A 72,089-nucleotide genomic window follows, 5' to 3' on the forward strand; every position below is an offset into this window, starting at 1 on the left:
AGGAGCTGATTATTGACTTCAGGAGAAGAAATTGGAGGCCCATGAGCCATTGGGGGGATCAGAGGTGGAGAGAGTTAGCAATTTTCAATCCCCGGTGTTATAATTTCAAAGGAGTTGTCCTGGCCCAGCTCATAAGTGTTATGAAGGAAGCACAGCAGCACCTTTACTTCCTTAGAAGTTTGCGAAGGTTCAGCATTACATTTAAATCTTTGACACATTTCTATAGATGTGTGGTGGAATAAGTTCTAAAAAGTAGTGGATACAGCCAGATCTACCATGGGTTAAGCCATCTCTGCCACCGAGCAGGTCTTCACAGAGCACTATTACTGGAAAACAGCATCCATTATCAGGGATCCCAACCACCCAGTGACGCACCATCAATAACTCTCGGAGACAGGAGGCAAACGGCAGGCTTTTATTAGCAGCAAGAAACGACCACACAACATCCTGGAGACTGGAGGGGGTCGGGGAGTAGTGCCTCCAACCACCTTTATACAGGGGTCTGTGTGAGGAGCCACAGGAGCAGTCAGCAGAGGGGCGTGTCCAGACAGGTATATGTAGTTCATCACACCCAGGTCATGCTCTCTTCTTGCTGTTGCCTTCAGGAAGAAGTTACAGGAGCCTAGGGACTCACCACCCAGGTTCAGGGACAGATATTACCCTCAACCATCAGACTCTTGAACCAGAGGGGATAACTTCATTCAACTTCACCTGCTCTATCACTGAACTGTTCCAACAACCTATGAGTTCACTTTCAAGGACTCTTCATCTCATGTTTATGATATTCATTTATTATTATTTCTTTTGTATTTACACTATTTGCTGTACTTCGCATATCGGATGTTCTTTTGTCCTGAAGGGTGCGGTCTGTCATTGATTCTGTTATGGTTCTTAGACCAACTGATTATGCCCACTCCAAAATGGAGCTCATATATGTACTTTGATAATGAATTTACTTTGAAGCTGTAGTTACAATTTTTCCCCGGAATGTTGACCAGCAGGCAAAAGCATCTGATTCAAGAGGTTCATTTATATCATTTACTTCTGGGTAAATTACAAGCTCCCGCCAGTGGGTGGGAGCGTGAATACTTCCTCCTTAATGCTAATATCCTGGATAGTGTTGAGCCTTGAATGGGAGAGCGGTTTTAAATCAGCATTTTCTGTGTGTTCCTCGTGTCCCGTGAGATGGAATCGGATCTCTTAACCCTGGGTCGAGGAAGAGAGTTGGGGTCTGTCTAACGAGGACTGAACAAAGAGAAGGCGTGCAGCTGGGGTCGGCTGTGGGTCCAGTAGTGGAGGGACGGCGTCCGGCCGCGGCCAGTTCCGAGTCCGGGGAGCGGAGGGCGGTGGCGGTGTCGGTGTCCAGGGAGGGGCGGAGTTGGCTGCCATCGCTCGGGGAAGGGGGAAGGGGGAAGGGCGAAGGGCGGCAGTGTGACGCTCAATGAGTGAGGCGAGAGCCGAGCCGGAGCGCAGACACGGGGTTGTGTGGTAGCGCACGGAGCGCGTCGGATCACGTCCCCGGGGATTCTTGGCGAGAGAGTGAGAAGCGGATACAATGGCGGTGCTGGACCTGGCTCTTCAGGGCCTCTCCATTTTCGGACTGATCCTCTTCATCATCCTGTGGCTTATGCACTTCATGTCCATCATCTACGGGTAAGGCTGGGCCGCAGGGCCTGGGGTGGGGGCTGCTCTCTGGCTGTTGAGGCGTGGGGGGTGTTCCCATCTCTCCCCTTTGGCTGCATGGGCCGAGGGCCTCTTTTCACCCATTAATGATACACCAACATAGTTTGCTTGGGGCCTACTGCGAATGTGGGCCACTTTAACTCTTTAATTTAGTGTTTCCATCCCTTTTGTGTGAAGAGAACCCCCTTCATTTGGATGAGGGTGTCAAGGACACATGTTCTATATATTATCAACTCCTGTCTTTCTCTAAAGCCATTCTATCGGTAGTCTTTCTAAAGGAAGCTGGGTCTCATCGAGAGTACGTTGGTCATTTTAAATAAATCATTTTTACATCGGTCTTTTTTAAAATCGTATTTTCATTCCTTTACGTTTAAACTAGGTATTTTCCTTGAATTGTATAAACTAATATTTGGAAAGATCGTGACATTAAGAAAACCGTGGGGGGTTTTAAAATTCTTCCATTACTTCCGCCCGTGTTTTGCGTAATATGTAATTGACCGGGTTTTAATATATTATGTTTCAGAAGATCCATTGTATGTGCAACCAGTTAAAAGAACGGTCAAAAGTTTTTGTTATAATTTTCCGAGATAATTTGGTTGTATTTAAATCGTCTTTACTATAGTTCAGATTATCCGAAGTAACTGAATAAACATAAACTGTCTTATGTGTGGTAGTAATATTACGATGGGAATGATACAAAGCAGTTCTCCCTCCCCCAGTCCAACTCCATCATATAGCAAACAAGAGAAAATCTACATTTGTTGAAAATTCAAGCAACATACAAAGTACTGGAGGAACTCAGCAGGTCAGGTGGCATCAATGGAGAAGAGTATAGTCCATGTTTCTTTTTCCCATGGCGTTCTGTCCTCTCCTGTCAGATTCCCCCTTCTCCAGCCCTATATCTCTTACATCAATCAACTTCCCAGCTCTTTACTTCACCTGTCCCCCACTCCTAGTTTCACCCATCACCTTGTGTATCTCCTTCCCCTCCCAACTCTTAGCCTGACTCCTTGTCTTATTTTCTGTAGTCCAGATGAAGGGTCTTGGCTCAAATTGTGGACTGTACTCTTTTCTATAGATGCTGCCAGGCCTGCTGAGTTCCTCCAGCATTTTGTGTGTTCCATCATATAGTAGTTATTTTTCCGGTTATTCTCTTCAATAATGTTAATGGAAACATATCGTGTAGTCTTGACATGGAGTTCACGTGTTTGCCAAAAGTTATGTAAAATCAATTTTATTAAAAGATTTTGTTTGTAATTCCAAGATGAGCCTGGGATTCTGAGTGTTGATAGTGGAAGTGATATTTTATTTTTGTCCCCATACCACTCCCCTCCCCGCACATCCAGAAGGATAGATAATACGTTCTCAGGCAGTCTTTAAATAGTTTAGGAATCTTTAGTGTCTTCAGTTTTATGCAGTTGTGTTTCCAAAAATTACCACAAGATGTAATTTTTTTTTCCCTAGGATAAAATTGTTTGGTCAACAATATAGCTGATCATGTTGGATATTGTCCAGTTGAATAACTTTGTGAGATTTGACAGTTAGCCAACATAATCCAAAAGATGACTAATGTGCAGGTAGGGTCTATAGAGTAGAGAGGAATTGATACCTACAAGAAAGGAAGGGAATGGTGGGCTCTGTATTTGGTTCTCAATAAGGGGTGTACTATAACAACTCTTTGTTATATTTGCATTTCAAAACTTTAGGCAATTCTTCATCTCCAAACCCTGGAATTTGCTCCCCTTATATTCAAAATGGAATTTCGACCACGACCAACTGCAGTTGAAATGCCACAAAGATTACTTTAAATTTCTATCAGCTTTCTCTGATAGGGAACCTGCTAAGGGCTCGGAAAAAGACTGCATCTGCCTTTTATACTTTGCTGGTAGAGTCACTCAAAGCCACCTCTTTGAAAGTCTGAAAATAGACTCACCAATTATAATGCTGCAATAGTTATTAGAGCTCGTATAATGGCAAAAATCTGGCAGAAATGGAGAGAGGCTATTAATTTTCAAAAGGATATTAATACATAGGGTAAAATTCTGAAACAGTTGATGTGAGAATATTGTTATTTTCAGTGTGCATGAAGATTTTATTGACTTTGCCACAGAAAGTCATGAAGTGATTTTTAAAATTTTGAATAACCATAGAACAGGTACTACACTGAACAGGCCTTTTAGTTTTAACCCAAGGTGTTATGTCAATTTGGATGCCATTTTAAACTGAAGACCCTCCGGTGAGTCACTTGTATTCCTCCACACTCAAGCAATGAAAGATAACTTTGTTAGCTCTCTTAATTTCTTGTTGTATTATTTTATGAATCATAATCTAGTTCCTTCCATATCTCAGAACTTCTCTATTTATTTTCTTTCTCCTGTCAAAGTGGACATTTTCATGCTTTCCCATATTATACTCTTATCTGACAGAATTTTACCCTGTCAGTTAGCTATCTATGCTCTTTTGTAACCTCATAATGTCTTCACAACTTACTTTCTTGTCTATATTCACATTTTTTGCCTTCCCCAGATTACTATATCAATGGTTTCAAAAATTGAAGCCCCACTACTGAACTTTCACTACGTCTTACCAATTGGAATAAGACAACATTTGCCTCTGTCCGTTTAGCCCAATTGTCGTCTTTCCACATCAGTATTTTCTCTCCTTGGAATTCTTATTTTCCTCAAGTTGTTGACGTGCCACTAATTTTTCAAAGAACTCCAATAAATTGATCAAACATGATTTTCCTTTCACAAAACCATGTTGACTTTGACACTTTGAATTTTTCTAAATGCCTTGCTCTGCAAATGCTGAATTGTTTTAACAATTTTGCTTTGTATTCTTGTCAGTTCATGTTAGCTAGATCTGTTTTCATGCCATCACAATTGCTTTGACTTAAGTTTAAAATATTAGTGTCGGCAACTTTCTCCCTCAGTGAATGTAAATCTTGGCAAGTTAAAGACTTCAGGACGTGGCATTAAATTTTGATAACTAGTTTTTATGTGAAATGGCTAATATATAACAAAAACAAATAGATCCGCATAAAGCTGCTGATGCTTCATCCTTCTATTTTGCATCAACTGGGCACAATCTACATGTTGTGCTGGAAGTATGTTTCCTTTACCCAGAGGCACATTTCTTCCATTGGCCCTCGACACTTTTAATAGGGAGCAGATGACTGCATATGGGCGTATGTGTATTCCAAAATTTGTACAGCAATTCTCAAACCTTAGAACCATCTACTTGAAGCAGACTCCTGATATGTACGCCTTTGACCATCCTAAAAATCCATTCACTCCACTGTTGGTGCATATGTGTACCATTTACACATGTGTACCATGTGTCATTCTCTGGTTACTGCACTACTTTTAACCTCCAGCTCTAAAAGTTAGACAGTAGGCAAACAGGATTATATCAGGTTGCACGCATTCTAGCTTGGAAATATCCTTTATTGCCACAGGGTCTAAATCCTGAAACCTTCTCTCCAAAGACAATAATGGGTTTACCTCAGAAGGAATATAGTGACTCATGATTGCAGCTCACCACCACTTTCAAAATGACAAGTAGGGCTGAACAATAACTGCTGGCATTGTAGCTGATGCCCAGGTTATGAAAGGAGCATTTAAAGTGAATTTAATGCAGAAAGGTTTCACCAAGCTGAACAATCGGTCATAACTCTATGGTGCAGACAGGACCTTAAATGGCTACTGTCAGCTTTTTCTTAAAATTTCAGCTGTCAAAAAGTACTTTTTCTTATGTTGCATCATAGATCTATATACCTGATGTAGTTATTTAAAATATCAAGTCATTTGGCTAAAAAATTAATGATGGGATCATACATCATCAGAGAAGGTCTTAAAATTGCACAGTAATTTAGTTGTCACAGATTGGTAATTCAGAAGCCTGAAGCAAAGGATGAGAGCTTGAATTCTATCACAAAATATATGGAATGTAGTTAGATAAATAATAGAACTTTAAAAAAAACACTTGTATTAGCAATAGTGATAATGGAACACATTGTTTTAATGCTTTGTAGAAATGAAATATGTTATGCTTACTTGGGTCTGGTACACAGGCAACCTACAGACCTACAAGTATAGGAATGACATTGAATCTCAAATGTCTTTCATACTTGCTAGTATGCCCATGTCCTATGAATAAAGTATGCACCTAAAAATTACACAGATTTTCACAGTGCATTTACTCATCTAATGAAAAATCAGATGTTGTTATTCTGTTCTGAGTTTATTATATTTCATACTTAAAACTTTTCTTTGTTGTCTTAATAATTAGTTGAATGTTGTCGTCACTGTTTAACTTGAGATGCTTGAAAGGGCCTAATTTAACATCACATTTACAACTAGTGTTTAGAAAGTTTTAATTGGCAGTGTTCAAAAAAATAATTGAAGCATTCTTTTTGATTAGGCAAGATTCTGAATTCACTTATTGAGACAGAGATTCACTTACTGTGCTTTCTTAGCTTTTTTTGGTACGTTTTCTTGAGTGCGGGCTGGAATAGCTGAAGAACCAATTTACTCTATATTCTCTGAGGGTACCTGTGTTGAATATTGGCATCAGTCCAATATTCACAACCAGTCTTCAAGATGCTGCAGAATACCACAGCTGTCCTTTTAAAATGACATGCATTTTGACTTGGAACGAATGAAATCATGAGAGCTTTAATAACATCTGTTTTATTAAAAAAATATTTTGTGCTCAAATTCTTTCTGCAGAATCTTGCCTCATTAAGACATTAATTGGATCTCATTCGGATTAATTTTGAAAGTACTGATTGAAGAGTGCTAAGAAATTTGTGAAAGAACTGCTGGAGGAACTCAGTAAACCAAACAGCATATGTGGAGGCAAAAGGAGTGGGGAGTGGGAAGATAAAGACAGAAACTTGGATGGAATGTTGAGGCAAATAAGGGAGAGATGTGCTGAGCTTGTAGCAGGAGGAGAAATTACAAACAAGTGTGGCATTTATGGTTGTAAGTGAAAATGCCAAGAGTAGAATAGGATGGGCAGATCAGGGAGTTGTGGAGAGAGAGCGGTACTTGAGGAAAGCAGAAAGGTGAGAAGGGGAGTGGAAGATGTGATAGGAAGTATGATCGCATTGCAGCTGCCAAAAATGGTATTGGTTGATATTTTGGATGCATAAGCTAGTGTGGATAGAGGTGAGGACTAAGGGAACTCTATCAGGATATTAGTGCAGGCATTCATTTTGCTAGCAACATTCTTGCTGGTGAAGCGAAACATAAGAATATTGACCATTTAGGTTTGGATACATATAACAGGCTTAAAGGTATTCTGAAGCAATGGTATATAGGACATCCTAGGTAACATGGGTTCCATTTTTATAGATGTTCAGAAGTTAGAAAATATACAGAAACCACCACAGTATTTTAATGAAGTTGCATCAATAACAAGAACACTTTCTTAAAGTGGAGTGCAAAAAAAAAACCTAGTTATGTTCACAGGAACAAGCATGTGTATGTTAGTCTTTTGAATTTAATGATATGGGAGTTCACTTGTGTATATACAGATGTACATGTCAAGTGTTCTTAACCTATAAAGAGTGTGTATGAAGTTTCAAAAGGGGTTCCTGTTACGTGTGTCATTTTTGTAAGTCATTACATTTTCAAATATATACTCAGTGGCCACTTTATTAGGTACAGAAGTAGAATTCAGTGTGGTTTGCTGCTGTAGCCCATCCACTTCAACATTTCACATGTTTGTTCAGAGATGCTCTTCTGCACACTGCTGTGACGAATGGTTCTTTGAGTTACATTGCCTTCCTGTCAGCTTGAACAAGTCTGGTCATTCCCTCTCATTAACAAGGCATTTTTGCCCAGAGGATGTCTTTTTGTTTTTTTGCACTATTCTCTGTAAACTGTAAAGACTGTTAGCATGAAAGTCCCAGGAAATCAGCTGAGATGCTTAAACCACCCTATTGGGCACCAACATTCATTCCACGGTCAGTCATTTAGATCATATTTCTTCCCCATTCTGATCTGAACAAGAACTGAATTTCCTGACCATGTTTGTCTGCTTTTATGTATTGAGTTGTTGCCACACAATCGGCAGTTTAGATATTTATATTGGGTCTGAGCAGGTGTCCCTAATAAAGTGGTTTTTGAGTGCATACTTCAAATTACCATACGCTAGGTTAAGCTATCCATGGACAATAGGAAAAGTCTGCTGCATAAAAAATGTTTTAAAAAAATTTCTGTACATCACACAATATGTATAAATATTTAAATAAGTTGCTTTAAATATGTTATCTCCTTATCCTTTTAAGTAAAAGCTGTTTTACACTGCAATTCTATACTCTAAATTGTAGTTATGTAGGTATAGCAGAAATAAATGAATGTATTTATCACATGGCGCCAGATCTTCAGAGCATGTTGAAAATTATCTGTTTACAACTGTATTGCCCTTAAGCATAAAGATAAAATATTATTTTCATGCATTCTTTTTACAACGCTTGAAATATAATTTACATTTTGGGTATTTTCTGCACTTGCTTAATATCCTTAGATATTTTTGCTTGTTTATGGGAAATCTGAATGTATAAATACCAGAAAAACAAAAATTGATTGTACACTTGCTTCCATATGGCATGGTGATAGGAGACACGAGCATATGTTGTGAGATTAAAAAAAACTAATAAAGTGTTTGGGAGGAATTTATCAATTAAAAGCAAAATACCTTGGCACGCAGTGAGTTTTTATTTTCCGGTTTCTTTTGTGTTCATTTTTTGCTAAAGAGATGTATGTGAGAATTTTGTTTTAAAAGTTCTAAATATAATCCAGTACATCGCAGAATGAACTTCCATGAGCATTTTGGGGTGCTTTTAGGCTGTTGGTGCTGTGAGGTTATGCTATAAAATGACACATTCAGCATTTTACTTTACACTGCCTGGGAAGGAAATCTATCTAGTGTTTGGGATATATTGTGTTATTCTGCTGCTTTGGAATTTAGTTTCAAATGAGTATGGTTGAATATAACGTAAAACCAAACATTTGTTACCTAGAAAATCTCAAGTTTTTTGGGGGGTGGGGGAAGCACTTTGCTGAGCAAGCATTGCTTGACACCTCCAACTGGTGCCGTATACAGTTGCAAAAAATAATCTGGCTGCCTGCGGTTACTGTAAAACAGTGAATGTCGAATATGCTAGTCTCATTCAAAATAAATGTAGTTGGTGCATATGGAGCATTAATATTTTAGAAATTGAAATACTTTCAGTATAAAAATTATACTGAATAGTGATAATTTTTAATCTATAATGTACTCCTGTATTTTTTTGAAACATAACATTTTGGTTTGCCAAAATATATTGTTTAAGCCTTAAGTATTTAAAAGAAGTGTTGCCAGAGTAGATGGCCATACGTTTACTGAAGCAACCTAATATAAAAACCCTACATAAAAAAACACTAAATGCTGGCAGAACTCAGCAGGTCAGACAGCATCTATGGGAGCCCAACATCTGCAGATTCACTCATTTTGCCATAAAAACCCTACATACCTGCAAAAGAATGATTCTTTATTTAGATTTGTCATTTTCTTGTTACTTGTCTGTCTTATGCACAGAATTATTAACCCCTTGATGATGTTTTTGAATCTTTTTAACAGCAAGCTAGGAAGCTTTATTTTGCTTTACTGCAGTGACTTGTAGAAGGGGCTTCCTGGAGGACCAAGTTCATAAAATGTCAAGAAGTATTCTTGCACTGTGATTAAATTAAAGCAAATGGTTAGTGTTCATTATGTTTTATAATGCAGGTGTGGTCTCGAAATAACCAATTTTCAGCCTTCTGACAATGGAAAGACTGTCATGAATAGTAAATGTCAACTTTAATTTCTTAAGGATAAGTGGGAATATATATAACTGAAAGCCAATAATATGATGCAAACTGTAAATCTGGTGACCTCATTCTTCTCTTCATATTTTCAATAAAAGGTTTTTAAAAAGATTGGAAACAATAGTTTATTAAAACAAACTATTTCAATTCCAAACACGAGGAAATCTGCAGATGCTGGAAATTCAAACAACACACACAAAATGCTGGTGGAACACAGCAGGCCAGGCAGCATCTATAGGGAGAAGCACTGTCGACGTTTCGGGCTGAGACCCTTCGTCAGGAACTCTTACTATCTTTCCCTTACCCTTCGTCAGGAACTCTTACTATCTTTCCCTTACCCTTCGTCAGGAACTCTTACTATCTTTCCCTTACCCTTCGTCAGGAACTCTTACTATCTTTCTTTTTGGTTAGTCCTGACGAAGGGTCTCGGCCCGAAACGTTGACAGCGCTTCTCCCTATAGATGCTGCCTGGCCTGCTGTGTTCTACCAGCATTTTGTGTGCGTTATTATTTCAATTCCATTTTGTTTTCAGAATAATTTAAGTTAATCCTTAAAATGAAAGGTGTAATTAGTATGGTTTCATTGAATGATTACTGAAAAAGGTCATAAGTTTTTTTTTTGTGCATGTCTCAAGATTTCTTATCACTCTGTGTTAATAAACCAGCTGCAGGCCATCCACAGATGAGGAAGTCCAATTTATGAGCACCCTTACATTTGAATTAGCTCCCTTAGTATTAAATACAAAGTCCAAATATATGTTCATGCATTTGATCCTAGTAGAACTAGTATCTTTTGTCTCTATTTTAGTAAATATTCTTTCTCATCAGTTCTATGTGCTTTTGATTCCGCACATCACATTGCTGTGTGGAGGTATGGTTGACATATTGAGAAATATTTGTGTTTTCCAACGCAAGGACAGAATTGTCTGGTGAATAGGTTTTTTAAAAAAAAAATGGAACCCATTTGTAGACCAGGGCAGACTGTATATTATAAGAATATTGATATAAAATGCACTTTGTAATCTTGAAGTTGTAAAATAACAACTCATTGGCGGTTATCTCCTGAGGTAACTTGTAAAGACAGTAAGATATTTGCACTCACCAAAGAGATTAAAATGAGTAAGTTAATTTATGTATGATTTAATTGTGAAGGCTCAAGATAACTTTGGCAGTTGAAATGAAGCCATATTACATCCCTTTCACTCTTGATGTGCACAAATAGAAGGATGAAAATTATGCCACCTATAATTTTTAAAAATTCACAAATTCATCTGGTCGGAAGTGTTTAGTGAAATTAACTCAAGTGCTTGTCAGAATTAAGAAACCTTTCATGTACCCTTCTGGATCAATTTTTCCATCTCTGGCATAGGTTTTTATTGCTGACACTGCTATTTTGGCTTGGTTTAGCACAGATTTTCACTTTAAATTTCATTCTTTTCAATCCACCTTACAACTCTCTTCGAGAATTCTTGGCTGTTTGCTCCTGCATTATGGCCTCTAGTACACCCCCAAACTTTATTTGAAGAATTATCTTGTGTGATGCAGCTCAGGAGATTTTACTACATGGAAGGCATGATATTATTTGATGCTTTTGTCGTTGTGCAGCAGAGGAAATTGCACACGCTCTAAATTTTCTAAAACATACTAAACATTTGAAAATAAACATTCAGTTTTGAAATACAAATTTTGTACATTATGATCTAGAGTCTTGTTAATTGTAGCATTCTGACCATTGAAACAGCAGTTATATACAGTATATTTTTCTATTTGCATTATAAGTTCTGTCCTTTTTGCTGCAAGCCTTTTTAAGTTGCAGTTGATTTTCTGCCTTGTACCTTTCCAGTCTTAAGATGTACTTTCTCCACTAGCCAGGGCATAAATGTTTAGGAACCTAGTCTCAAATTTCCTTTGACCTATCCTTTGTGGGGATAGGTAGAAGCACCCTGAGCACAGGCACAATTATATAAAAAATATATAGTTGTCTTGCTTCTAGAGGTGCAGGCCGTAAGTGCTTGTCATGATGTTTACATCACTCATTGCCAGTGCCACCTGCAGTATTTGTAACATTTCTGTTGATCTTGTGAATCCATATTTTCAAGATATGTTTTTTAGCAGAATTTGTATACAATCTTTGACTAAAAGTAGTAGAAATGGGCATTGACCATGCCAACCATTTTCTCTGCTGCATATGGTTATCACAATATCCTTCAATCCCACAGTTTTGCCCTATATTTGTTTTCATTGATTTTGTAAAGTCCAAAAATGTGTTTATTTTAATTCAATGTACTTAATGACATGGTACCTATTGACCTTGGTTGAGAAACCGGTGGTAAAATAGTTTACCCTTATTGTAGGATCAGTCTCTAGTTACAGAGTCTCCAGCTATGAAAACCAGTTTCTCACCATCGACCTTGTCAAGTTTTCTGAAAAATGTATTCCTTGAGTTGCATGAGCTGAGCATTTGAAGGCTCTTCCACTCAAGCACACAGGGAGATAAGAGGAATAGATCGCCAAGTTTGTAATTCGGGAAAAGAAAACTTGTCTCTTTGTTTACTATTGCTCACAAAAAAAGGGAAAAGTAAATATGCATTGGGGGTTAAAGTGTCCCAGCGATCTTTCTTGCAGGTAAATGATAGATAAAAGAACTGCACTGCAATCAAAGACAATATGGAAGTGCCACATTGCATGAAGATATGAAATTTGTGGGTTAACTGTCCTGTTTGCCTGTACTTTCTGTTGTATAATGGAAAGAAAGACTAGAATGTAGATCAAGTGAGAGATGGTAAGTGGTACAAACTTAAGGGGAAAACGTCTAGGAAGGTAAATAAATCCAACTGAATTATTTTCTAGGCTGCTTAAAAAACAAAGCCATGGAATATGAGGCCTTCATTTTTTTGATCCTTCCTGGCCTTAGAGGATTGAAAGTGCTCAAATATTGTACCTTCCATTAAAGGGAGAAAAGGATAAACCAAGTAATTACAGGCCAGTTGGTTCAGTAGGTGGACAACTTCTAAGGGGTAGTTGTAAACTTTCATTTGAAAAGGCATGAATTAAGAGAGGTTCTCTCAGCATGGAATGGTTAACTGATGCCAGAGGGAAGAAGATATGATTTGAGGTTACAAAATTCAGGGGTCTAGATGGAGTAGGTAAGTACCTTTTCCTGAACTTAACATGGTCAAAAGCCAGGGGGTTTAGCTTTAAAACATTTATTAGGATTAGAAGCAGAACGAGGAAAATAATTTTTCACCCAAATTGCCGAGAGTTCATGGTTGGAAGATTGTTATGGGTGGAAGCTTTTTATCACCTACTTTAAAAAAAAATTACTTGGACATGTATCTGAAGATCCATGACCTTGAGGTAATGCAATAGATGCTGGAAGATGGGATTACACTAGGCTTCCCTTTATTAACTGGTGCAAACAGTGGACTGAATGGCACCTCCTAAAATGTCAATGATTTTCTGCATCAGCTGCTAATATAAGCAGTTACTAATCTTTCTGTATAGCTTGAGGAAAGTAAAGGGGCATTGTATAAGTTTAAAAATTACAGCAACTGTACAGAAATTAAGTGGAAATTTAAAAAAAGTTTGTTTCAACTTTGCTGAAATTAAGCGACATCTATGACAGCTAAAGGCTTGCTTAAGTCATGCAGATTCTGAAATAGAATCAAAGAAGGTCACTTCGCTCACTGTTTTCATGCTGACTTCCTCTCGCCCTCCTTTTTCCATGGCACTTGCAGTTTTTAATCCAAGTATTTAGGATTGGAATTGGTTTATTATTGTGACGTACTGGTATTCACCAAAAAGTTTATCTTGCATACAGAATAAATCATTATTCATTGCATTGAGATAAGATAGTAAAGTGTAACAGCGAAGGTGCAGTGCTGATAAACAATAGGTTGCAAATCATAATGTGGTAGACTGAGGCCAAGTCTATCTTATTGTACTAGGGAACCATTGAGTGAAAAAAGATCTAGTGCTTTTGCAGCATAAACTCCTCTTGGGCTTCCAGATGGGTACAGGTATCGATTATGACCGACGTTGTTAGATGAGAAACCCATTGCTACCACCTGTCTTCCCTAAATTTCAATGGTTCCTGGGAAGGTTTGCCAGGATCTTGAATAAATACTGTATTAGTACCATCCACAAACCCTTAAGGAAGCTCAATACACAGCTTATGCAGGTCAAAGATGACCTGGGACTCAGGTCGGCTGATGTACACAGCATTTCCTGCGTAGCAGCTTTTATCGGCCAGATGGGACTTATGGTGGAAACCCGCATCAAGGAGCACAGGAGGTGTATCCATTTGGGTTACCCTGAGAACTCAGTGGTAACAGAACACTGCATTCGCAATGGCCATAGGATTGACTTTGGCACAAAACTACTGTGCCAAGCCAATGGCCTTTGGGACTGCCTGGTAAAGGAAACCATTGAAATAAAATTAGAGGAAAATAATTTTAACAAAGACTAAGTAAGAACTGGATTTTGATTGTAATACAGTAAGTAGGTGGGAGATTGGAAACCTGATTGGATGAAGACTAACCAATCAGGAGGGATGGGATATGGAGATATAAATACCATTGGACTAGACATGCCTCTGGGCATCATCCCTGAAGAAGATGGCAGAGTTTGTCGTCAATCGATATCTTTACCCGGCTGGAAGCCTGAGAAGGCTTTATTAACCATTTAGTATTCTAACGATAGTGGGGTAGAAGCCTTCCTTGAGCTTGGTGGTATGTGCTTTCAGGCTTTTGTATCTTCTGCACAATGGAAAAGGAAAGAAGAGAAATGCTTGGGGTGGATGGGGTATTTGAACATGCTGGCTGCTTTACTGAGGCAGTGGAAAGTATAGTCAGGGTCCATTGAGAGGAAGCTGATGCGCTGAGCTATGTCCACAATTTCTTCAGTTTCTTGTCTTCTGCAGAGCGTAGCTATACAGTACTATGCAAAGGTTTTGGATTTATTTGTAATGCTATAATTGTATGTGTGTGTATGTATATTTTGTAAATCAGGAGGGAGCAAATGTTGAATGTTGAAGGTAGAGCATTGTGGGAGGGCTGTGGGACAGGTGGCAGAGATGGAGTGCCGGGGTGGATTGGGAAGGAGGGTAGTGCGGATACAGACACATCCGTCCCTGAGACACACCAGATAAGTGTGATTCCAATCAATTGGTTTATTGATTATTACAGAATGTCTCTCTGGTGCTTCCCACTCTCTGCCACTCCCTTCCCAATCTCAGTTCACAGTAAAGACCCACATCAAAATCAGATTAATTGTCACTTACGTATGTCATGAGTAGCCTTTCCTGTCAATTTATCTACCTAAATGTCTTTTAAACATTATAATTATTCTGCCCTTTATCATGTCTTCTGGCAGGTCAGTCCACATAGCCACCACCCTCCATGTGAAAGATTCTCTAGAAAATTGGGTTTGCTTCCAGCACCATTTCATGTTGCTTCCCGATCAATATATCTCATGCGTCTCTTTTTAAAATCTTATCTTTGCTTATTTGCCAGTTTAGTTTTAAGCTTTTTCTCAAATGGCTATTGGATCTTCTGCAGCTTTTCTGTTTGACCAACTTGTCATTGTGGCTATTGTATTGAGTAATCTATTGTATTGTATCTAAGGTACAAGGATCAGGACTGAATAAATTAGAACGCTGTATTCTCTTGTGCTTTTTGTTTTTCTCAAAGGGGAATTCTGTTGTAACTATAGACATGTGTTTCGCTTGGTCTTTGTAAATATTGGATTTGTGATCTCACTAGGTGTGCATGATTGCTGCTAAGGCATGCAAGTTTATTGTGATAATGAAAGCTCTATTTCTGATATGTCTGCTGTCATGTGCTCTAATGATAATACTTGCACCTGCTGATGTGTTGGTCAGGACCCGTTTGTGTGCAGTTGATAGCTGTTAAATTTGTAATTAGCTAGCATGGATGCTGGCTGTCTTTGTAAATGAAAATGAATAGTGTACTCTCAAAACCAAGGCAGCCAGCAAATAAACTTAAAGACACAAGACTGCAGACGGTGGAATCTGGAGCAACGAACAAGGCGATGAAGGAATTCAGTGGTGGTGGGGTAGTGATTCAGGCATCATCTGTGGAGGGAAATGGATAGTTGATATTTCAGGCTGAGGCTCTTCCTGGGGGCTGAAAGAGGGAAGAAAGCTAGTATGAAAAGATGAAGGAAAAGGTGGAGCAGGATTTAGCATGCGATAGGTGGATCCACGTGAGGAGGTGATTGGTAGGTGGAGGAGGGGCAGAGTGAGAATAGTGACTAAAGATGGGAGGTGATAGGTAGCAATGATAAAATGCCGAAGCAGAGGAAATGGAGCAGGGATTCTAGTAAGGGACGTGAGGAGGGCAATGGAAATGGTGGGAAGTCGATAGGGAAATAAGCGGAATGAGTGGTTATGCGCAGATGGTGGAGGGGAAGGGAGAATTAGTGAGGAGGATGAATGTGTAGGAATAACTAAGAAGATCAGGAGGAATAAGAAGAGAGGGGTGGATGCAGTTTACCTGATTTTTTTTTGAGAATTCAGTGATCTACCCAGATGGAATAGGAGTTGTTACTCCAGTCTGCAGTTAGCAGCACTCTGGCAGTGGACAGACGTGTTGGTGTGGGAATGGAGCGGAGAAGTAGAAGTTCAATTTTATTGTCATTCAATCATACACATGTATACTGCTAAACTAGACAACATTCCTCTGGACCAAGGTGCAGAAGACTGTAACTCACACACATAACGTAAGTGATGTAACCATAAATGAACAAATAAGGTACATATATGATACAAGTTTAAAAAGTAAGTAGTATAACGCTACTGGCTCTTCATACATGATGATACCTGGATGATGGCAAGTATTTCAGTGGCCTTATGGCCTGCAGAAAGTTGTTTTCAATGCTAACAGTTCGTGTCCTAATGCTACAGTATCTCCTGCCTGATGGTAGGGGATCAAAAACATTGTTGGTTGGATGGGAGGAATCACTGATGATACTAAGGGCCTTGCATTTGTATTTGGCCTGATAAATATATCTAATAGGTGGAAGAAAAATCCTGACAATCCTTTCAGTGGTCCTCACGATCCTTGTTAGGAACTTGCAATCAGATGCCTTGCAATTCCATACCAGATGGTGATGCAGCTGGTCAGGACCCTCCCAGTGGTGCTTCTTTAAAAACTGGTTAGGTGTGGGGGAGTCTTACTCTCCCCATTCTCCTCGGGAAGTGAAAACACTGCTGTGTTTTCTTGAGCAAAGAGTAATGTTGAAGGACTAGGTGAGATCATCCATTAAGTGCTCTCCCAGGAACCCGTGTTTGTAATTCTCCCCAGTGAGGAGCAGTGAGAGGTGAAGCCTGCACCTTGCTAAAGTCCACAATCACCTCTTTGATCTTGTCCACATTCAGCCTCAGGTTGTGCTCACACCATTCTGTAGCCGCTCTGCCACCTCTTGTTATGTCATCTTGTTATCATTGATGAGGCCAACCACTGTTGTCTTCAGTAAACTTGATAATTCACTTTAAACTGGATCTAGCAATGCAGTTGTGCATCTGCAGCGGGCAGAGTATGCAGTCCAGGGGAGCATTGGTGCTCAGTATGATGGTTCTAGAGATGTTTCTGCCAACACAGTCTTAACTGTGATCTTTCTGTCAAGATGTCCAGGATCCAGTTACAGAGAGAAGTGTTGAGACCCAGCAAGGGTAGTTTACCCACCAGATACGGAGTATGCAAACATGAGGAAATCTGCAGATGCTGGAAATTCAAGCAACACACACAAAATGCTGGTGGAATGCAGCCAGCCAGGCAGCATCTATAGGGAGAAGCACAATTGACGTTTCAGGCCGAGACCCTTCGTCAGGACTAACTGAAAGAAAGGATAGTAAGAGATTTGAAAGTAGGAGGGAGAGGGGGAAATCCAAAATGATAGGAGAAGACAGGAGGGAGTGTGAAGCTGAGAGCTGGAAAGGTGATTGGCAGAAGGGATACAGAGCTGGAGAAGGGAAAGGATCATTGGATGGGAGCCCTAGGGAGAAAGAAAGGTGTATGGGGAGCACCAGAGGGAGATGGAATACAGGCAAAAAGTGATTATGAGAGGGACAGAGAGAGAAAAAAAGGGGGAATAAATAAATAAGGGATGGGGTAAGAAGGGGAAGAGGGGCATTAATGGAAGTTAGAGAAATCAATGTTCATGCCATCAGGTTGGAGGCTACCCAGCTGGTATATAAGGTTTTGTTCCTCCAACCTGAGTGTGGCTTCATCTTGACGGTAGAGGGGGACATGAGTAGACATATCAGAATGGGAATGGGACATGGAATTAAAATGTGTGGCCACTGGGAGATCCTGCTTTCTCCGTTGGACAGAGGGTAGGTGTTCAATGAAATGATTTCCCAGTCTGCGTTTGGGTCTCACCAATATTTAAAAGGCAGCACTGGGAGCACCGGACGCAGTAAACCACACCAGCCGACTCACAGGTGAAATGTTGCCTCACCTGGAAGGACTGTCTGGGGCCCTGAATGGTGGTGAGGGAGGAAGTGTAAGGGCAGATGTAGCACTTGTTCCGCTTACAAGGATAAGTGCCAGGAGGGAGATCAGTGGGAAGGGATGGGGGGGGGGAGTGGACAAGAGTCGTGTAGGGAACGATCCCTGTGGAAAGCAGAAAGAGGGGGAGGGAAAGATGTGCTCGGTAGTGGGATCCCGTTGGAGGTGGTGGAAGTTACAGAGAATTATATATTGGACCCAGAGGCTTGTGGGATGGTAGGTGAGGACAAGGGGAACCCTATCCTGAGTGGGGTGGTGGGTGGATGGGATGAGAGCAGATGTGTGTGAAATGGGAGAGATGCGTTTGAGAACAGAGTTGATGGTGGAAGAAGGGAAGCCCCTTTGTTTAATAAAGGAAGACATCTCCTTCGCCCTGGAATGAAAAGCCTCATCCTGAGAGCAGATGGGGCGGAGGCGAAGGAATTGCAAGCAGCGGATGGCATTTTTGCAAGAGACTGTGGGAAGAGGAATAGTCCAGGGAGCTGTGAGAGTCAGTAGGCTTATAGTAGATATCCGTAGATAAACTGTCTCCGGAGATGGAGACAGAAAGATGCTGTCACCCGCATCTGTTCCATTTCCTGGACATCTATGCTCATTCCATCTTCTTAACAGGGATAGAGTTCCTCACCTACCACCCCTGAGCCTCCACATCATACACATCAGTCTCTGCAATTTCTGCCATCTTCAACAGGACCCTACCAAACACATTTTGACCCCCCCCCCCCACTCTGTTTTCCACAAGGATCATTTGTTCCGTGATCCTCTTACCTATTCATTTCCTCCAACCCGCACTCTCTTCCCCCGGCCTGGACACTAAACTTTCCCCTGGCACTTATTCCAGCCTAAAGTGTCGACTGTTTATTTATTTCCGTAGATGCTGCCTGACCTGTTGATTTTGCCAGCATTTTGTGTATGCAACACTGAAACTGTTTACTTCTGTTTGTTTTTCTAATTTCTGTTTTGTTCCCTTCAAGATTATCTAGTCTGAGACCCTGTTCCTTCTCCCTTGACTCCATTTGATCTAAACTGTTAACCACTTTCTCCTTCCTCTTCATGTTATTTGGTACTGTCCTTCTTCATTATCTACAACCAGCACTTTAAAAAAATTGACTTTTCTGCCCATGCAAACAATTGTACCTAATTTTCCTCTTAATGTCAGCAGTCTAGCCTATCCCAAATTGTAACGTTCCTGGAAAGTTTGTAAATCTGTGTCAATTTTAGTCTATCACAGTATCCTTTAACAAAGTTACAAGTGAGATTTTTCTCTTCATCCTTCAGACTATTTGCAATCCTTAATGCAGTTGACCACACCTTTATCCTCCATACTCTTAGCACTGTTGTTGACTTTATATTTGGCTTTCACCTTTTGGAGGCTTACCTCAACAAAAGATGACAGTTTGTGAAGCTTTGAGTAAATGTTATTCAATGCGGCCGGTTCTAAATGTTTAAAAGCCAAGTTTTAAATTGCAGTAGTTGAGTTATTGCTTAACTCATGAAATGCCAGGTAATTGTGGCTTAATGATACATTGCCAAGCATAACTATGTGATTAATTGGCAGGTTTTCTGTTCAGAGACAAATTTGAAATAGTACAGCATTTAAAATGTACTGCTGCATATGCAATTGTATAAATTGTAAATGTCACATTTATTTGGTGTGATCATTTCGCAAAGCTAAGCGATTTTCCTTGTGTAAAAACAAAAGTACCTCCAACAGACTTCCACTGAAGCATTTCATCTGATCTGTTGACATTATGAATTTTACATAAAATTTGGCATTTGTGGGGGAAAAAAAGCCAACCATGCATTAGCCCTTATGGATGCAGGGACCATTAAAGTTTTGGTAAAATACCAAGCAAGCCTGTGTATTCCTAGAAGTTTGCTGCTTGTTTTTTAGGTGTATTCCACCAGTTACCACACAACAGTAGATTTATCTGATTTAACAACATGCAACTGCAGTCGTGCTGTTTCAGTAGCTTTAGTGTTATACCAGCATGTATGCAGTGTTTTCATTTTTATCTTTACTGATGTATTGCATATTTGGGCAAATATACTTTCTTTTTCACCCAAAAAGACTAATTAAAATGCTGATAGTGCCATAAATCCTCAAATAAATCAGTTAAGAGTGCAGCTATAAGCAGTATCAAATAGGAAAAGAGATGCAATAAACACTTTCTCAGCTGCTAAAAGCATGCTAATCTAAAATGGGTGGGAATGTCACAAGAATAGAACCAGAGTAAGAGCCAGTATACAATGGTGGAATAGGGAAGGGAGATTAAATAACCAAAGAACTGGCATTGCAAGATAATGAGAAATTATGTAATGCTCCTGTAAAATTCTTTGTGATGAATTCTACAATACAGCATTGCATAAATCCAGTGAAATAAAAAGTCTATAAAAAGCAATAACGTGACTTTCTTTTCAGTTTTGACAGAATAACAAAAGCAAATCATGATTTTAAGTCTTTTTGATATGCAAACTTAAATTATTTTTTGTAAAGAACTTTATACAGTATGATGCAAGTGTATGACTATTTTATACTATACTGTATACTATTTCTGTTCAGTTTTGTTTAGTTTTCTTGAAGGGTACACTTTTAATTATTACAAACTCATTCTTTTTCTCTTTATGATATAGTGGAAATTAAATATTCTATAGGGTTTAAATAAAAATATTGCAAATGCACTTTCACCAATTACTCAGAATGCCTGGTATTCCCTGTGTAAGGGAATGTTAATACGTACCTCTAATCTTAATTACTATTTGATACTGTAATTTAAGTGTGTATCAAACAATTCGGCACTTACCTGTCAAGTCTAGTGAACTGTTTATTCATTTACATTTACACAGTTGTGCTGTGTTCATGCTCAGTTCTGTGTCTGTTTAAGGTGCAACTAATAACAAATACTAACAATTATAATTTTGCATCTCCTTAGCCGTCTTCATCTAAATAAGAAAACAACGGACAAACAGCCTTACAGCAAGCTTCCTGGTGTATCCTTGCTTAAACCCTTGAAAGGAGTGGACCCAAATCTCATAAGCAACTTGGAAACCTTTTTTGAACTTGATTATCCTAAAGTATGTATGACATTTCATGAAGCTCTTTGTTACAGAGGAAAAAAATAGTGATAATAAAAACAATTGTTCGTTTTTGACACCATTGACATTCTGTACATTGGGCAGAGTGAATTTCATTAGTTTCATTTTGTCTTCTCCAGTTCTACAGAGCTTCCTAGCATGACATCTCCAACAACATTGACCACTTTGTATTGGGTTTCTGAGTTCAATAAGTGCAAATTTTCTTCGCCCTAACCATTTCCCCTCCTTCCCTGACACCATGAATTTACTCCTGTTGGTTTCAATCCTCTGTTGGTTTCCTATCTATACACAGACATTATCCAGATTTTAACTGTAACTGTAACTGTAATCAAGCACATTATTATAATGAAGACAGAATTTTTGACTTTCAAGATTAGATACTGACTTTTGGTATGTTTCAGAATGTGGTTTTTTAAAAAAACTTTTTCAAGAGGATTTAAATTAAGTAAAAAGCTATGCTTATACATTTTGGGGGCATGGGGCTGAAGGTGCTATTCTTTGATTAATTTTGTGCTAATGTTATATTAGAAAATCCAGATGTCTCAATTAATAAACTATATTTCATCTAGAAAATGCTAGGATCAATTCCTAAATTATGTAAAAGTTGTTGGAGTAAAAATACTTCAAGCTTCTGAGTTAGGTTTCCTACAAGTTCTTAATGTTACGTGACAGTGGAATTGTATTTTCTTTTGTTTCAAAAATGCTGAAAACACTGTTACATGGAGAGTGATTACTTGACAAGATATCTGATGACTCCAATTAATTTCTGTGCTTGAAACTGATTCTGAATCAACTAACTAGTTGGTCACAAACAAGAGCAACACACACAAAGTGCTGGAGGAACTCAGCAAGCCAGGCAGCATCTAGGAAAAGAGTACAGTTGATGTTTTGGGCTGAACCCCTTCAGCAGGATTGAAGGAAAAAGCTGAGGAGTAGGATTAAAGGTGGGGGGAGGAGAGAGAGAAACACAAGGTGATCAGTGAAACCTGGAGGGGGAAGGATGAAGTAAAGAGCTGGAAAGTTATTGGTGAGAGAGACAAAAGGTCATGGAAGAAAGAAAAGGAGGAAGGAGCAACAGAGAGAGGCAATGGGGTGAGAGAGGGAAAAGGAGATGGGAAATGGTAAAGGCTGGAGTGGGCAGTGAGGGGGCATTACCCAAAATTTGAGAAAGTGATGTTGAAGGCAAAGCAGATGAAGTTGACGAGTTCATCATGGGTGCAGGAAGCAGTACCAATGCAATCGTTGATGTAGGGTCACTGGTGTTGGCTTGGAACATAGACTGTTCTACGAAGCCAATAAACAGGCAGGCATAGCTGAGACCCATGCAAGTACCCGTGGCTACTCCTTTTGTTTGAAGGAAGTGGGAGGAGCCAAAGGAGAAATTATATAGAGTGAGGACAAGTTTTGCTAGGTGGAAGAGAGTGGTGGTGGAGGGGAACTGGTTAGGTCTGGTGTCCAGAAGAAAACGGAGAGCTTTGAGGCCTTCCTGATGGGGGATGGAGGTGTATAGGTACTGGATATCCATAGTGAAAATAAGTTGATGGGGGCCAGGGAACCTGAAACCATTGAAAAGATGCAGGCGCATGAAGTGTCATGGATGTAGTAGGAAGGGACTGAACTAGGGGGTTTTAAGTAGTCAAGGTATGCTGATAGTTGTTCAGTGGGGCAGGAACAAGCTGAAACAATGGGTCTACCTGGACAAGTGGGTTTGTGATATTGGCGGTACGAGATGCAGGATCTATGGTTGGTGGTGATGATGGGAGATCACCAGAGTCAATAAGTTTGGTGATGGCCTGGGAGACAATGGCCTGGTGTTCCTTAGTGGAGTTCTGTTTGAGGAGTAAGTAAGAGGAGGTGTCTGAGAGTTGGCATTGGGCTTCAGCAAGGTAGAAGTCAGTACGCCAGACTACTACAGCACCTCCCCTATATGCAGGTTTGTTGAGGTTAGGATTGGTGTGCAGGGAGTGGAGAACCAAGCGTTCAGGAGTGAGTTTGGAATAGGAGAGAGGATTGCTAGTCTAGATGGTTAATGTCCTGTTTGCAGTGAGCAGTGAAAAGGTCCAGAGCAGGCAGAAGATTAGGGCGGGGTGTCCAGGAAGAAGGGGAGGACGGATCATTGTTACGGGGTGGAGAGTCCTTGTCAAAGAAATAAGCTGGAGGTGTTGGGTGTGGAACTCACTGAGGTGTGGGTGCAAGGTGATAAAGTTCAGGCTCTTACTGAGGTCAGAGAGGATAGTGAAAACCTGGCATGGATGAGAGCTGGGATCAGAGGGAGGAAGGGGTTTGTTAGAGTCTGGGGGGGGAAGGGAGGTTTGGAGTGTAATTTTTTTTCTCTGTTTCGTATCTTAAGTTATATTCTGGATATTGTCTCTTTAACCCCCTTCTCCAGGTGTCTATCTCTTTGATAGATTTTAATTAGTTGTTGCAGTATCTTCTAAGTGGTTTGATGTCTAATTTGATTTTCTTGCCTATCTTCCAAATGCTTACACCAAGTATTTTAATTATAACTCTGGACAGATAAATTGAAGCTGGATTATAAGTAAAAGCCATGAGATTCTGTTTTGGATATGTCAGTTTGGTCTTCGGTGAATTAAATGTCTTATAGCAGTTGATGCTGGCAATTATTTAAACATTTTGATAATTGTAGATATGGAATTTGAGTTTTTTGTTTCAGTCTAAATAAAGTATGGTCTTTAATTCCTTGCCATGTAAATTTTTACATTGATTTGATCCCTATTAGTATTGTGAATTACAAACAGGAGAAGGCTATTCAGCTTTACAGTCTGCTCTGCTATTTAATAAGATAATACCTGATCTGACCGTAATCTGAATTCTGCTCTGTGCACAGTAATCCTTTACCAACTTTCCAATCAAAAGGTTGTCACTGTTGTTTAAAATACAAATAAAATATTGGCCTTTTCATGCTGACTATCTATTATATTGTAAAGTCTGGCAATCCTTTTACTTCATAGTACAGTTCTAAGTAATTCAAATATTCTAAATACAAATTTTTTGTGATCATCTTGCACTGTTAGTCTTTTTCACCTGTCATGACCAAACCCCTGTGTAAAACCTTACACCTTGTGACTAGCTAAATCTGTGAAAAATTTTGATGTAACTAGTGTTAAATTTGTTCAAAATCTGCCAATATTAATCTAGTTTCTAAAAGTCGTGAGTAATCTGGATTCATTGTCTAGAATTTTTCCTTCCTTCAGATGAGATAAACTCAATCTTAAGTGTAAGGAATGCTATAGGAGGAGTTGAAAAGGAAATGAGTGAACCTAGATTGTGTACTTGATGCCATTAAATATCTTGAGTTTCTGTTAAGGCTGGGCCATTCTTTGTCTTGACCAAACGGCATGATTTTAACCTTTACTCTCTTTCTGAACCATTCCCATACCAGTTTGAAATACTCCTTTGCATACAAGACCATGAAGATCCTGCAATTGATGTGTGTAAAAAGCTGCTGGGCAAATATCCAAATGTAGATGCCAAATTGTTTATCGGTAAGTAGATTTAATATAAAGCTATTCCTGGCACTGATGGAAAAGGCCATCTATTTAGCTGAATATAAATAAGCTATGTTTAGCGCTGTTTCCCCAAAACTTGTCAGCATTATGGATTGGAAGTTTTCTTTTTGCATTGCATCTTGTGCCCTGTTCTGTTGGGTAGCCTTAAAGTCAGTATGGTCCTTATTAGCAGATTTAATCATTTACTCAAATGTAATGCTTCTTGTACTAGCATAATACATCATTAATTGTGATTTCCTGATTATAGTAATAAATTTATGAGACAGAACGAAGCACTGGCTCATGGTTAATCCTATTTTGTAGTCTGTTAGCTTATGACAAACTGCTATTATTTCATATACTTGTGTGATCACATCGACTGCCTACACCATCCTGTCAGGTAGTAAGTTTCAGGCCCTGTTGCTCTAAAGTAGGGATACATAAACTTTTTTTTATGCCATGTACTCCTTTGGTAGCCCAGTGATGCCTATGGACCCGCTCTCAGAATAATGTACTTAGATACAAAATAAGATACATAGGTCTACAAAAGAAACAAATTCTATTGAAATACAGTTACCAAAATATTAAAATAAAACAAATTTGTGATATAGTAAGATATGTGCTTCTTGATTACACATTAAATAACAAGACTATACAGTGGCATGCAAAAGTTTGGGCACCCCGATCAAAATTTCTGTTACTGTGAATAGTTAAGAGAGTAGAAGATGAACTGATCTCCAAAAGTCATAAAGTTAAAGATGAAACATTCTTTTCAACATTTTTAAGCACAATTAGTGTATTATTTTTGTTTTGTACAATTTTAGGGTGAAAACAAGGAAAGGAGCACCATGCAAAAGTTTGGGCACCCCAAGAGATTTGAGCTCTCAGAAAACTAAGGTCTCAGACCTTATTTAGCTTGTTAGGGCTATGGCTTGTTCACAGTCATTGTTGGAAAGGCCAGGTGATGCAAATTTCAAAGCTTTATAAATACCCTGACTCCTCAAACCTTGTCCCAACAATCGGCAGCCATGGGCTCCTCTAAACAGCTGCCTAGCACTCTGAAAATTAAAATAAATGATGCCCACAAAGCAGGAGAAGACTATAAGAAGATAGCAAAGTGTTTTCAGGTAGCCTCAGTTCGTAATGTAATTAAGAAATAGCAGTTACAGGAAGGGTGGAGGTCAAGTTGAGGTCTGGAAGACCAAAAAAATTTTCCAAGAGAACTGCTTGTAGGATTGCTAGAAAGGCAAATCAGAACCCCCATTTGACTACAAAAGACCTTCAGGAAGATTTAGCAGACTCTGGAGTGGTGGTGCATTGTTCTACTGTGCAGCAATACCTACGCAAATATGACCTTCATAGAGTCATCAGAAGAAAACCTCTCCTGTGTACTCACCACAAAATTCAGCTTCAGAAGTTTGCAGAGGAACATCTAAACATTTTGCATTTTTGCATTTTGGAAACAAGTCCTGTGGACTGAAAGTTAAAATAGAACTTTTTGGCCGCAATGAGCAAAGGTATGTTTGGAGAAAAAACGGTGCAGAATTTCATGAAAAGAACACCTCTGACTGTTAAGCACAGGGGTGCTTGTGTTGCAGCCAGTGGCACAGGGAACATTTCACTGGTAGAAGGAAGAATGAATTCAATTAAATACCAGCAAATTCTGGAAGCAAACATCACACTGTCTGTATATTTTTAAAAAAAAGCTGATACTAAACACGCCTTAAAATCCGCAATGGACTACCTGAAGAAGCACAAGCTGAAGGTTTTGCCATGGCCCTCAGGGTCCCCCGAACTAACCATCATCGAAAATCTGTGGATAGATAGACCTCAAAAGAGCAGTGCATGCAAGAGGGCTCAAGAATCTCAGAACTAGAAGCCTTTTGCAAGGAAGAATGGGTGAAGATGCCCAAAACAAGACTTGAAAGACCCTTAGCTGGTTACAGAAAGCATTTACAAGCTGTGATACTTGTCAAAAGGGGTGTTACTAAGTACTGACCATGAAGAGTGCCCAAACTTTTGCTTCTGGCCCCTTTTTTTGTTATTTTGAAACTGTAAAAGATGGAAATAAAAAAAGTAATCTTGCTTAACAATATTAAAGAAATGTGTCATCTTTAACTTTATGCCTTTTGGAAATCAGGTCATCTTTTACTCGTTTAGCTATTCACAGTAACAGAAATTTTGAACGGGATGCTCAAACTTTTGCATGCCACTGTTTATTTAAAATATAGGCAGGTTAAAATTACATTTTATTTTTTAATAGCATATCAGTGTGAAGGCTTTTGTTGCTTATCCTAAGTAAGAACTTTAAACTGTGGTGTGGTCCTTGACAAAACAACACGTCTTGTTGGACATCCAATCAAATGTGTTTTTTGTTTTAGTGGTTACAAGTGTTGAAAATCCTGATTTGCAAAGATTGTTGTTGCAAATAGAAATAAAGCTTCCATAGCTTGCTTTACAAGGTGAGGTTAGTGTTCTTTCAAGGAACACCAGAATTCTCCAGGGCTTTTTGATTTTAGACTCCAGTTGTAGTAAGTTATACATAGAACTTGGAAAACCTATAGAGCAATACAGGCCCTTCGGCCCACAATGCTGTGCTGAGCATGTACGTACTTCAGAAATTACCTAGGGTTCTCATAGTCCTCTATTTTTCTAAGCTCCATGTACCTATCCAGGAGTCTCTTAAAAGACCCTGTCATATTAGCCTTCACCACTGTTGCCAGCAGTCCATCCACGCACTCACTACACTGCGTTTTTTTAAAAAAAACTTACCCCTGACATCTCCTCTGTACTTACTTCCAAGCATCTTAAAACTGTGCCCTCTTGTGTTAGCCATTTCAGCCCTGGGGAAAAAGCCTCTGACTATCCACACAATCTATGCCTATTAGCATCTTGTATACCTCTATCAGGTCATCTCTCCTACTGCACTGCTCCAAGGAGAAAAGGCTGAATTTGCTCAACCCATTCTCATAAGGCATGCTTCCCAATCCAGGCAGCATCCTTTAAATCTCCCCTGCACCCTACCTATAGTTTCCATATCCTTCCTCTAGTGTAGTGGTTGATTGCGATGGACTGGTCGATCTTTGAGACTTTCCCAGTAGATCTCGAAAAATAAATGAAAAAGAAATACACAAATACTGTTGAGAGATTGTTTCCGGGTTGCGAGGTTTTAGTTACGTTCTTTCTGCCCAGTGCGCATGCGTGTAGCTCCCCCGCCACACACTACACAGTGTACTTCAGTGGTCCCCAACCACTGAGGAAAGGATATGATTTGGCGATATGAGTCAACTGCACTTTTCCTCATTCACTGTTGAACTTGAACGCATGTGAGGTCATCAGTCGCCTAAACGCAGTGATATCCTCGCACCGGGGATCACAGGTTGGCCTCCGGTAACCGGCTACCTCACACGGCCGGCGGGGAGTGCAGTTGGTACTAGCCCAGAGCGTGGACAGGTGGGCACTGTCTCTAAACCTGTTTACCACACCGAATGTTCGTGGGGGAACCCAGTGCTAAAATATCCGCAGACAACCTAATTCGGGCTCGGGGTTTCGTAAGTAGCAGAGCAGCTACCTCGCTGCGATCTACTGAAAGTCATCCCTCGAGACAAACTTTTGTCGGCCGATAGATCCTACCGGGGGGGGGGACGGGGGACAGGACAGGCGCACACCCTCTCGCGCTCCTCGCTTGGTCGGTTGCTCTCTCCCGACTGTGACCGCCATGGCCCTGGTATGGGGACCTCAGGCCCTTACCTTGTCCTCTCACCCCATCCGCAACCAGCCGCACCTAGCCAAGGAGTCTGGCAGCGGGTGGGCAGGAGGGAGCTCGGGCCTGGAAGCTGTCTAATAAGGCAGTGAAGCCTTCAAAACTGTTTTGGTACCCTGAGTCCAAGCCCCCTGCACTTAAAGACAAACCCGTTGAATGTTTTCACTGGAAAAAGCGTGAGCAAGAGGGACAGAAGCTAAGTGCTAAGAGCCACGAAAACTACATTGCGGAATAGACTGGACATAAGGAACCTGCTTCGTGTATCGCTATATTCCTGTCCTGCTTAACACCCTCTCCACCACCGTCGGCCGATCTGCAAGAATATTGTCAATATTAAACTGGTCAGCCGTGCAATAAAGCTTGGTGACCCCTGGTGTACATACATTTATTTCTACTTCCGGGTTGTGGGGTTTTACTTCCGGTCTTTTCTGCCTGCTGCGCATGCGTGTGACTAACCGATTTTAGTAAGTCGATCTTGCCTTTCTCTAAGGCTAAGGTAGGGGATCTTGGGCTTAAAGGTTGGTGACCACTACTATAATGAGTTCTTTGTCCTAAGATCAATGAGTTCATCTTTAGATAGATCAACATCTTCGATACAGTTTATATCAGAAAGAAAAGGATTGTGGATCCATGGTTCAACTTCAATGCTATAAAGATGGAAATAACTTTTGAAAAAGTTCTGAAGTGTTTCCAGGTGTATGCAGACATCTCTCTTCAAAGAAATTGACAGAGAATTTTGTATCTCAACTTTATCTTGGTAAAGCACTACCTCCAGCATTTGAAAGCTTGCAGAGATGTTGGCCTCTATTCTCCTCTTCAATATTGGCAGCTTACCCAAGAAAGCTTGTAATTTTTCTGTAGCATCCATAATGGTGACTTCAGGACCTTGAATTCAAAGATTTATTTCATTCATATGGTTAAATGTATTGCTGCATGGATACAATCCTTTTTCGCAAACTGTTCCAAGAGTGCGATTTTTTTTCTCCTTTGGAAAACGTGAAATTTCTGTCCTTAGTTTGAGCAAGTGATTCAAGATCTTCTTTTGAAGACTAGTGAACTTCTGTGTGGTAGAGAAGCACTTCATATTCTGCACCCATTTCTTAAAGTATTTTTTAAAAAACTGATTATTCAGAGACCTGCATCTAATAAAGTTGATTACTTTTGTGCCTGTTGACAAAATTACTTTCAGGATTGTTGGAAGAGTCTTTATTGGAAGTGCATATCTGTGTGGGGAAAAAAAATGTGGTGGTGAAGTGAGGAGCTTCCTTTTTTCACTAAAGTAGCAAAACCAGATGTATTACCAAGCATAACAGGAGCTCCATCTGTGCAGAGTATGAGGTTTTTCTTGCCAATTAAAGTTTTGTTTGGCCAGCCAGTGGTGTTGAGCCATTCACACTGGACTTCGAGGCAAGTAGTTCCAGGTTTGAATCCAGCTGTCTCCTTGTATGCTTTCCATCCATTCTGGGTTGAGCATTGAGCTAGCAACTCTGCCTCATAAAAGAAAAGCAGAAAAAAATGCTAAAGAAGCAACAGTTGCTGCCCGATACGCCATAAGGCACAGAAAGGAACAACAACAGAAGTTTTGTTCGACAAAAAACTTTTTGCCTTTCACAAAACGTTGACAGCCTTTGTAGTTTCCAAAAATGGACTCACAAAGTAAAAATTCAGCTTTGATGGCAACCGCATGCACATTATGTACAAAAATCAAGGAGCTGACTACGTTGAAGCATGACTGAAACTTCATCCACTTGCAGAATGAATGGGAATTGTGAGGCTGCTAAACCCTCAATGACCTGCCTCAAAATTTTAAAAGAAATATAAACTGTTCTGACATGTAAAACATAGGAGCATAATTAGGCTATTTGGCGCATCAAGTCTGCTCTGCCATTCAATTATGGCTGATTTTTTCCCCTCCTCAGTCCCATACCCCAGCCTTCTCCCCGTAAGCTTTGATGTCATGATCAACTTATTTGATAAGAGAAGCTTTTACCTTTCCCTCTGTTCCGGTCCACAAACCAGCTCAACTATTTCCAGTTCACAGAGCTTTACTTAAGTCTCTCCAATAGTGTGAGGCTTCTTTTGTTTGGCAGTTCACATAAGCAACTTTATAGGAGGCTTCAAGAAAAGGTCTTTGTGAAATCGCAAATCCAAGTTATGGATGTGTCCCTACTTTTTCAAATTAGGCTTTCTTTGTATGAAATATAACCTGCATCTTTAGATGCATTTTCAGGATAGTCAGATGTGAGGTGCTCTTTCAGTTTTGCTGGCTTCATATTTCTGTTCTCAAGAATTTTTCCACAAAAGTAACATTGTGACTTCTGGATCTTGTCACATTCATTAATGCAAGTGAAACCATATAATATGTAGTTTTCATCATACTTCATTTCCTTCGACATTTCACCTTAAAATAAAATGTATGAAGCTAAAATATATCGGTTTCAATATTTTGAAACTCTATTTTTGTATGGTAATTTGATAAATCTGCAAAGAAATAAGTAATCTGTATGTTAAATAAGGTGTGGGATATTCAAGAAATTTGTATGCCAAGTAAATAAAATAAGGCAGGTTTTAGAATTTATCCAAGGTGTTAACACTCTTAATGGTTTTTGGGTACTTGGATAGACACAAGGATTACAGCAGTAGCTCAGGCATTGTGTCCTTCCTGAAATTCAGCCATTCTTGCACATGGAGTCGCGTGGTATTACAAAGGGCTGAACAACCTTATGGAGAGTTAAGAATTCTCATTTGAACTAAAGAAGTTTTGCAAAACTTTAACAAACAATAAAAACAACTCAACTCCTACACATTGATCAGCAAGCAATTGTAGATGAGAAATAATGGAGAGGAACGTAATTATCTGGGTCACAACTTCACCATTTGGTGGCTGAAAGACTACTAGTTGTAGGGCTGCCTGATAGTTGACCGGCTATGTCACATGAGCGTCAGCAGATAGGAAGACTGCAATCATTTTCGATCTAATGGTGGGTCTGATAACTACTGTAATTTTGAAGTAGTGATGAGTGTGCTGTAAACAATATTTTGAGATACTTGAAGCAACTGTAATGTGATATGAAAATATCCATGATATCTATTTGTGAGAAAGTCACAGTTACTGCTAATATTACTGCAATTTGTTGCCTACATTTATAATTGAAGGAAATGCTAAATTTCAGTTAGAGGTTAGTGAAAATGAAATTTCCATCCAAGTTCATGGACACGTTTAAGCACCCCTGCTCTAAAGGGTAAATAATGTTTTCTTCGGTCTCTCTGATGGTAGTTATTGTCTTGCTCCTCTAGTTTTTCCTCTGCTAAAGAAAATCATTTTTTAAAAAATTCATTCTCTAAATTCTGAGAAAATCCAGTCTGCATCTGTATCAGTAAAGTCTGAACAACATTCAGGCACGTGTTGATAAGTGGCAATTAATATTTACACTGAAAATGTTAGGTACTGACAAAACGTAAATCTGACTTTCAGTGACTATGCAGTTGTAGAGTCCAGTATTCTGTTGGTCACCATTGAGCAGCAATTCAACAGACTGGTTACATAAATAGTAACTGCAAGGATAGATAAGCGACTGGGTATCCTGTGATGAGTGAACAGAAATTGGTGATGGAATAGTCTCTGCTTGACTAAATGAGCACAGTGCCATTCAAGTCAAGCCACCTGCTTGATTGACAATCTAAACATCCACTTGGTTTAAGAAGATGGCTTTCTATTTTTTTAGGACAATTACGGATGGTAATAATTATGAGACTCTTCAATGATGCCTATATTATGTAATTGATTAAGCAGTCATAGGCATAATCTTATGCAGGACCCTGTTCTATATCCTATAAGAATATGGCTCCTCTCTCTCTACACCTGTAACTGTGTAGCTAGGCATAGCTCAAATGCCATGGTTGACGCCTTTCTGGATAGACCATGAAACCATATATTTTACTACTTTGATGTCTTTTATGTTTGTTTTTCGTCTTGACCATGTTTCTGAAACTGTTAGAGATTCAGTTTCAGCACTCTGGAGTCTCCCAAGAGGATTCCAGGAGACAGGCAGCCTGCGTGACCTCATGGTGAGAAGGCTGTGGGCTGGGATGTGTGCCAATGGTCAAGTCCATTTCAGCAGTTAAAGCTTCCATATTTTGCTGATTAAAGCGATGAAAGAGATTGAAACGTCGAGGCCAGGGCATAAGGTGAGCACTGGCTGCCTGCTTTTTAATTGCTGGTGGATCTTTCTGCTACCGGAGAGAACAGACTGCATTTTGTTCACTAGGGGATCACACTGCTGTTGGAGAGGAGAGAGGTTGCTGCTGTGCCTGGAGAATGTTATCCAGGTTTTTTTGCATTTTGGAAATGGACTTGACTATGGACTTTTTTTTTCCTCCCCCACAATCTTACAGTTTTTTGATATTCTTTGTTTTTTGCTTGATCTTTATCGTTTTTGTGTGGAGGAGGGGAATTTTGGGGGTCAATGTGCCTGTTCTGTTGTTGTTTTATTTTTGTGCGGCAGAGGGGTTATTTGGGGGCTGATGATCATGCAGCCTGCCTCTCTTACTACTTTCTTGGTTTGATGGTTATCTGGAGAAGTGTTTCAGAGTTGTATACTTGGGTAATGAATAAATCTTTTGAGCCATGTATAAGTTTGCTGATGATCCAACCATTGTTGGCAGAATCTCACATGGAGATGAGAGGGTGTAGAGGAGCAAGATATACCAGCTAATTGAGTGGTGTCATATCAACAACTTTGCACTCAATGTTAGTAAGGCCAAAGAGCTGATTGTAGACTTCAGAAAAGGGTAAGATGAAGGAAAAGACACCATTTGGAAGTGGAGGGAGTGAGCAGTTTCAAGTTCCTGGGTGTCAGTATCTCTGAAAACCTAATGGGTCAGAACCCATTGATGCGGCTGTATTTCATTAGGAGTTTGAGGAGATTTGGTTTGTCACCTAGACCGGAACATCCTGACAGGCTGCTTCACTGGTATGGGTGTTAGGATTGAAAGGAGCTACAGGGGGTCAGTTCTATCGTTGGAACTAGCCTCCGTAGGATCCAAGACATTTTCAAGGAGTGGTGTCTTGGGAAGGCGGTATCCATCATTAAGGACCCCCATCACCCAGGGCATGCCCTCTTCTCAATGTTACTATCGGAAAGGTGGTTCAGGAGCCTGAAAGCTCTTGCTCAGCAACTCAGGAACAGTTTCTTCCCCTTTGCCAACCAATTTCCAAATGGACATTGAACCCATTAACACTTCCTCACTACTTTTTTTAAATTTCTGTTTTTGCATTACGGTAATTATTTTAACTTAACTACTTATTATACATATTACTGTAATTCATTTTTGTCGCTATTTGTCACGTAATGCATTTGACTGCTGCCACAAAATTAACACATTTCACAACATATACAGTTGATATTAAACTGGATTCTGAATACTTTTAATAGTCTTTGTGTTAGGAAGTTGTTTGCTTCATTTTATGTAATTCATGTGCATTCTGAGATTATCAGTATCTTCTTTCATTGATGTTACTTTGTTACTGCCCTGACAGTGCTCAGTCTGTGGCTGAAACAATTTACAAATGAGATAGAAGGAACATTACATTGTGTTAGAACACTAACTTGGGAGAAAGGGGACTTTAAAGTTCAAAGTAAATTTGTAATTTGTTATCAAAGTAAATACAGTATACATTTCCATAAACCTGAGATTCATTTTCTTGTGGGCATACTCTGTAAATCCAAGCACTATTATAAAATCAGTGAAAGACTGCACCAGAGTGGACAAACGCACAATGTACAAAAGACAGCAAAATGTGCAAATACAATAGAGAAAAAATCCAGTGATAATAATAAATAAGCAATAAATATTGAGAGCATAAGTTGAAGAGTTCTTGAAAGTGAGTCCATAGGTTGTGGGAACAGTTAAGTGAAGTTGAATGATCACTCCATTTAAAAAAGAGTAGAAGAAACTAGCTGTTTAACTATTTGAGGGTTATTTTAATAAAACTATCTCCAGGGAAAGAGTCTGAGTTGATTAGCAATACAATACAGTCGGCCCTTCTTATCCGCGAGTTCCGCATGTGCAAATTCAACCAACCGCGAATCGAGAAAACCTGGAAGTGCTCTTTCAGCACTTGTTGTTTGAGCATGTACAGACTTTTTCCTTGTCTTTATTCCCTAAACAATGCAGTATAACAACTAGTTTACATAGAATTTACATTGCATTAGGTACCGAAGCCTTATTTCTCACACCAGCTGTTGCAGGAACAGTAATTACCCTACTATCATCAGGCTCCTGAACGAGTGTGGATAACTTCTCACCTCAACTCTGAACTGATTCCACAACCTACACACTCACTATCAAAGACTCTACAGACCATGTTCTCAGTTTTATATTTTATTTCCACAATTTGTCACGCAAACTTTTTCAGTCTTTGTTAATGAATAGTCTTTCACAAATGATATTGTATTTCTTTCTTCAAATGCCTCCAAGAAAATGAATTTCAAAGTAGTACTGCATATGGTGACAAACATACTTTGATAATAAAATTTGCTTTGAACTTTGAAAAGTGCCAAAGTCCTTGATAAATTGTTAAAAGCTTGCAAGTTGTCAATGGGTGAAGGGACTTAAAGGATAGGTAAGAATGCACAGACAAGACTTTTCAAGAAAATTGAAAAGTGAAGTTGGAAATTAATCTTGTAATCGGAAACAGAATTGTTTGGGAACTAGGAATTCACAAGTTGGGTAAGCTGTATTTTCCCCATGGAATTAGTGTAATTTCACTTTAATATACAGTGCATATAAAAAGTATTCACCCCCCTCCCCACTGGAAGTTTTCATGTTTTGTTGTTTTGTAACATTACAGTGGATTTAATTTGGCTTTTTTGATACTGGTCAACCGAAAAAGTCTCTTGTGTCAAAGTGAAAACAGATTTCTACAAAGTGATCTAAATTAATTACAAATATAAAACACAAGATAATTGATTGCAGAAGTATTCACCCCCTTCAAGTCAGTATTTAGTAGATAAACCTTTGGCAGCAATAACAACCAAATTGGATAGGTCTCCATCAGCTTTGCACATCTGGACACTGTAATTTTTCCACATTCTTCTTTACAAAACTGCTCAAGCTTTGTCAGATTGCATGGGGATTGTGAGTGAACAACCTTTTTCAAGTCCAGCCACAAATTCTCAGTTGGATTGAGGTCTGGTCTGTATGCACAGTCTCTCCCATCTCAGCCACTGAGACTCCTCCAGAGTTGTCATTAGGTCTCTTTGTGTCCTCTTTCACTAGTCCCCTTATTGCACAGTCATTCAGTTTTTGAGGACAGCCGTATTCTTTCTATTTCTTGATGATTGAATTAACTGTACTCCAGTTACTTCAGTGATGTGGAAAAATGTCTTGTATCCATCTCGTGACTTGTGCTTTTCAGTAACCTTTTTGCGGAATTGCTTGGAATGTTCTTTTGTCTTCATGGTGTAGTTTTTGCCAGGGTACTGACTCTTCAGTTGGACCTTCCAGATACAGGTGTGTTTTTACTATAATCAATTGAAATACCTTGACTGCACACAGGTCTCCAAAAACAGATATTAATTTAACTAATTATGTGACTTTTAAAACCAGTGATGATTTGGAGTGTCTTGTTAAAAGGGGTGAACATTTATGCAATCAATTATTTTGTGTTTTTTATTAGTAATTAGATCACTTTGTAGAAATCTGCTTTCACTTTTACACGCAAGTGTTTTTTTTCTGTTGATCAGTATCAAAAAAGCCAAATCAAATCCACTGTGTTTCAATGTTTTTAAACAATAAAACATGAAAACATCCAAGGGGTGAATACTTTTTATAGGCACTGTATTAACTTAGATAGAGGAACAGATAATGATTTCTAAATGATGAATAAATTGGGTATCTCAATAAATCTTGCCATTGATAGCAGGACGTTACTTAAGTTCATAGAGAAAGCGAGTTTGTAGATAATGTTCAATGTGACTAAATTAGCCTTTGGATGCACAAAATGAAAATTTGAATATTAGTTGCTAGAGTATTATATATAATTAGATTTGGGAGTCTGTGTCTGCTGAAATTTAATGCACAAGGAGTGAGTAATTAAAAATCTTTTGGAGTACAGGTTTCCCCCACAATCCGAAGGTAGAGCATTCCTATGAAATCGTTTGTAAACTGAAATGTCGTAAATCAAAGAAGCAATTAGTATTAATTTATATGGGAAATTTTTTGAGAGTTCCCAGAACCAAAAAATAACCTACCAAATCAAGCCTAATAACACATAAAACCTAAAATAACACTAACATATAGTAAAAGCAGGAATGATAAATATACAGCCTATATAAAGTAGAAATATTGTAGGTACGGTGTAGTTTCACTTACCTAACTCGGGAAGACAGCAAGCCAAAATCGATTTGGAGAAAAAAACAAATCAGCATGTGCACGTTCACGCATACACATGTACACTCATGCCCAAACAACTGCCCACACAAGGCTTCATGGTCATTGTAGTCTTTCTCGGGGTAAACACGTATAAAGCAGGCGTCTTTTTCTCGTAAAAGCGAAAATCCTCTTTGGTTAGCGAAAACTGGTACTAATGTAGGTCTTTCGTAACAGCGGGCTGTCGTAAATCGAACATTCGATAAGTGGGGGGCACCTGTATCAATTTACATCTAAGGAAATTGGAATGCAAGGAGTAACTTTACAGAAAAACTTAAGTGAATTTCTAGCTAGAGTACTGAATTTATTTTGGGGGATTGTGTCATCTGTAAATTATATTGGCTTTAGTATGGTATACACTTACCAGAATGATGTGAATGTCTTTTTTTTAAATTATGGGAACACATCGTGTAAATTTGTTTTGAATTACTTTGAGTTTAAAATAGTTGAAATGTAATCAAGAAGCTCTTTTAATACGCTTATGGTGGAAATTTGGCAATTACTCTAAATCGGTTTTGAATGAATGAATGAAATTTTATTTTGGTCAGTACAAACATTTTTTTTTAAAAAAAGCATCATTTTCAGCGATGATTTCATAAAACAAAATTAAATAATAAAAATCTTTAAAACAGACCGAAAGGGTGTAGGCTGAAACTACAGCTTATTGCGCCTACCCCTCGTACTTATACAAAAACATATTTGGCGTCAATCATCACATCAAAACAAAATATTTCATAATCTTTTAACACAAAATCCAATTCCAAGTATCGTTTATTTACTTTACTCCCATTCATTTTAAATAATGTATTTTATATTTGTTTATTAAATTATTTTTAATTAATTTTTTGAACTTGTTAAGTGTGGTGCATGTTTTTAAATTCTCATTACAACTTCCATAGATTCACCCCTCTGACTGTGATACAATGATTTTTACATTTGTTCTTATCCTTTGTTTTCTCACATGTTGACTTTCTTTCATTTTAAACAACCTTTGGGTACTTTGTGGTAACTGTCCATTTTTTTGTACATAATTTGTATTATCTTAAAATCTACGAAATCTCTGAATTTTAAAGTATTTAGTTGAATAAATAGTGGATTGGTTGGCCCATAATAACTTGTCTTATTTACAACTCGTATGGCTTTCTTTTGGAGTAGAAAAATCGAGTTTGTTTTGTATCTATTTCCCCATACCTCTACACAGGAAGTCATGTATGGGACTACATGTGAACAGTATAATGTTTTGACATAACTTCTTTATGGTTTCCAGCTTAATTTACCACTGCTAAAAAAACTTTGTTTCAGATACCTTATGAATTATTCTAAGTTTACTATGAGTTTGGTACACAGTTTCCAAATATTATGAATTTAGTTTTACTTAGATTCAGTGATAATTTGTTAGTATCAAACCATTTCTTTATAATTTTTTTAGTTCTTTCTCCACTGTATCCAAAGGTTGTGTCAGATGTTCCCCACTACAAAATATAGTTGTATCATCAGCAAATAATATACATTTTAAATAAGGTTTCCAATGCTCAGTTGAAAATTTTAAGACCTATTAAAAGGGCCTCACGGGACACAGATGAGTACATAGGATTTAGTTTATCAGTCATAATCTCAGAGTAGCAGAAAATGCTTAAGTCTAAATCACTGCTTCCTGTTCCTGTACTGTGTGAAGCTAAAAATCAGATAGCAGTTCTTTTCCGTCATTGTAATTAGTCATGCATATTTGCTGTCACAAATTACTGAATAAAATGGTAGTTTGACGACAAACGCTACTTAAGAGAAGTAAAATATAAGATTATGAGCTTGGATAAATTGAACTTGGAGTAATTCTGAGTGGAGTGCAAACATCTATTAGACCCTATTAGGCCAAATGACTAATTCTTGCTTTCCAAATATTATATAAGGCCAAACTATATGAATAAACTGTAAAAATAAATCTGCCCAACCCCAGTTAAATACAGATGACTCTACAGGTATTGTACATATTAACTGGCACTGCACATTGCTTTGTGTGGTTCAGTGGTTACAAAATGTGTTCCTTGTGCATGTCAATGTTCTCAATCTCATTTGTATTGTAGCAGAAATGAGATGAGTAATAGAGGAAATGGTTGCTTCTCCTCCAGTGGTGGGGTGGTCAAATACAATAGTTAACATTTAAAAGGTATTTAGACAAGCACATGAGAATGTGGGAAATAGAATATGGGTCATGTGCAATTTAAGCCGGCATCATGATTGGCATGGACATTGTGGGCAAAGGCCAGGTCCTTGCATTGAACTGTGTTCCATGTTATATCAGTGGTTTATGCTCATCTGGCTAACGTTATTAACAGGATGGAAACTTGAGATCTGCAGTTCATTGTAGCTTCAATCATTGACAATTTTTTGGCTGTTTTAGGGCAACTTTCTGATGCAGATTTCATGATTACATGATACATGATCACAATTGGTCTTTTGTAATGTAACTCTATACATCCTGATTTAATAATTTGTTGTAGGAGACCAAGTTTAGAAATCTTGTTGTTATATCCAATAAGGAAGAATGGCGATGGGTGCTTGGGGTGGGGGGGGGGGGGGGTTGTTCTTCAGTGAACATGGAATTCCCCAGCACATGAAATGATTAAGGCAAATGGCATAAGTTCATTTGAAACTGAGCAGTATTTTTTCTGAAAGGATGGGATTAGGTAAATGTGGAAATAGGTTCATTTGGACCATCAACATTTCTTTCTGTCCTGTAAAATCTAATTCATTTTCATCTCTGAAGTGGTATGGGGAAATATTTACTTGTATTTGCGTTTCTGCAGGTGTGGATTGGAGTGGTGCTTAATCTTGACCCATTAAAATGTCACTTCATTTTCCAACCAATCTCTAGAACAGTTGTAATGTGATTAAAATGAAATGTGAAATTGTAATCGATTTTAAGATATTTTCAGATATTTAATCTAAGTCAGCTTAGTTTACCTTCTCCTTTAAAAAAAAATTAAAATCTTTTGATAAATTGCTCATAAAGTAATTAACAATGGAAGATTCCTGTCATTTTCAGGTGGCAAAAAGGTTGGCATTAATCCCAAGATAAATAACTTGATGCCAGGTTATGAGGCAGCCAAATATGAACTTGTTTGGATCTGCGACAGTGGAATTAGAGGTAACAATTCTCTTTGAGATTGTCTGAATTTGTTGCAGTTTACTGTTCTATGAATGCATTAAAAAAAATAAAGAAAAATTGTAGTTGCAAAAAAAAATCTGAAATAGAACAAATTGCTAGAAAACTGCTGCTGAGTTAATAAATTACACGGCACATGCTGGTGATAATAAATCTGATTCTGATTCGGCTCAGGCAGCATCTGTGGAAAGAAAACAGATACAGCGTGACCTGAAGTGTTAAGTGTTTCCATAGATGCTGCCTGACCTGAATTCCTCGAGTATTTTGTGTGTTGCTGTGGATTTCCAGTATCTGCAGTATCTTTTGTGTTTATGATTTGTTGCATTACCTGATGTTTTTCCTCAGCATTTTCTGTTTTCATGTTTTTTAAATGTTCACTTATAGATGTGATGGCAATCTGTATTGAAAATTGTAAACTTAATATCAAAATATAGTTGTTGCAAATTTGAAATAAGATCAAGTAGTATCTGTGACAACGAATAAATGTTGAAAACAGTGAAGGCAGAAGTATGGAGAAAACAAAGGTGATATTTGTAAAATGGAGCAAAGATGGTATGACAGATTGGTATTAATTTGAAGAGGATACTAAATGCCTTTTAATTGTGCTTATCTGACATGGAGATAACAGAAGTGAGAACTATCTGCTGGAGCTGAGGTACAGAATGTGTCATTGGCTAGAAATCTGAAATAAAGGTTAATGCAGGTCAAATAGCATCTTTGAAGAGGGAAGAACTGAGTTAGAACTGATCAAGGACTGAATATAATACGGTTCATTCATGCTAGAAATCTAAAACAATAAGAAAAATTGAGTTAATAGCCCAGGCCAACAATATATATGTTAAATATTGTTTGAAAGAAGTGCAAGAGATAAACCATATGGCAGGAAGTTCTTCAGTAAATGTGATCGCCTTTTAAGCTGGCTTCACTTGACTCCTATAGAAAAGAGTACAGTGACATTTTGAGCCGACACCCTTCACCAGGACTGGAGTGGGGGGAAAAGATGAGAAGTCATCTTTTTTTTTCTCTCCAGTCCTGATCCGAAGGGTTTCGGCCTGAAACATAGAATGTATTGTCTTCTACTGATGCTGCCTAGCCTTCTGAGTTCCTCTAGCATTTTGTGTGTGTTGCTTGGATTTCCAGCATCTGCAGATTTTCTTTTGTTTCACTTGACTCCCTTATCTTCAGTGAAGCCAGATACACTGACAGACATGACCAATATGATGACTGAGAAAGTGGGCCTCGTCCATGGATTACCATATGTTGCGGATCGACAGGGATTTGCTGCTACTCTAGAACAGGTAAGATCAAAGTTATTTGGATGCTGCAGTACTGTGTACCTAGTTAATTTAGAAATAAAGAAGTAATTATTAAAAATATACATTGCTTTCTTAAGTGTTTTGAATGTATTGGTGAAGACTCATTAATAGTTCCTTAAATGCAGAGCTTTAAATAATTCAGCTGAGCAGTCAGATGCATTTTATAGAAGATGCCCTTGTACTTTTCAAAATTACTACCATAATAAATTGAAACTTGTTTTCTGCTGAACCACCAAAGTTTTAAATGCTCAGCATGGTAATCCCTATTATTTGCCATAATGCTTCTGCAATTGTAAACTGGCTTAGTTATTCCTAACCTAATTTGTGTGGTATCTTTATCCTCAGCAAAGCTTGTGCTCTTTACAATTGCCACGAGTTTCTCCTTGGTAGGGACCAATTTGTACTTCAGTGAACGCTGTCTTAAAATCTGTAGTCTATTTACAGCATCTGTCCATTTCTACTTGTGTTACTCATGTTGAATTCCTGGATTTCATTGCTTCAAGTGTGATAGAATCGGAGGGACAAGAGGGTGAGGTGTTGCATTGCTTGTCAGAGAAAATATTACAGTGGTGCTCTGGCAGGATAAATTAGAGGGCTCGTCTAGGGAGGCTATTCGGGTGGAATTGAGGAATGGGAAAGATGTAATAATACTTATAAGGGTGTATTATAGACCACCTAATGGGGAGCAAGAATTGGAGGAGCAAATTTTTAAGGGATAGCAGATGTTTGTAGTCAGCACAGGGTTGTGATTGTGTGAGATTTTAATTTTCCACACGTAGACTGGGAAACCCATATTGTAAAAGGGCTGGATGGTTTGGAGTTTGTAAAATGTGTGCAGGATAGTTTTTTTGCAGCAATACATAGAGGTACCAACTAAAGAAGGGGCAGTGTTGGATCTCCTGTTAGGGAATGAGATTGGTCAGGTGACAGAGGTGTGTGTTGGGGAGCACTTCGGGTCCAGTGATCACAATGCCATTAGTTTCAATATAATTATGGAGAAGGATGGGGCTGGACCCAGGGTTGAGATTTTTGATTGGAGAAAGGCTAACTTTGAGGAGATGCAAAAGGATTTAAAAGGAGTGGATTGGGACAACTTGTTTTATGGGAAGGATGCAATGGAGAAATGGAGGGTCATTTAAAGGTGAAATTTTGAGGGTACAGAATCTTTATGTTCCTGTTAGGTTGAAAGGAAAGGTTAAAAGTTTGAGAGGTCCATGGTTTTCAAGGGATATTGGAAACTTGGTTTGGAAAAAGAGAGAGATCTACAATAAATATAGGCAGCATGGAGTAAATGAGGTCCTCGAAGAATACAAAGAATGTAAGAAGAATCTTAAGAAAGAAATTAGAAAAGCTAAAAGAAAATGAGTTTGCTATGGCAAGTAAGGTGAAAATAAATCCAAAGGGTTTCTACAGTTATATTAATAGCAAAAGGATAGTGAGGGATAAAATTGGTCCTTTAGAGAATCAGTGGACAGCTATGTGTGGAGCCAAAAATGATGGGGGAGATTTTGAACAATTTCTTTTCTTCGGTATTCACTAAGGAGAAGAATATTGAATTACTTAAGGTAAGGGAAACAGAAAGAATATAAAAGTGGATAAGTCTCCTCGTCCTGACAGGATATTCCCTAGGACCTTGAGGGAGGTTAGTGTAGAAGTATCAGGGGCTCTGACAGAAATATTTCAAATGTCATTAGCAATGGGGATGGTGCCAGAGGATTGTTCCATGTATTGCTCATGTTCCATTGTTTAAAAAGGGTTCTAAGAGTAAACCTAGCAATTATAGGCCTATAAGTTTGATGACAGTGGTGGGTAAATTAATGGAAAGTATTCTTAGAGATGGTATATATAATTATCTGGATGGACAGGGTCTGATTAGGAACAGTCAACATGGATTTGTGCGTGGAAGGTCATGTTTGACAAATCTTATTGAGTTTTTTGTCTATATGGACTTCAGTAAGGCCTTTGACAAGGTTCCAAATGGAAGGTTAGTTTGGAAGGTTCAACCGTTGGGTATTAATATTGAAGTAGTAAAATGGATTCAACAGTGGCTGGATGGGAGATGCCAGAGAGTAGTGGTGGGTAACTGTCAGGTTGGAGGCTGGCGACTAGTGGTGTGCCTCAGGGATCTGTACTGGGTCCAATGTTGTTTGTCATATATGTTAATGATCTGGATGATGGTGTGGTAAATTGGATTAGTAAGTATGCAAATGATACTAAGATAGGTGGCGTTGTGGATAATGAAGTAGGTTTTCAAAGCTTGCAGAAAGATTTAGGCCAGTTAGAAGAGTGGGCTGAAAGTTGGCAGATAAAGCTTAATGCTGATAAGTGTGAGGTGCTACATTTTGGTAGGACTAATCAAAATTGGACATACATGGTAAATGGTAGGGCATTGAAGAATGCAGTAGAACAGAGTGATCTAGGAATAATGGTGCATCTTTCCCTGAATGTGGATTCTCATGTGGATAGGGTGGTGAAAAAAGCTTTTGGTATGTTGTCCTTTATAAATCAGAGCATTGAGTATAGGAGTTGGGATGTAATGTTGAAATTGTGCAAAGCATTGGTAAGGCCAAATTTGGAGTATTGTGTACAGTTCTGGTCACTGAATTATAGGAAAGATGTCAACAAAATAGAGTACAGAGAAGATTTACTGGAATGTTACCTGGGTCTCAGCACCTAAGTTACAGAGAAAGGTTGAACAAGTTAGGTTTTTATTCTTTGGAGCGTAGAAGGTTGAGGAGGGACCTGATAGAGGTATTTAAAATTATGAAGGGGATAGATAGAGTTGATGTGGAGAGGCTTTTTCCATTGAGAGTAGGGGAGATTCAAACAAGAGGACATGAGTTGAGAGGGGGCAAAACTTTAGGGGTAACACAAGGGGGGAACTTCTTTACTCAGTGGTAGCTGTGTGGAACAAGCTTCCAGTAGAAATGGTTGAGACAGGTTCGATATTGTCATTTAAAGTAAAATTGGATAGGTATATGGACAGGAAAAGAATGGGCTGAGTGCAGGTAGATGGGACTAGGTGAGAGTAAGCGTTTGGCACGGAGTAGAAGGGCCAAGATGTCCTGTTTCCGTGCTGTAGTTGCTATATGAATGTTAATTAATTTTGTCATCTTCTCCCAAAATTCAGTCACTACCTAGAATTATTCTGGTGTGCAAAGATCATTGTATTTTTCACTGCTAGTTCTTAGAGTATTCTCTTTCTCTTCCTTCCAAACGTGTGCCAGGAGTATATAAAGTTTCTTTTGACTAATATTGGTTGATTCATTCAATTACATCAAGTTTCCTTCTATTTCCCTTTCTTCAACCAGGAAGTGCCCTAAACCTAAGTCTGTCTCTAGTTTCTCCAATCTTCTATAATTTTTTTTTTCTGTCCTTGGCTCAATAATAATTTAATTGAAGTCTGTTGAGTTTTTTTTTAATACTCTTTAAAATTCTGTCATGTGTTGAGTTAGTCCATAGAATCAAATATCTAGTAGTTTTACTAAGTAATCTATTAAAAACCTAGCTGACTCCTTAATGCATATTTTTACACATTGTGCTAAATGTAATGGTCTTTTACATGTATTCATTTGAATAAATCCAAGGCTGTCAATTTTTTTTTTAAGTTTAGTGTTTTCAGTTTAAATCAGTAATAACATGAACCTTAATGAAAATGATCAATTTGTCAAGGTATGTTGTAGAGTTCTTACAAAGGAGTACCATCTTTTGTAAGCATATCTCGGTAGGATTATTAAACTAGCTGGGTGCAAATTGTCAGTGAGAAATTCTAATTGGAAATTCTAATCTATTCTATTTAATACAATATTGAATGTATTTTATGAATCTAAATTATTGAAATGTACTTGACAAAGTAATTTGCCTTCTGTTTTACCTATTTAAATTTGAATAGAATGAGATATTGACTTTGTCAGCACTGATGAGGAGAAGGAAAATTACCTCAAACCTCCACTGCCTTGCAGCTATACCCACTCATGAGGAAGGTTTGGGGAGTAATTCTGAGGGAAAAGTCCGGAGCTGTATTCCCTAAAGCAGTTGTACATTGAGTTCAACACAGACTCCTGTAATACTGCTGGTGCCAAACTGTATCAGTCTCTGCCGTTCCTTTGGATTCATCAGCTGCGTGGGCAACAGCCTGCTCTCCATATCATACTGGCTTGAGTACAGATAGGATCCATTGTAGACCCCGACCAACGGAGGGCTTCGCAGCGGTAATACAGTAAGGAACAGGTTGACATTCCTTTTGGATTGTTACCTTGTCGCCGGTATTGATTTCCTGCTATGATCTTATTACCTACTTACAACAAGTTGAAGGAACCCAGTGTCATTTTCATCCCTGTATGATAAGCTTGAGTTAATGCAAATATTCCCTGGGGTATTAGTTGACAACATGTGATTATTTAACTGGTTCTTCTTGGCATCTGTATGATATTTTGTTTCTTAGCATGCTTAAAATGTAACCCAATTCTGGATTGTGAATATGTAGTGGAATATTTATGACCTTCTGTGATCTCAATGTGTTGTAGGTGTATTTTGGCACATCACACCCAAGAACATATCTATCAGCGAATGTAACTGGCTTCAAATGTGTAACAGGAATGTCTTGTTTAATGAGAAAAGATGTATTGGATCAAGCTGGAGGACTTGTTGCTTTTGCTCAATATATTGCTGAGGATTATTTTATGTCCAAGGCAATAGCAGACAGGTTAGTATTTGGAAATCCATAAGTAGAAAATTATTTTAAGTCTTGAGGGAAACTAATTTTGTTATTCTTTGAGTATATTCTGTGCTGAATTTGTTGGTACCATTGGCATCGAGATATCAACTATTGGAATATTGCTTTTCTCCAACTGATGCATCTAATTTCATCCAAGTCTGAGTTCTTATTCAGAGGGAGAGAACGACCTTTTGTTGTCTTAATGTACTTCTAGTCATTGTTTGGATTTGCCATAGCATAGTATTAGTTTCACTGTTTTGGTTTTGAGGTAATGCTTAGCCTTCATTTTAGAAAGAAAATAAATTCCAGGAAAACCTGAAAAATTGTTATCCACCTAATTTGAGTGCACATTAATTTATGTGTTTAGCTTTGGCGGGAAAGGGTTACACTTTCAGTGCCCTTTGTATTCCATTCTTACAGAAAGATTTCCACACTTCTCCTGGCTTAATGTCTCTCTCAATGACCTAGTTCTAAATGGAAGGATTTGTTTTTGTCTTGGACTTTCCCTTCAGAAGTTAATGCTTCCAGCCACACTTGTCAATATATTTCAAAATCAGCCTGCTCCTTAATTTACTAAGTAGCAGGAAGTACAGGTCTACTCTTCCTCAAAATCATTGTATCCATAGAAATAATTTGATAAATCAAAGCCATTATCTACTTTTGAAGAGCATATTACAAATCCAGGTTTATTCAGGTTCTGATTTATTTAGATGAACAATGTAGAAATCATCTGAAATCCCAGAAGAGATTGTGCCCTTTCTGTATTTTTGTTGACTTTGGAATTGTTTGCAGAAGCTAGTGGGTCATCTCATGGACATAGAATGTGTTTTAATTGCTGCATCTGCTATAAAGGCAACAGCTGAGCAGGATCCAGTATTATGTTCAGAAGTACCTTGTGATATATGATGTGGATGTGGTTTGAACTTGATTTATATTGATTTTATTTTTAGGGGGTGGAAATTTGCTATGGCAAGTCAAGTAGCAATGCAGAATTCTGGCAGCTATTCTATTTCTCTCTTCCAGTCAAGAATGATCAGGTAAGTTTCAATAACTTTGGAACCCCCATCAAATAATTTAGACCTTTTCATTCTGCACCACTCCGACCTTTTTGCAGTAGTCTCCCTGTGTATAGCTCCATAAGCATATTAAAATGTCCTAATTACTCAGCAAAAGTATAATTGCACCAAATTTAAGAGCTCAAGGAAACATAAAGGAATAGTTAACATCTTGGTCATAGCAAATGTTACAGTTCTTGAGGGGAAAATTTGTGTTAAGGAACTCAAAGGCATGGCCACCAGTGGTGAAATCAGGGACTGGGGATGAATAGGAGGAGGAGCTGGAAGAAGTGATCAAAGTAAGCAAACTGAGAAGGGGTTTGAACAGGAAGATGATAACTTCATTTTAGAAGTATGGAGGTACTAGGCTCCAGTATGCAGCAGGCATGGGGCTGAGCGTTTACCAGTAGACAACAGTTTAATGTAAGCTAGTTTACAATGAAGGAAGATTGAAGGCTGGCCAGGAAGCACTGGATTAAACCAGATGAGGGTTACAGCAGAAAATAGTCCATGGCAAAAGTGGATAATGTTTCTCAGTCTGATCATTGGACTAAGTGGAAAGGCAATCGCATCAATGTTCACAGTATTTAACCAAGGTAAATTACAGCTCCTCCAAATCTGAAGATCGGAAATGCAGTTTGATGATACAGATGTGGCAAAGACATTAAGAAAGGCAGCTATCAGAGTGTTCTTGGCTGCTTGTAGGTAAAGGTACTTGGTACCTTTTAAGAGGAATTCTAATGAGCTTAAGGGTACGTGTTGGAGATGTAATTTGTCTGTTTGGGGTTCTTGCAAAATGGAACTCAATCAGTGATTTAAATAGAATTCAAGATAAGTGTACACCTGATGCAAGAACTTTTGAGAGCATAGACAGAAATGAGCAGAAACTTGCTGAGGACTGATTTAAAAGTGCATTTTGTTTATGAAGAAAAGGATAAAGGTACAGAATATGTGAATTATAAATACTAGAGATTCTGCAGATACTGGAAAGCTTGAGGAACACAAAGAATTCTGGAGGAACTTAACCAGTCAGGTGGCATCTATGGAGAGGAATAAACAGTCGCCATTTTGAGCAGAGACTACTGAATCTGAATGATCTGTTTCAAATGGTAGTCACTAATTAAGAAAGGTGAAGTGTTTAGTTATGTAGTGGGAGTGGGATCAATGTCGCACCAGGAGGATCTTGTGTATAAGGTGAACTTAAAATATTGGAATGGAGAGGTAAAAGTTTCAGCTGAATGAATCTGGAGTTAACAAAGGCACAGATGTAAGAATAACTGAGTCAGGGATAGGAGAAACTATATTCTGGAGACTGAGGGAGGGGTCATTGTGATGAAGGTTGCTATTACCTTTAGTAGGCTTATTTTCAGAGACTTAGCTAGATAACAGTTATTCAATCCTACGTCCATTCCTTTCAAGCCTGGTGAGCATGAAAACTTATTTAGACATATGCTGAAAATATTCAGCAGGCCTGCCAGTATCTGTGAAGAGAGAAAAACAGTTGCATTCACACGGCTTATGAGTTGCTGAAAGAGAGAACAATTGGGAATTCTTGTGTAGAGATTGAATGTCACAAGTGTAGGTACTTGTGGCCTGAGAGAGCATTGTTAGTCACTGACTACCTAGAGGGAATACAGAATCATAGAAAACTATGGCATAGAAGCAGGCCTTTTGACCCATCTAGCCCATGCTGAACCATTTAAACAGCGTAGTCCCATTGACGTACACCTGGACCATTGAGCTCCATACCCCTCCCATCCACATACTTATCCAAACGTCTCGTAACTGTTGAAATCGAATTTGCTTTCACCACTTGTGTTGGCAGTTCATTCCACACTCTTGCTATCCTGAGTGAAGAGGTTTCTCCTCATGTTCCGTTTAAAACATTTTACCTTTCGTCTTTAGCCAAAACATTAGTTGTAGTTTCACCCAACCTCTGGAAAAAGCCTGCTTGCATTTACCCTGTCTATACCTATCATTATATTTTATACCTCTATCAGATCTCCCATCAATCTTCTATGTTCAGGAAGAAGTCCTAACCTATCCAATCTTTCCTTATAACTCAGATCCTCCAGTCCCAGCAACATCCTTGTTAATTTTCTCTGAACTTTTCAATCTTATGTACATAATTCCTGTAGGTAGGTGACCAAAACTGCACACAATACTCCAAATTAGGCTTCACCAATGTCTTCTACAACTTCAATATAACATCCCAGCTCCTGCAGTCATTACTTTGATCTATGAAGGCCAATATGTCAAAAGTTTTCTTTATGACCCTTTCTCCCTAATTCACCACTTTCAATAATTATGGACCTGTATTCCGAGATTCCTTTGTTCTGCCACACTCTTTGGTGCTGTACCGCGGACTGTGTAAGACCTACCCTGGTTTCTCCTCCCAATGTTGAAAGTATTCTAAAATCTTGCTGTTTTTCTCCCGTCTACAAGGTGGTCAAAGTTGCGTATTAACATGCTGCCTGCTACAATTATTTGCGAACCGATCTCTGAGTGTTTTGTTGCAAGTTTGATAATTGGATGGGCAGCTCACCATGTTTTCAAATGGGACATTATGGTATTTTTTATGTGTCACTGCTTGGCATGGTTCATATCTGATTACATCCAGCTCAGAGGAATTCAGGTATGTATGATCATAAATTAATTGCGTGGCAAGTCTGTCTATTTTTCTTTAATTTATAATGGAAAGTTGGTGTCCCTGTTTTGTAAGGTGATCAGTTTGCATGCCTTTGCCAGTGTTACTTTGGAAATGTAGAAAAAGTAATCTCAAGAAGCTCAGTTCTTTTTGATTCTTTCATCACTGGCAGAATGGAGACCAGAGCCCTTCTTGTGAATTGTTTCTAACCCATGTCCCCACACACCATAATAACATAGTTTTCAGTATTAGTGCATATTTTCTGCAAATGTTTTGCAAAATTGTAAATGCTTGATTAGACTTCAGGTGGCAATTCTAACTGTCTAACTCAAAGATAGGATTTTGGTGCCCTTGGACTAATGGATGTTAGGGCAAACATCTGGGGTAAAGCTCCTGCAGTGCCTGAGGATTCAAATAGCTAATTATTCACAATTCAGAATGACGTATCTGGAAAATCCACAGGGTTGAGCTTGGAGTGGCAAACTGGTCTATCCAGACAAGGATTCAGTAGTAGGAAGAATACCATGGAATACAAAGAAGTATCCCCCTACATTTTTTGTGAATACTTAACGTAAGCCAGAGCTGGGTGGGAGTCATAACTGTATTTACAAAATGCTAGCAGTCATAGTACTGATTGATTTTGGAACACTGGTGACTATTCAGCCTTTTGAATTTTGAATTTTATTGACACTCTGCAATGTTTATTTCATCAAGCAATTGAATTTTTGTTACTGGAGGTGATTGGGGGAAAGTGCATCTTTTGTTTTGAAGATCAATTCAACTGTAATGATCTTAGGATTTTACTTGATGCATTTAGCGGTGAAGCTCTGTAATTCTATTTCGATCGGTTTGAATTGTGCTGTTCTTAAATCATATCAGATTTATAAGCATTAAACTAGTTAGTTTAAAAAAAAGTTATAGTGCAACAATGTGCAGTCTCTGTAAGCCCTACAACCACTACATTGGTTACATACTCTGTAACCACTATATTGGCTGTAGTGGTTTTGGGACATTCAGAGAAAATGCAAAGCACTATTTCCACACCCTCACTTTCTCTTCCATCCTTCTCACTTCACGTGCACTCAACAAAATGCTGATTAAGACATAAGCTGCTTAAATAGCGCACACAAAATGCTGGAGAAATGCAGCAGATCAGGCAGCATCAGGAGGGAAATGAACAGTGAACATTTTGAACCAAGCCTGACCTACTGAGTTACTTCAGCATTTTGTGAATGTTGCTCAGGATTTGCAACATTCGTAGAATAGAATCTCTTGCCTCTGTTCAGCTGCTGTTAATAACTCCATGTAACTAATTTTTAAAGAAGTATTTGAATGCTTCAAACCTAATAAAGTTCTTTGCAAGAAGGAAATAGGCCAGTCAGATAATTCACATTAAATTCTTACAGCAATGAAATCTGATTTTTGCCTGGAAACTGAGATATATAAAGTTTAAAATGCAGTTCCTTGACATTTCAGTTGATGAAATCTGGCCAATATTTTAGATATTTAAAATTGAATTATGAGAATTCTTTTCAAATTAGGCATTAGCAATTTATATAACATTGTTGGTGATATTTGTAATATTTTAAATGCAAGAGTGCAAATTAGTATTAACAATCTGCTTTTTCTTCTCCATCCCTATCTACAAACCAGGGTGGACCTTTGTGTTTCTCAAAACTTGATTATGCAGTTGCCTGGTTTATTAGAGAATCCATGACAATATATATATTTCTGTCTGCCCTTTGGGACCCCACCATAAGCTGGCGGACAGGTCGTTACAAACTGCGCTGTGGTGGCACAGCTGAAGAAATTATCGATGTATGAACAGCACGTCCGAACTGTATAAATGAAGAAAAGTATTATGATTGTACAAAGACTTTTAAATAGTTCCACCTTCACTAGTTTTTACATGTGTCCTAGTATTCTATGTTAATTTATTTGCCTGGTACTTGCAGCTGAAATTAAAACAAATAATTGCAAGAACTTTAAGGCCAAAAATGCATGTTTGTCTATTGTCTGTGCAAAATAGTAGGTTAGAAAATTTTTCAAACATGTTTAAACTTTTTTAACCAAAAAAATGCATGCAGTACTCTTTCTCCAAATGTTATTGGTCATCAAGCAAAGCTTCACGTAGGAATAAAAAAAATCCCCGTGGTTATATGCTCCTTTGATATAAACTGCATAACTATCTAATGAAAGATTATATAAAATTAAAATTCCATTGGGGTGAGTGACAAACAGGCATTTTTTGGCCTTGTATAGCAAAGACCAAAAATTGGGCATAAGTTTATTTTATCTGCAATCTTCTGGAACAACTTTAGTGGTAATCACTGCATGTGCATTAGCTTTTAGTTTGCGCCTATTCAGCAACTAAGTAGCCTTTTTCAAAGAATCAAAGCAACTAAGTTGCATAATAATTCTCCAGGAAGTGAATGATATATTTCAAGACAGAATGGGATTGGATATCTTCAATTTACAACTTCGCCCTTGAAATAACATTGTGAAATTCAATAATTTGTAAATATTAAGGTGTCCTTTTTACATTACCGAATAATGTTTAATAGGTGGGAGGGATTGTGAGGGTTATAATTAAGACTATAGCACCTAATTCATAAGTTGTCAAACCGGGTCTACTAATGTTTTCATTATTGTCATCTCAATCTAGACTACATTAATGAAGACTCATTAATATGCCACAAATCCTAAATTTTTTTTTGGTAAAAACATACTGGTACATGCTGTCGAATTTCTTCCCCAGACTACATGTTATTTGTATTCAAAAGTATCAAATCTGTTGAGCTCATTGTTATAAACAATTGTAGCGGTGAACTAGATTTGTTTAGAAGCATTATTAGGTTCGGAGTGTGTGGAGTGGTGGGGGTTGAAAATGCTGATGTATACTTGGATAAATAGGGGCAAGTCTGAGGAATATTTATGCTCTGAACCTTGTTGGAGGAGAGATGGGTGAGTTAGACATTTAGAAATGACAATGTATATGTCGTAAATACAACTTCAAATTGTTTGCATTCAGAGCAATACCTAGAATCTAGAATTTTTTTTAAAATAGTCAGTTTACTCATAATTCACTGCTGGACGGTTAAACTCATTGTGTGAGCAATAATGATTTTTTTTTTCAAGCAGCATTATAGTGAATGGTGCACTTTAAGCTTGGACAATCTGGTTCGACTGGGGCCAGACAAATTTTACCTTGTATTGTTACCACTGATGCCTCCTTTGCCTCATTTTTATTCTGAACATTACCCTTATGATGTCATTTTAATGGTTTGAAGGGTCACTCACTATATCATTGCACATCTCCAGTATAATGTTTTGTACATATGATCCCACCCCACCCATCCATTGGCATGAATCAGGGGAATCCTGAGGATGTTCTTTTATCTAAACTGTCTAGTTGTGATCCACCAGTTCAATGATTTAAAGTCATTTGAGCTTTGCTGTTTACTGTTGACTGTTTATTGTGTGGAATTTTTTCTCAGAGCTTAATTTTTGTTAGCCTGGCCAGTGCTGAAACGAGAATTTTACTTGCAACCCTAATGCTAGTTTTTTTCCATGACATTTCAGCTGTGAATTTCAAAACAAATTACAGTAAAAGTGGTAGAAATTGAAACACTTCTGCAACTAAGAAGCACTGCATGGCATCTCTGAAACTGGCTTAACTAAAACTGAAGTGTGTCTGATGCACAATCTTATGATTTTCATGTTTTTTTATTGAGCTGTTTGTACATTTTTAAGCCATTGCAAGAACAAAGCATATAAGGAGCGATGTCAACACCAACTGTGGTTTATTTCAACTTTGTAAATTTACAGTAGTATATCGTGAGTTGTTGACACAATCCTGTGCTAAAAGGGTCCCAGTAATTGTGCCTCTCTATGGGCTTTTTGGGTGTTATTATATGAGCTTTGTATGACCCTGGAATATTATGTGGTGATGATAGTCATGTAGAGTGTATCAGCTTTGTCCCTGTTGGTTTAAATCTAAGATTGCTATTGTGTGACACTGACATTGCCATGTATATAAGCAGACACACAAAATAAATGTGCTTTATTTAATTGTCAGCTTTGTATTGTGTTCCAGACTCTGCCATTAAGCGCTTAAACAGTGGGGAAAAAAAATTGCTTCCGAAGACTATATATTCTGAGATAAGAATTGTACATTCAACTTTTTACTGAATAAAATGGATTTGAATGTAGTTGTAATGTGAATAGTTTTTGTATGAATTGTCACTACTTTATGAAGTGGTATGAGATTATAATGTATAGTGTTTTAACTGTTATTAAAAAAAATCAAATGGTGACGATGTTTTGTGCCTTTTTGTTGGGATGACATCTCTAAAATTCAAATGAGTAAAATCTAGGCATTCTTGCTAAATATTTAAACACATTCTTAGCATAAGCAATATAAAAACAGTGGAAATGGGAAGAAGAACAGAGTGGCAGGCTCTTGTGCTTTGGAGAAATCAAGTACAGATTGCATGCTCACTTTGTGGAGAACTCATGTTTTTGGATAAAGCAAAGTTCCTGTTGCTTTACTTCTCCATCCCACTCCAATTTTGACCTTAAGACTCTGTGGTCTCTTGCACTTTTATAATGTGTCCTTGCACAACTTTGAGGAACAAAACCACTTCCATCTATGAACATTGCAGCCTCTTAATTCTCCAGGAGTAGCAAACATTTTCTGCTGTATCAGAATTAACCAGTCTACTATCATCCATGTTTAATTTTGGGTGGTTTTCTCTCTCTCGGTATAATCTGATATGCTGGGTATGTCCTTTTAGCAACACACAGCACAGACAAAATGGATTGTCTTCTAAGTGCTGCATTAACTCACTTTAGCTTCATCTATCAGAGAAGAAGGGAAATCCCTTTTTCCATCTCTGCTACTGAAAAACTTGTTTTGTCTTTCCTGGATCTAATGGGTCTCTGATCTAAAAGGCTAACTTTCTCTTTTCAGAGGAGCTGCCTGATCTGCTTTTCTTGTAGTTATGGTGCCAAGGTCTCACAAATAGTACTCTGATAATGACCAGCTTTTGTTTTGAAGCTGGTGGAGAATAAATATTGATCATGGCACTGAGGTTTTTATCCCAAAACGTTTACAGATGGATCAAGATGAATCAACTGGAAAATAAAGACCAACAAGTATATGCAACTTTTCAAGATGTGGGTGTTACTAAAAAAAAACAGCATTCATTGTCTATTCCTTTAGGATGCTCTGAGAGAAACACTAAAGATGCTGTAGAAATGTATAACTTAATTTTTTTTTAAATGCAAAAAAATCTCAGCAATAGATTTCAATTGTCCATTTAACTCGGTGATTCCCAAACTTTGTTGGGTTACTGCCCCTTTGGCTCCAAGACTACATCTCCTGTATAAAGAATTTTGATTTACAATGCACAGTGGGGGGAAAAAAGAACTGAAAATTCAAAGCAGTGACTATTGCAAAAATTGTTAATCTATTTCAAGGTGTAAATAAAATATTTCTAATTACAGTAAAAACAATTTGTGTACATTAGTAGTCCAATTATTCACTGCTTCATTGCTTTTTCACCTTTCAGTGAGATGGATGAGCTTGGTGCTGTGATACCAGCTTCTCAACATCAGGCTGAATGCCACTCAAAAGGAGTCTCAGATTCTCTCCCCCACCCCCCCAGTTCAGTAATTTGCAGTCCGTTTTGTTGCTTTAAAAGAAGTTGGACAACTACACTGAAACCACGTTCCATTAAATATGATGAAAAGGCAATAAAGAACATCTTGACCTTTTTCTACAGTGCAAGATAATGTTCCGAGATTTCTTTCTGCAACCAAAAGTCTTGATATGATTTTTTGAACCACTGCTTCAGCTCAGTCATTTTATATTGTGATCAATTCTTCCTCCATCCTTCCTGTTAATTTCTCATTACAAGTGTTCAGGATAGATGTATTACCCAATCTGGAATTTGGATCAAGAGAACATCCTGACATCGCTCTGATATACCTTCATGCAGCTCACCCAGGTGGGCATAGTATACTTATCCTCATCCGGTATTCTTTCTCTTCCAACTCAGAGAGGCTAAGAAACTGGAAAAAGTTGCAATAGCCAATGTTAAACTTAAATAGGGTTAACTTGGGCAGAAATGTGGAGACAACTGATCAGTCTTCGAGAAGGTATGCATCATTTCCTTTCAATTGGAGATTGACCACGAAACTTTGCAAATACTGTAATTCTGACAAATAAGTAATGTCATGCCTCATTCTTGAGTTGATTACTGAACAAAGCATTTGAGTCGTCAAAGAATTTTATCACAGTTTCATAAAAGCATCTCGGGCAGTTTCCTTTTGAGAGCCATATAACCATATAACAATCACAGCACGGAAACAGGCCATCTCGGCCCTCCTAGTCCGTGCCGAGCTCTTAATCTCACCTAGTCCCACCTACCCGCACTCAGCCCATAACCCTCCACTCCTTTCCTGTCCATATACCTATGACATTGTCCATTTGACATTGTGCAACAACAAGCATTCAAACTCTTAATCATTCTTAATACAAAGCTCTCAAAATAGCTTAGAATTCAGAGTATGGAACCTGATTTTATTTACAGCTATGACAGCAGTATTTAATTTGTGCAGCTGATTACTTGGGTTTTTTGTGACAATATGTTGCCGTTGAATTACACAGTGAATGGTAAATATGTACAGCTTTTTTTAAAGAAAGTAGTAACTCTCCAGTGATGTCCTGTCACTGCTGGTGCCCCATCTGTTGCAGATGTAAGAACGTTAGTGAGCACAATGTCCTCTTTGAAAAATTGCTCAACAGCCTGAAATGTTGACTCCACCTTCGTATCTTTATCTAGTCCCCTTGCAAATAACAACTTTTACTTTTATGAAGCAAAGATTCATTGCCTGCCAAAGTTGACTCATCCAACTGCAGAACAAATTCTGTTGTCCTAAGACAAGACATGGCACAATGTCTCTTCCACATTCTCAGATATTTCATCTGTCTTAACAGAGATGTCACTGAGTGGAATCACTTTAATTATTTGGTCTGGTGATTTACGCAAAACCATACTCAGATCCTCCCTTATCGCTGGCAGAATCAGTTGTCCTCCAATTGAATGGGATTTTCTAGATAAAGCAATGAAATGTATGAAGCATGCAGACCATCAATGTTTTGTTGTGAAGTGCTGTTTTGAAGTATTTTGCGTTTCTGAAAGTTTTCATGAAAGGACTGAAAATAAGCCAGGTTCTTTGCTTTATCAGAGTGTATTCTCTTTAAATGCTTAAGAAATCTGGACAATTTCATTGCCTTATTTGAAAAAAAATACAACAGATAAATTGGCTTCTGTTGGTTGCTTGGTGCTGATATACATCCTTATTTCAGATACTGCACATTGTACTGTCTACGTTTCTTGATCTGCTTCTGCCATTTTCATTATGGATTAATGACCACAGTCAATCACCTATTGTTGAAATGTAACCACAAGGCTGTGACAAAGCCTGAGTCTGCCTGAAGGTAAATAAAGTGGAGCATTGATATCTCAGTTGGGCCATGAACTGGAGAAATATGGTCAAGACCATTAGAAGGGTCAAATTCTGAAATTTACCCCACTTAATGACATACCTTAATTCATGGAAATTGTGTCACTGCGTGCTTAGAGTATGGGAATTGTACTAGCTGATGTTATTACAGTAGTGAACGACTATGGGCCGGGCCTGGAAATAATACAATTTTGTCAGTCCAGATTTCTCATGATACATCAAATACAGAAGTGTCACACACTTTTCAACAACTAAAACCTGCTTCGAGCAAAGTCTAAGAGAATGGTGGGTTAGCAAGAGATGAGGTAATTATGTTATCACTGCAATCAAAATCAGAATCAAATTTAATATCACTGGTATAAGTTGTGAAATTTGTCTTGCAGCAGCATATGTTGCAAAATAAAAACTATACATTGCAATATATATATAAAGCATTAAATATGTAGTCCAAAAAGAGATGAGAAACAATACTGAGGTAGTGTCCATTGTCCATTCAGAAATCTGTTGGCAGAGTTGAAGAAGCTGTTTCTGAACAAGTGTGTCTTCAGACTCCTATACCACCTCCTTGATGGTGGCAATGAGAAGTGGGCATGCCTTGGGTGATTGGGGTCCTTAATGATAGATGCTGCCTTTTTGAGGCATCACTTGAAGATGTCCTAGATGCTAGGGAGGCTAGCGTCCGTGATGAAACTGGCTCCTTCCTGCAGCTTTTTCCAATCCTGTGTAGGTACTGAGGATCAAATGCTTATAATAAGTAACCTTGTAAAGGGCTGTGGACTTTTTTCAGCTTATTTTTTTTATATTCTGTGTTAATTTGCCTGTTCCTTTCCATTTTGTTGTGTGAGGGGAGGGGGTTTGGTGGTTGATGATCCAGATGTTTCACTTTTTTGTGCAGAGGATGGGGTTGGTTGACTAATCAAACAACTTTTATGTTTTGTCTTTGTTTCATGGCTATCCGGAGAAGATGCATCTCAGAGTTGTATAGGGATACATACTTTGATAATAAATGAACCTTTGAACCTTATTTCATTTTTTAATTTAAGTCCCTCAACTGCCCCCCTTGCTATCAAGTGTCCTCAGACCAACCCCTTTATCTTATTTGCCCCCTTAGAAACTTCCACTGCCCCGGGGGAGGGGGGGTGATATTCAGACATTGATTTAACTAAATGGCTGTAATGCAGGCTACTTCAGCAAGCAGGTAAGAGTTAACCATGTTTAAACTATGTCAGGAAAATAGACTTTGACTGAAAGACATGAGGAGTGTTTTACATTCAATATTTCAATTGAATAATTTGGAATTTTAAAATATTTTAAATTCCACAGATGCTATGGTGTGATTTGACCTTGGGTTTCTGGTACTTTTACTACTGCATCATCACTCTTAAATATATCCTCAATTGAACATTAGTTGTTTCTGCTTGAGGAGTTGATGTCTGAGTCTGAGAGTGTGGGGTAGTTGTTGCAAATCATTTACTGGCTTTGACAGTGAAGACTTAGTCCAAAGGCAAAAAGATTCCAGATGATTGAAGTGATATACTTGTGTGTATAGTTCTCTTTGGACTCACACCCCAAAATTCCTTAAATTTGTTTCCCTTGTACGATAAAAAATGTTTATCCTGATTGCCCAATCTATCTAGCCATCAATTCATACATATATTTCTGTAGGACTGCACATCAAAAATATTTATTTACTACAGATTAACAATAAAGATGCAGTAGAAATTCATGACTCTATTTCCTATTTACATGGTGAACTCATCTAAGTTTTACTTAAATGCCCATTCATTTAGTTGGGCATTCCACGTTCAACCACTCCAAACAAAGAGATTCTTCCACGGATCTTTTGCCCTTTCCCTTAAATCTATGCCTTCTTCTGGTGTGCATAATTTATATATTTAATCAGCAGCATTAGACCTAAAATATTTCCCTCCAATTTGATCGTTTTGTTCACTTAATATCCTGCATTTCAATTAGTAAAAAGCAACAAGTAATTACTTAGCTGGTATTATCTTTATATTGTATATTCTGGGTTAAAGGTATCACTTGAAGTTCAATCAGGAAACTGCATAAATTAAAGTTGAAGTTCCTACTCCAAATATAAATACACCCAAAACAATTAATAGAACATAACGTTTTAAAGTATTCAGTGATGTCATAACAGTTACAAGCTGGTGCATTGATTAATCAAATTGATGATGCAAACTATTATTGAAGATAAAGTTTGGATAGGAAGGTTCATGACCTGATTGTCAGTTACAGAAAGTACCCTAAAATAATTATAAAATATTTGCAAGTCTAGTTGGTCAGTTTCTTAATACATCTTTTAAACATTAAACAAGAAAGATTCCCAATACTGCCCAAGCCCCCAAGATAAAAGCTTATTTTTAATTGTCCAGAAAACAAAAACAAATTGGCACAATTGGAATAAATAAACCAAGACAATTAATTCAGCCAGAGGATTGTTTGGAGAATCGCAGGGATTTGAAGTTTCAGAGTCGCTTAAATGGAAGAATTGGCTAGATTGAATTGAAGTCTTACAAACCAGTAGATAAGCAGTCTTGGAAAGGAAATAATTTGCATTGCTATTGCAGAAAGAACAGGTGGATAAAGCATATAACATGTTAAGGATAGAACAGTGACAGCACAGGAACAGGCCATTTAGTTTGCCAAATCTGTGATGGCTTCTATGGAAGACCAACTACTCCCAATCTGCGCTCTTTCAGCTATAGTCCTGCAAAATCTTTCCCTTGAACACTTATTCATCTGCCTTCTGTATCTACCTCTTCTATTACTCTGGCAGTATGTCAAGTCCCTAAGCATTTGCTATGTAAAAAGATTTTCCTTAATTTTCATTTCCTTTGCCAGTAAGTGACAATATATGAGCAACAGCAAAGAAGTCAAGATGAATCATTTGGCCATAACTTGAATACTGTATCCAGTTCTGGGAGACACACCTCAGGAAATATACAGGTACTGTAGAGAGGGTACAGAAAAAAATTGCTAAAACAATTCCTTCATTCTACATCTCTTAGTTTTTATCGCTCCAATGGAAACAATTCCTCTCTGTCTACTTCATGAGTTTATTCAGTTGTCACAAATCTAATCAGACACCATTGCAAAGTTGGCCTCCAAAGAGAACAGCTCCTGCCTGGGATGAATTCTTCATCCCTGAAACCAATTTAGCAAATTCCTTCTGCAACCATTCTAAGAACTTTGTATCTTCTTTCCAAGCCTCCCAAATGATAGGAGGTGCTCTCATTCTTGGTGTTCCAAACTGTTCCAATCCATCATCCATGTGAGATGAGATCTGGTTTCATGTTAGGCACCTGCTTGACCAAACTTAGGAAATTTTGGAGTGTGGGTGAAAACATAGTGTAAACTTAAAAAGATAGACCTGCATTGGTCTTCTACTAGGAAGCCTTAATACAGTATGTTAGGGTTTGCTTCTCTGGCTTCAGAAACTCCTCCCATGAGTATGATGTTTAATTTAACTTCAATAAGGAAGAAACAAAATTGAGAATTTTAAAATCAAGTTGCAGTTAATAAAATAAACTGGGTACATATTAGGATATTTCGGCTTGTAAAAAAGATTTGGACAAGGAAAACAATGACATGGAAAGAGTCCCAACCATATCATAAACTGAGATACTACTGGAGATGGGTGATTTGTGGTCATAGCTGAGCTATGGTCTTCATCAAGATTGCGACTCAACTTAATTGTATTTTTTAGGTTTTTAAGGGTTTCAGGGAAGATTTTGGGGACAGAGAGGGGTGTTAGTTGTCTGGTTATGGTTTGGGGACAGGGATGTGTCCCTGTCGCTGGCCCAGATGAGATGTACCCCAGGCTACTCTGGGAGGTGTGAGAGGAGATTGCAATGATCTGGCAATGATCTTTGAATCAGCAATAGGGATGGGAGAGGTTCCAGAGGATTGGAGGGTTGCGAATGTTATTCCTTTATTCAAGAAAGGGAGTAGAGATAGACCAGGAAATTATAGAATAGTGAGTCTTACCTCAGTGGTTGGTAAGTTAATAGAGAAGATCCTGAGAGGCAGGATTTATGAACATTTGGAGAGGTACAATATGATTAGGAATAGTCAGCATGGCTTTGTTAAGGGCAAGTCGTGTCTTACAAGCCTGATTGAATCTTTTGAGGGTGTGACTAAACATATTGAAGGAAGAGCAGTAGATGTAGTGTATATGGATTTCAGCAGGGCACTTGATAAGGTACCCCATGGAAGGCTTATTGAGAAAGTAAGGAAGCATGGGATCCAAGGGGACATTGCTTTGTGGATCCAGAACTGGTTTGCCCACAGAAGGCAAAGCATGGTTGTAGATGGGTCATATTCTGTATGGAGGTCGGTGACCGGTGGTGTGCCTCAGGGATCTGTTCTGGGACCCCTACTCTTCATAATTCTTATAAATAACCTGGATGAGGAAGTGGAGGGATGGGTTAGTAAGTTTGCTGATGACACTAAGGATGGAGGTGTTGTGGATAGTGTGGAGGGCTGTCAGAGGTTATTGATAGGATGCAAAACTGGGCTGAGAAGTGGCAGATGGAGTTCAACCCAGATAAGCGTGAAATGGTTCATTCTGGTAGGTCAAATATGATGACAGAATATACTATTAATGGTAAGACTCTTGGCAATGTGGAGGATCAGAGAAATCTTGGGATCCAAGTCCATACTCAAAGCAGCTGCGCAGGTTGACTCTGTGGATAAAAGACATGCGGTGTATTGACCTTCATCAATCATGGTATTGAAGTTATGAGCTGAGAGGTAACATTGCAGCTGTATAGGACCCTGGTCAGACCCCACTTGGGAGTACTATGCTCAGTTCTGGTCGCCTCACTACAGGAAGGATGTGGAAGCCATAGAAAGTGTGCAGAGGAGATTTACAAGGATGTTGCCCGGATTGGGGAGCATGTCTTATGAGGATAGGTTGAGTGAACTCGGCCTTTTCTCCTTGGAGCGACAAAGGATGAGAGGTGACCTGATGGAAGTGTATAAGGTGATGAGAGGCATTGATCATGTGGATAGTCAGAGGCTTTTTCCCAGGGCTGAAATGGTTGCCACAAGAGGACACCGTTTTAAGGTGTTGGGCAGTAGGGACAGAGGAGATGTCAGGAGTAACTTTTTTACTCAGAGAGTGGTGGGTGCGTGGAATGGGCTGCTGGCAATGGTGGTGGAAGCGGATATGATAGGGTCTTTTAAGAGACTTTTGGATAGATACATGGAGAAAAATAGAGGGCTATAGGTAAGCCTAGTAATTTCAAGGGATGGACATGTTCAGCACAACCTTGTGGGCTGAAGGGCCTGTATTGTGCTGTAGGTATTCTATGTTTTTATGTGGGGGAACTAGAGAATAGTCCAGAGCCTCTGCATTCAAAGGCTAATGATGTAGACGTGGTCAGATGTCGGAGTGGCAGATCAGAGAGGAAAGGGACTGGTTGCCTCCACAGGTCAACAAGTTCTCATCATGTTTTGGGATTGGGATTCCATGTGAGCAGGAGGCATGAGAACTGGTGATTCTCTAGGTGTGTGAATTGGCAATACAGGAGTTCAGAGTCTAGTCAGCGGTGATTCCAGAGTTCGGGTCCTCATTCACTGTCATCAGCAAGTCTTGGGTAGATGCTGAAGATCGAAGCCTGAAGGTCGATCGGAGGATCAGAAAAAAGCCCGAAGGTCGTATGAAGTCCAGAAGATGAGGCCCGTTGGCCGGAATCCCAAGAGTGCAAATCTCTGCCGGTCCAATGGGGAAGATGAAGAGCTAGAGAATTATGTATGTACATGGGAGGAAGGAATGGAGCTTGTTTTGCTGTTCTTGTTCTGTTGCTTGGTATGGTTTGTTTTGTTGCGTTCTGTTTATTTTGCCAAGCATGGTGGACATGCTATGTCAGCACTGGATTGTATGGCAACACCCCAGCACATCCTTGAGTGTGTTGGTCGTTAATGCAAATAACACATTTCACGATATGTTTCAATGTACATGGGATATATAATTCTGAATCTGATCTGATTCATGGAGGAGAAAGTAGGCATCCTTAATGATGATGTGGAAATTTAATTTGGTGCCCAATACATAACTTCAAAGTTGCAAAGCAACATGTTCAGTTTCAGATATTTGCCAAGGAATGAAGTTTGTAGCAGAGTCCAAGGCCAATGACTTTGGTCTTTCCATTATCTGGAGGAGGTTTCAATTTATCTTAAAAATGGATGTCAAGCAAACAAATCTAAAAGTATCTTTTCATATCTAAGGGTCCTGATTTGAGGGATATATTGTCAGTGAAAATAGAATCTCTATACTTGGTTGATATGCTTTATGTACTTTTCCAGACAATAAACATAACCTGGGATAAGAATTGACTGCACTATTATGTTAGGTGCACCAAGACAGGTATGAGCAGTATGTTGGACTTTCATTCCCTAATTGTTGAGCAGGCACATATTATCTATTATATTGCTTTCTGCACAAGATAATACAGGTCATGCGATCACTAGCTTTTTACTACAGCTCACGTGTTCAATATTGGCTCCATATTGTACTCCTGTTTTTCCACACAAAGGCACAATGATACACTCAGTGGTGATAGCACAAGCAGAAGTCAGAAAAACTCTGAGGGCCACCTTTGCTGTAGTCCTATTACACTGATATCTTGAGAATCTTTCAAACGTCGTCAAGCTGAATGGTGCTTTGAAGAAACCACAGCAGCTACAGCGTGGATGGAAATGGGAAGTTCTGCAGAATTCCTCGACCCAAGCCAGAGAACAAAAGAAATGAGTTCTGCATAAATTCCTTTAAAGTGGGCAGTGCTGAACATCATAGCTGCATACAGTACTATATCTGAAGATTCAGACAGGGTAGGGGAATTGACATCTACAGTCAGTGACTGGAGCAAATGGTGCATATTCAGTGCAGGCAAATTGTATCCGAGTCATCTCCATGTGATGTTTAGGTAGGGAGAGGGATGAGTAAAGTCAAGTCCAGGTAAATCCTTTGTTTCTCTCTGAGATATGATGACACATCACCCTCCTAAGCTACATTATTAGGAATATTGGAATCATCAAAGATCTTGACCCTTGAGTCTCTTTTGCCATTCAGTTTTCTCTTACAAGGATGGGGAACGTAACAGTAGAGAAGCTCATTGCTTCATCGATGACTGACAACAACCAAGACACCCAACTAAAATGTTTCTTAAACACGAGATTCTCCAGATGCTAGAAATCCAGAGGAGCAAACAGAAAATGCTGGAGGAATGCAGTAGGTCAAGCAGCATCTGTGGAGGGGAATGAACAAGATGACATTTTGGGCTGAGGTCCTACACAATGGGTGTGAAAGGAAGAAGCCAGAATGTTGGGGGGAGGGGAAGGAGTACAAGCTGGCAGGAGATAAGTGAAACTAGGTGAGGGGGGGAAGGTAGGTGGGAGGAGGGAATGAAGAGAGAAACTGGGAGGTGATATGTGGAAAAGGCAGAGGGCTGAAGAAGAAAGATTCTGATAGGAGAGTGGACCATGGGAGAAAGGGAAGGAGCAGGGGAACCAGAGGAAGGGGAGAAGGGGCAAGGCGGAGCCAGAATGAGGAATGGAAAGGAGAGGTTGGGGGGGGGGGGTGATGGAAATAAATAACCTGAAGTTAAAGAATTCTATGTTCACGCTGTCAGTTTGGAAGCTACTCGATCTGAATATGAGGTGTTGCTCCTTCAAACTGAGAGTAGCTGTAGAGGAAGACATGGCCTGACATATCCAAATGGGAATGGGAAGAGGAATAAAAATGGGCAGCAGGGGGAAGAAAACGTCTAACGTGGCTGACAGAGGGACAGAGGAAAGGTACTCGACGAATCGGTCCTCCAATCTGCATTGAGTCTCAGCAATGTACAGGAGGCTGCACCAGATAAAGCAGGAGACCCTGAGCTTTGATATTCTGACCCTGAATTCTGAATACAATTTATGGCTGATCTTTAAAAAGGGTAGGAACAGTTTGCCAGTGCAAGCCATCCAAAAGAATAGAACCAAATGGGCAACCAAGCTCAAACACCGAACGAGCCTGACCCACAGTCTAGCTGCCGTACAGTATCCGATACCAGACGCTGGCGACTGGAAGTCTTGTGGCACTGGAGTCGGAATACTTCAGGAGTAATCTTCCACGGGGTTTTGTGCCCGCCGCTCCTATTCCCCATCTCCCGATGCACCCGGGCCACAGCCAAGTAAGGCGCGGCGTTCTCCAGCAGCCACTACCCGCCACTCCGGAGAGGCAACAGGCACCTCCGCGCCTCCACGGCGCCCGAAGCAGCGACGCTCTCCAGACGTCTCCCCGACCGCCGCTCCGCCGTCGACACCTCGGTCTTCACCCCTGCCCCCAACAACGCTGGTAATCGGTGACTCCCTTGTCTGAGGTGTCAAGTCAAAGGTGTCTGTGACTATTTGCCGCCCCGGTGCGAATGTCTCCGAGGTATTACCTGACTCGCTGAATATTCTTATGTTAAGAGTTGTTGTACACTCTGTACGGCAGGAACCTGAGATGTTAAATCCGGATTTTTGCCGACTTCTTGAATTCCGTGGTAAAGGCACGTTTTTAATCTCTGACCCCATTCCCACCTTAGGTCGAAGTTCAGGGGGGTTTAATAGGCTTCTCAATTTACGGGCTCAATGGAGAGCACAGAATTTCGGTTTTATTGATGAATTTAATTTATTCTGGGAACGCTCGGCATTCTTTAAAAAAGATGGTCTCTGCCCAACCCAACTGGGTTCTCGAATGCACTCTGATGTCCACATGCGTGACTAAACTCCCTGACAGCGGAGCGGGACCTCCAACATTCCCGTTTTAATAAGAAATAGAATTAACAAAGTGCCTTCGGCGCACACTGTAAATGTTTGATAACTTTTGATTTTGATAACCTTGATAACTGCCCCATGTCAGCCAAAGTCAAATCCAGAAGATGTTTTTAACACATTAAGCCCAGCCTTACTAAATATTAGGTCTTTGGCTGGCAAATGACTTTTAATTAATGCCTTACTTAACAGGCGCAGCCAAAACAACAAATGCAGCAGTTTTATCGAATCAGCTACTACTAACTTCAGTTTTATAAGTGAAGCGAGGGGGAGGAATCGCCGTTTTGTTTAATAATTCTTATCAGTGTAGGCTGATATCGTATGGAACTTCTGCACCTTTTGAATATCTCGCTCTTCAGTTGAAATCCTCCTGTCGCGCTTTATTTTTAACTATATACAGGCCACCACAATATCGTGCAATCGTTTTCAGTGAGTTCACTGAACGACTGCCTATTGTTTGCATGGAGTCTGACTCATTGTTGAGCTTCTATATTAATGTTGGTAACCTCAAGCACTGTAGTGCTAATGAACTGGCCTGCATCCTAGGACTGACAGAGTAATGACAGGGCTCACACATACAGCAAGGGTCCCACCCTGGGTGTTGCTCTTTCTGATCATTGCTAGGTGTCTTTCCACTTGCACTCAAACAGAGGTAACCACAAAACAGTTTATCACTGAAAACACCAAGTATTATTCACACAGGCCCTTTTCTCCCATACCTGCCCTCTCTCCAGCCTCTGTGAATTATCTTGTAGACCACCTCAACTCTAAAATTACAGGTGTCATTGATGCAATCGCTCCCACAAAAGTAAAAGTAGTTTCTGGGAAGGAAAAAGCACCGTGGAGAAACAGCCCGCTGGTTAAACTCTGAAAAAGAGAGTGTTGAAAAGCTGAGTGCGGTCAGGTCCATTACAGCATTTGTAAAGAAACTCTTCACCTCTATAATTTAGAGTTGAGACACGCAAGGCAGTACTTAGGACAGAGAAAACCTACAGTACAATAAAGGCCCTTTGGCCCACAAAGCTGTGCCAAACATGTCCTTACTTTAGAAATTACCTAGGGTTACCCATTAGCCAGCTATTTTTCTGAGCTCCATGTACCTGTCCATGAGTCTCTTGAAAGACCCTATTGTATCTACCTCTATCACTGTTGTCGGCAGCCCATTCCACGCACTCACCACCCTCTGCATAAAAAACTTACCCCTGACACAAACAACAATAATACACGTGCCTTATTTGTTACAGTTGATAGGCTCACACATCCTCCTGTGTCAGTAGCACCTGAACTTCTCTCTACAAAGTCACATGATGACCTTGCGTTCTTTTTTGCTGACAACATTCAGAAGATTAGACATGCGGTCAGTGTCCCTGCATCAGGACAGAAGTCAGTGCCACCCTTTCACTCACTTAGAACTAAGATGTCACAATTCAAACCTGTTAACTATAAAACTCCAGAAGAAATTGTTTTACACTTGAAATCCTCCTCCTGATCCCTTGACATTTTACCTACAACCTTTATATAAAAAATGTTTTTATTTGCACTGCGCCAGACATTCTGCAGATATTCAACACTTTCTTTCTATCAGGCTGCTTCCCAAAAGCCCTGAAAACTACTGTTATTAAGCCTCTTAAAAAAAGAATAACCTAGATACCTCAGTAATTAATAACTACAGGCCTATATCAAACCCAGTATGTTTAAGTACAATCACTGAAAAGATTGCTTATGTTACACGAGCGTGGCGGTGGACAAACCCAAGTGCAGCACACAGGCACGGAGACAGAGTCGGGAGGCGTTATTGATGTAGTGAGCGTGGAATTGGTACCCAGGAGCAATGCTAGACTTAGAACTGGCAGTCCTAAGAACCATGAAACAAGGTTACTCACACCGGAGTCCACCAACAAACTGGCAGCTCCTTGTTGTGATCACAGGGTCTTTATCCGGCATTTTCTGATAGAAAGCAGGTGTGTGTAGTTAGTGGAACCTGGGAATGATTGGAAACTAAATGAGGGGATTGAGGCCCAATTCCTGAGGTAAACAGCAAGGTGGGGGATTGCCAGAAGGGACCCTGACAGTACCATGACAGTACCCCTCCCTCAATGGGATCCTCCAGGCCTGTCTGGATGGTCCCAATGAAAATCCTGGATGAGGGAAGGGTCTAGGATGAAGGAGCAGGAGACCCAGGAACGCTCTTCTGGACCGTACCCTTCCCAATCTGCCAGGTATTGGAAACCCCTGCCCCTATGGTGCACATCCAGTAGTCTTCATACAGTGTATGCCGGAAGGTTGTCGATGATACGGGCAGGTGGGGGAGTCTTGGCCGAGGGACACAAGGGGCTGATGGAGACTGACTTTAACTAGGAAACATGAAAAGTCAGGTGGATGCTCATAGATTTTGGCAGTTTTAGGCGGACCGCTGCAGGATTGGTAACACTTTTGACCTTGAATGGTACCAGGAAGCGAGAGGCAAGTTTCCTATGCTCATTCTCGAGTGGGATGTCCTTGGAGGAAAGCCACACCACCTGTCCCCAGTTGGTACTCAGGCGACGGAGTCCGGTGTCGGTCGGCTGTCTTCTTATCGTGCGTAGCCGATTTGAGTAGGGCCGTGCGTGTCTCCTTAAGGTACCAATCGATATGGTCCTGAACTGACGGTTCCGCAATCCCCTCTTCTTGTGTGGGGAACAGCGGGGGTTGGTACCCCAGGGAACACTTGAATGGAGACCTTCCAATGGCCGAGCTCACTAGAGAGTTATGGGCGTTCTCAACCCACGGGAGGTGGTCGCTCCAGGTTGATGGGTTGTGGGTGTTCTCAACCCACGGGAGGTGGTCACTCCAGGTGACGGGTTGTGGGCGTTCTCAACCCACGGGAGGTGGTCGCTCCAGGTCGACGGGTCGTGGGTTCACTCAACCCACGGGAGGTGGTCGCTCCAGGTCGATGGGTGGTGGGTTTACTCAACCCACGGGAGGTGGTCGCTCCAGGTCGATGGGTGGTGGGTTTACTCAACCCACGGGAGGTGGTCGCTCCAGGTGACGGGTTGTGGGTGTTCTCAACCCACGGGAGGTGGTCGCTCCAGGTCGACAGGTCGTGGGCGTACTCAACCCACGGGAGGTGGTCGCTCCAGGTCGATGGGTGGTGGGTTTACTCAACCCACGGGAGGTGGTCGCTCCAGGTGACGGGTTGTGGGCGTTCTCAACCCACGGGAGGTGGTCGCTCCAGGTCGACAGGTTGTGGGCGTTCTCAACCCACGGGAGGTGGTCGCTCCAGGTGACGGGTTGTGGGCGTTCTCAACCCACGGGAGGTGGTCGCTCCAGGTCGATGGGTTGTGGGCGTTCTCAACCCACGGGAGGTGGTCGCTCCAGGTTGATGGGTTCTGGGCGTTCTCAACCCACGGGAGGTGGTCGCTCCAGGTGATGGGTTGTGGGCGTTCTCAACCCACGGGAGGTGGTCGCTCCAGGTGACGGGTTGTGGGCGTTCTCAACCCACGGGAGGTGGTCGCTCCAGGTGACGGGTTGTGGGCGTTCTCAACCCACGGGAGGTGGTCGCTCCAGGTGACGGGTTGTGGGCGTTCTCAACCCACGGGAGGTGGTCGCTCCAGGTCGACGGGTTGTGGGCGTTCTCAACCCACGGGAGGTGGTCGCTCCAGGTCGATGGGTTGTGGGCGTTCTCAACCCACGGGAGGTGGTCGCTCCAGGTCGATGGGTTGTGGGCGTTCTCAACCCACGGGAGGTGGTCGCTCCAGGTGATGGGTTGTGGGCGTTCTCAACCCACGGGAGGTGGTCGCTCCAGGTTGATGGGTTCTGGGCGTTCTCAACCCACGGGAGGTGGTCGCTCCAGGTGATGGGTTGTGGGCGTTCTCAACCCACGGGAGGTGGTCGCTCCAGGTGACGGGTTGTGGGCGTTCTCAACCCACGGGAGGTGGTCGCTCCAGGTTGATGGGTTCTGGGCGTTCTCAACCCACGGGAGGTGGTCGCTCCAGGTGATGGGTTGTGGGCGTTCTCAACCCACGGGAGGTGGTCGCTCCAGGTGATGGGTTGTGGGCGTTCTCAACCCACGGGAGGTGGTCGCTCCAGGTGACGGGTTGTGGGCGTTCTCAACCCACGGGAGGTGGTCGCTCCAGGTGACGGGTTGTGGGCGTTCTCAACCCACGGGAGGTGGTCGCTCCAGGTCGATGGGTTGTGGGCGTTCTCAACCCACGGGAGGTGGTCGCTCCAGGTTGATGGGTTGTGGGTGTTCTCAACCCACGGGAGGTGGTCGCTCCAGGTGACGGGTTGTGGGCGTTCTCAACCCACGGGAGGTGGTCGCTCCAGGTGACGGGTTGTGGGCGTTCTCAACCCACGGGAGGTGGTCGCTCCAGGTGACGGGTTGTGGGCGTTCTCAACCCACGGGAGGTGGTCGCTCCAGGTTGATGGGTTGTGGGCGTTCTCAACCCACGGGAGGTGGTCGCTCCAGGTGACGGGTTGTGGGCGTACTCAACCCACGGGAGGTGGTCGCTCCAGGTCGATGGGTTGTGGGCGTTCTCAACCCACGGGAGGTGGTCGCTCCAGGTTGATGGGTTGTGGGCGTTCTCAACCCATGGGAGGTGGTCGCTCCAGGTGACGGGTTGTGGGCGTACTCAACCCACGGGAGGTGGTCGCTCCAGGTCGATGGGTCGTGGGCGTACTCAACCCGTGGGAGGTGGTCGCTCCAGGTCGATGGGTTGTGGGCGTTCTCAACCCACGGGAGGTGGTCGCTCCAGGTTGATGGGTTCTGGGCGTTCTCAACCCACGGGAGGTGGTCGCTCCAGGTGACGGGTTGTGGGCGTTCTCAACCCACGGGAGGTGGTCGCTCCAGGTTGATGGGTTCTGGGCGTTCTCAACCCACGGGAGGTGGTCGCTCCAGGTGACGGGTTGTGGGCGTTCTCAACCCACGGGAGGTGGTCGCTCCAGGTGACGGGTTGTGGGCGTTCTCAACCCACGGGAGGTGGTCGCTCCATGTCGACGGGTCGTGGGCGTTCTCAACCCACGGGAGGTGGTCGCTCCAGGTCGATGGGTTGTGGGCGTTCTCAACCCACGGGAGGTGGTCGCTCCAGGTCGACGGGTTGTTTGCCATTACACAACGTAGCGTCACCTCCAGGTCTTAGTTGACCCGTTCCGCCTGGGAGTGGAAGCCAGATGACAGGCTGACCGATGCATCTAAGGCTTGACAGAAGGCCTTCCATACCTGTGAGATGAACTGGGGACCTCGATCGGAGACAATGTCTGCAGGGATTCCGTGGAGGCAGAAGACGTGGTGGACGAGAAGATCTGCGGTTTCTTGAGAGGAAGGGAGTTTAGGGAGGGCTACGAAGTGCACCGCCTTGGAGAACCGGTCTACCACGGTGAGTACGGTGCTGTTCCCATGTGAAGGGAGTAGACCAGTGACGGTCTAGGGTGATGTGCAACCAGGGATGACCAGGGACAGGTAGAGGATGAAGTAAACCCGTGGTGGCCGACGAGAGGCTTTTCTGCAGGCACAGATGGAACACGTCAAGACATAGGAATGGATATCCGCCTCCATGGATGGCCACCAGAAGTGTTTTTTCAGGAACACTAGGGTCCGATCACTCCCAGGGTGGCAGGTGAACTGAAACATGTGCCCCCATTGGAGAACCTGAAACCTGACGGAGATGGGCACGTACAGGCGATCACCGGGTCCATTGCCAGGGTCGGGGTCGTCCCACTGGGTTTCTTTTACTTTGGACTCGATCTCCCAAGTGAGGGTGGCAGGAGGATAATCCCCGGGCTGAAAGTGCCCTCCTTGGAGTTGTATTGGCGGGAAAGCACGTCCGGCTTCTGTGGGAACTCGGGACAAATCGAGGGGTTCCGGGACAGGCGGAGTTGCAGTAGCTTCCCTGGAAGATGTGGCTGACTGCAGATAGTTGGGGTGGCAAGACTGGCTCCATTTGGCTATCCTCCCGGTAGACCAGTCGATATGGGGATTGTGTTG

At 40.1% G+C, this 72,089-nt stretch overlaps 1 protein-coding gene and 1 pseudogene across 1 annotated transcript; one reads left to right on the forward strand and one right to left on the reverse strand.

The window, feature by feature from the left end:
- Positions 1-1,117: 1,117 nt before the first annotated feature.
- On the forward strand, positions 1,118-54,082 carry ugcg (UDP-glucose ceramide glucosyltransferase). The gene is made up of 9 exons (XM_059974841.1): positions 1,118-1,653; positions 21,003-21,144; positions 24,569-24,671; positions 39,914-40,015; positions 41,219-41,331; positions 45,876-46,054; positions 47,017-47,103; positions 49,567-49,756; positions 51,422-54,082. The coding sequence occupies exons 1-9, from the start codon at positions 1,556-1,558 to the stop codon at positions 51,590-51,592; spliced, it is 1,185 nt and encodes a 394-aa protein (XP_059830824.1). The 5' UTR covers positions 1,118-1,555; the 3' UTR covers positions 51,593-54,082.
- An 11,447-nt stretch (positions 54,083-65,529) lies between these two features.
- Positions 65,530-72,089, reverse strand: part of LOC132396464 (SWI/SNF-related matrix-associated actin-dependent regulator of chromatin subfamily A containing DEAD/H box 1-like) — a 16,359-nt pseudogene continuing 9,799 nt past the window's right edge.

Source organism: Hypanus sabinus, chromosome 7, assembly GCF_030144855.1.
Source record: "Hypanus sabinus isolate sHypSab1 chromosome 7, sHypSab1.hap1, whole genome shotgun sequence".
NCBI lineage: Eukaryota > Metazoa > Chordata > Chondrichthyes > Myliobatiformes > Dasyatidae > Hypanus > Hypanus sabinus.

Excerpts from the sequence above, each read along its gene's own strand:
- ugcg (XM_059974841.1), top strand. The coding sequence starts at position 1,556 with ATGGCGGTGCTGGACCTGGCTCTTCAGGGCCTCTCCATTTTCGGACTG. Across the intron at positions 1,654-21,002 it reads TTCATGTCCATCATCTACGG|CCGTCTTCATCTAAATAAGA; the intron begins GTAAGGCTGGGC and ends GCATCTCCTTAG. Across the intron at positions 24,672-39,913 it reads AGATGCCAAATTGTTTATCG|GTGGCAAAAAGGTTGGCATT; the intron begins GTAAGTAGATTT and ends TGTCATTTTCAG.